At 32.3% G+C, this 67,420-nt stretch overlaps 6 protein-coding genes across 6 annotated transcripts in view; 5 read left to right on the top strand and 1 right to left on the bottom strand.

Annotated features, from left to right (window-relative positions):
• Positions 1 to 12,816, top strand: part of LOC105177948 (HEAT repeat-containing protein 5B) — a 46,889-nt gene extending 34,073 nt beyond the window's left edge. The window contains exons 32-48 of the mRNA XM_011101260.1: positions 1,567 to 1,793; positions 2,959 to 3,103; positions 3,186 to 3,254; positions 4,330 to 4,386; positions 4,548 to 4,634; positions 4,715 to 4,843; positions 5,010 to 5,210; positions 5,333 to 5,776; positions 6,805 to 6,870; positions 7,412 to 7,509; positions 7,591 to 7,687; positions 7,828 to 7,957; positions 10,348 to 10,658; positions 10,730 to 10,864; positions 10,945 to 11,109; positions 11,186 to 11,311; positions 11,514 to 12,816. Of these exons, the coding sequence (XP_011099562.1) occupies positions 1,567 to 1,793; positions 2,959 to 3,103; positions 3,186 to 3,254; positions 4,330 to 4,386; positions 4,548 to 4,634; positions 4,715 to 4,843; positions 5,010 to 5,210; positions 5,333 to 5,776; positions 6,805 to 6,870; positions 7,412 to 7,509; positions 7,591 to 7,687; positions 7,828 to 7,957; positions 10,348 to 10,658; positions 10,730 to 10,864; positions 10,945 to 11,109; positions 11,186 to 11,311; positions 11,514 to 12,398 (3,372 nt within the window). The 3' untranslated portion in view covers positions 12,399 to 12,816. The remainder of the gene's footprint in view (positions 1 to 1,566; positions 1,794 to 2,958; positions 3,104 to 3,185; positions 3,255 to 4,329; positions 4,387 to 4,547; positions 4,635 to 4,714; positions 4,844 to 5,009; positions 5,211 to 5,332; positions 5,777 to 6,804; positions 6,871 to 7,411; positions 7,510 to 7,590; positions 7,688 to 7,827; positions 7,958 to 10,347; positions 10,659 to 10,729; positions 10,865 to 10,944; positions 11,110 to 11,185; positions 11,312 to 11,513) is intronic.
• On the bottom strand, positions 13,518 to 18,657 carry LOC105177947 (ubiquitin receptor RAD23c). Its single transcript, XM_011101259.2, has 12 exons — positions 18,441 to 18,657; positions 17,321 to 17,482; positions 16,967 to 17,020; positions 16,353 to 16,429; positions 16,202 to 16,252; positions 15,921 to 16,095; positions 15,337 to 15,477; positions 15,164 to 15,229; positions 15,044 to 15,091; positions 14,843 to 14,949; positions 14,672 to 14,750; positions 13,518 to 13,804 (listed from the first exon to the last, which is right to left on the bottom strand). The coding sequence occupies exons 1-12, from the start codon at positions 18,504 to 18,506 to the stop codon at positions 13,688 to 13,690; spliced, it is 1,143 nt and encodes a 380-aa protein (XP_011099561.1). The 5' UTR covers positions 18,507 to 18,657; the 3' UTR covers positions 13,518 to 13,687.
• LOC105178349 (probable dolichyl pyrophosphate Man9GlcNAc2 alpha-1,3-glucosyltransferase) lies at positions 20,668 to 25,986 on the top strand. Its single transcript, XM_011101814.2, has 7 exons — positions 20,668 to 20,693; positions 20,884 to 21,324; positions 21,865 to 22,048; positions 22,166 to 22,273; positions 24,298 to 24,459; positions 24,599 to 24,851; positions 24,946 to 25,986. The coding sequence occupies exons 1-7, from the start codon at positions 20,668 to 20,670 to the stop codon at positions 25,383 to 25,385; spliced, it is 1,614 nt and encodes a 537-aa protein (XP_011100116.1). The 3' UTR covers positions 25,386 to 25,986.
• LOC105177945 (3-ketoacyl-CoA synthase 6) lies at positions 36,803 to 38,742 on the top strand. The gene has a single exon (XM_011101257.2). It carries the CDS (start codon positions 36,943 to 36,945, stop codon positions 38,431 to 38,433), a length of 1,491 nt encoding a protein of 496 aa, XP_011099559.1. The 5' UTR covers positions 36,803 to 36,942; the 3' UTR covers positions 38,434 to 38,742.
• Positions 43,140 to 45,021, top strand: LOC105177946 (3-ketoacyl-CoA synthase 6). The gene has a single exon (XM_011101258.2). It carries the CDS (start codon positions 43,351 to 43,353, stop codon positions 44,842 to 44,844), a length of 1,494 nt encoding a protein of 497 aa, XP_011099560.1. The 5' UTR covers positions 43,140 to 43,350; the 3' UTR covers positions 44,845 to 45,021.
• LOC105177944 (cytokinin hydroxylase) lies at positions 57,052 to 61,297 on the top strand. Its single transcript, XM_011101256.2, has 5 exons — positions 57,052 to 57,486; positions 57,572 to 57,798; positions 57,922 to 58,163; positions 58,891 to 59,272; positions 60,777 to 61,297. Exons 1-5 carry the CDS (start codon positions 57,204 to 57,206, stop codon positions 61,200 to 61,202), a joined length of 1,560 nt encoding a protein of 519 aa, XP_011099558.1. The 5' UTR covers positions 57,052 to 57,203; the 3' UTR covers positions 61,203 to 61,297.

Raw genomic sequence — 67,420 nt, 5'->3', positions numbered from 1 at the left:
GGGGGGGGGGGGAGGTTGGTATGATCTCTAGATTTCCCTTGTTTAGCATGATAAATTTGGAATTAATTTTTTTTTTTGTCATTTTATCATGTCTTCTTCTCCAATGGAATAGGGCTTAGGAGGGTTTCTTCAATGTTGTACTTTATGCAACAAAAAAGTACATAGGCCGTCACAATAGTTGCTTATATTGTCAGATTGTAGGACAATGAGGTATTGAAATGAGAATGTAATATTATGTATGACTTCACCTGAAATTTTTTTGCTTCTGTCTATAGATTATTTTTCAGTCTAAGACGAGAATGGGAACTTAGACGATAAGCCACTTCAGTTGATATAACCTATAATAGTTGTGTACATAAATCAAAATACATTCTTTAAAGTATAATCATAAGCTCTGTGAACCTTCACACATCTCATATTTCATGCGGTTCTGATGCCCAACAAGGCTAAACTTGTGCAGACTTATCTTAAAATTCCATAAGAATGCTGCCAGTCAGCTAGTCCATGACATTCTTAAGAGAAGCGTTCCATTTATGCTAGTGCAACCACTCAACTAGTCAGTGAGAGAAGCATTTCATTCATGCTAATTTCACTTTGAGCTTCTGTTCCACGAAACACCAATATTTTAACATGTGCCTACCATTTTATTGTTCTGCTATTATTAATTGAGTTAAACGTTTATGCATTGAGGAATTGTTTCCAGTATCAAAACTACTATGTTGATGGCGTTGGAGCAGCATCTCATAGTTGGATGCTTGAGGAGAAAAGAAAGGATCCGTTTTAAGGTTTAATAGGAGAGTTTCTTTTGAGAATTGTTCAGTATTTTGCATTTGTGATCCACTTCGTTACCTTTGTTCTTTAGTTGACATTTTTTACATCTTGTTAGTTTAGTACTTTTAGTGCCCTAACACCTGGTGGGTCCAGTGGGGAATCTGTGGGTGTGCCTTGACTTTAGTTACCCACCCTATTTTAATCCCAAGCAGCTAAGACGATTTTCTCCTTTTCTTCCCTTCCTTACCAACCACGGTCTCAGTTTGTTTGTTAATTATCTGGTGCATCAATGACACTTTTTATAGTTGCTTGTACGAATGAAATATCGGAGAAGTGCTAATCGTAATTGACTTAAAGAAATATTATTGTGTTGTTAATATCTCACACATCTTGGTCGGTTAGGGCTTTTATGAATTTGTAAACTGGTTTTCTAGAAAGTGGATATTGTGATAATTAGGAGGAACCTAAGTGCTGAAATATTAACAGAAAAAGTATACTTGCAATCCAGTATAAGTTTGGATTCTTGTACATCATATCTGCAAAACTCTTCTGACTGAAAATTTAAGATCCTCCTAAGATACTTCCCCAAATTGAGATTCACGGGGCAATTGCATCTTATCTTGGGATTGATATATCAGATAGGCCATACAGGCTATACCGATTTGAAGTCAACTTTACGTTGCTGATAGGAGTGCTTATTTGTCAAAAGGATATGATTTGTTTGTGAATGTCTTGGTTGCTGATTATATTTAAAATTGATTCCAGTTGTGAAATTTTTTTTTGGTGAACTGTTAGATTCTTTCAACATCATCAAGACATAATGCAAAAAAGGCTAACAAAATGGAGAATGATTCTTCAACTGGTCTGGATGGTGAGAAAGGATTGAGTCTTGGGGAAGACGATGAGAACATGGTATCCAGCGCGGAGAATCCACCAATTCGCAGTTATACACTTGACTACACCAGTCCTAACTTTTCAAGGGATAAGCACCTCAGATATCGAACAAGAGTTTTTGCTGCTGAGTATGCCACCTTACTTTCTTTACCTTTTATGTGATTCAGCTAAGTCAAGTCATCTTATTTAGTTTTGAAATCTATAACCAACTTTCATCACGCTGTGTTGCTGCAAGCAGGCTGAGTTATTATATTTTATGTACTTTATTTCAACTGCACTCTTGCTTATCTGTAGTTGTTTGTTAAACTTGTAGAGATAAAATCGTGAGTTCATTTGCTGCATGTCCATCTTTTGGTATTGCTGCAAGTTTATTTGTTAAACTTGTAGAGATAAAATCGACTTCTTTATTTTCAGTACCAGATGTCATTTGGTATTGCTATTTGTTTACCAAAACTGTGTACCAGGTCATATATCGGCCCCACCTAGAAAAAGAGAACTAGTTTTGAAAAGGAAAACAAAAGTTTCTGAAGTCTCTTATCAATGTATTTGGGTATGGGGCCGATGAAAATTAGGGAATAAGCCAGTTTAACCACTAGATAGTGAAACCCATTAATGATCGATATCATATGGGGCTTAAACTATCTGAATATTTTTCAGTTATTATCTCATAATATATATAGCCTACTTGCATCCTGCTTGGGTAGATCTGAAAATTGGAGGAGGTTGATTTGTTTTAGGTAAATTAAATTGACGACCCCGAAGTTAGCCCAAAATACGTAAACACCCTCTATCTTTACACCCCATGAGGGGAAATTGTGTAATGTTTTTCAAGGGGTGTTTGTGTAAGCTTTGCGTGTGAAGAGGGTTTTAGGAGGTGTAGTTGTAATTACAACTATAACTTCGTAGGTATAGAAGGCAGGGCAGATGCTGTTTGTGTATTTTAGGCCTAACACTGTCAATGTAATTTACCCTTTGTTTTACTTTAGGAAAAAAGATTCATAACTAATGAACTCATGAGGTCATGTATTACATTAGATTTCAAACTGTATGTTCTGATAAAATATAGTACACAAACACGTGAGAATTTATTTTGCACCGTGAGTATGCGAAGTTTGGGGTTGGTGTGATAGTGTCCATTCAAGCAATGTGATATAATTTCGTTACATTCTTTGACTGATATTACACAATATATGATGTGATATTCTCATGCTTATGCAAGCCATAGGTTACAGATCAAGACAAATCTTTTTTTCTGCTACAATGGTTTTGACTAAAAAACATGATTGCGATTAGGTGCTTGAATCATCTTCCTGAAGCTGTTGGAGAGAATCCTTCTCACTTTGACCTCTCATTGGCAAAGGGACAACCTGCAAAGGGGCCTGTATCCTGTGACTGGTTGGTTCTTCAACTGCAAGATCTCATTTCTCTTGCTTATCAGGTGGTGAATGTAAAACAGCTATCTTAGTTACATAAGCTGAAATGATTTGGATTATTGATATCTACCATATTGTGTATTGTAGATAAGCACCATTCAGTTTGAAAAAATGCGGCCAATTGGTGTGTCACTACTATGCACAATTATGGACAAGGTATTTCTCCGGCATCTAATCATTTCATTTTCACTGTCTCTGTCTCTGTCTCTGACAGAGAAGCAGCAAGAATTATCTTTATGTCACTTGGACCTTCAGTGTGTCACTCCTTGATTTATATATTAGATAAGTTTTATATATGTGATTTGTGTTCTTAGTTTGAGATTGAGGGGCTATGACCTGCTAAGAGAGAGATTCTTCAAGAGTCTACCAAGTATTGTCCCTAGTATTGTGCACAGCTTAAGTGTAGATTTATTTCAATCATTTCTTCTGTAATATAGAGTTCTCAGCTGTAGATTTGAGTAGAGTTTTAGATTCAATACTGAGAAGAGTGAAAGGTTGATGCAAAATTTTTGGCTTAATGGTGATTCTACTTTGTGAATTAGCCATGAGTTACACATGTTCTTTCATCACAATTAGAGTCAAACTGAAGAAGGCATTACTCAAACTTGGTTTAAATTTCTTATAGGTCTGAAATTCTTTCTAAACTTAGTTCAATTATTAAATGAGTCAATCTAGAACAGCCGTGAATAAAAACTAGTGCAAGTGATACTTCCCATATTTCATTATTCTTTAATTAGATGAGCGACGTTCGAATTTTAGCAAATGTTTGTTCGTGCTTGATCCTATGCTCAAGGAAGTGAGCTCAAATGATATTTTAGCAGTTGATTTCAAGCCAAATATCAAATAATTTGTTTAATTTTGTAGCTCTATTCACACTTTCCATACTGATTGGCTCAATTACATGCCTCAAGGAAGATTTTGCAACCCCATAGGGCCCATACGCACCTTTAGTTTGCTATTTTGCTAAAAGAAGTTTAACGATCTCACATTCTTTGTATATATGAGTGCTTTTCAAGCAATTCAAACACATCCAGTTTGATCCCGCACTGTCTCTTTCTCGTTTAAATTTCTCTTGCCTTGCTGAAGACATTCTTTCCTTTCCAACTTTATTAGTTATACTCTGATGAATGGATTTGAAACTAGAATCAATTCCAAGTAACTTTAACTAAGCTTAAACTGTGTTTCTCCAAATATCTTATTTCATATTCATTTTTGTTCTTTACATTGTTAGTTTGCAGCAATCCCGGACCCTGAGCTTCCTGATCACCTCCTTCTGGAACAGTATCAGGTTTGCCACTCTACCTGCTTTAACTTCTGTCTGTACTCAATTTGTCTCATAAATCTCCTGGTCATAATGTGGTCTCTTCGAACAAGCTGTTAATGCCTCGTTGCAAAGACACATTTTCATTAGGAGTCAACTTACAGTGGATTTTAAAATTTTCACTCTAGGCCCAGCTGGTGTCTGCTGTTCGAAGTGCCTTGGACTCATCGTCAGGCCCAATTTTACTGGAAGCAGGGCTGCAGCTAGCCACTAAGGTATAGGTGTATATCTTTGGTTTGTTTCCAAGTAAATTAACATTTATTCATTCAGATAGTCTGACATGATGGAATTCCAGATGCTGACGAGTGGGATCATCAGTCGAGACCAAGTTGCTGTCAAGAGAATATTTTCATTGATTTCACGGCCACTCAGTGACTTCAATGAGCTTTACTACCCATCATATGCTGAATGGGTCTCATGCAAGGTTCATTTGCATTTGAGCATATTCCTGTGTCATAGAAATAGATTAATATAAAATTGTTCTTTGCTTAATGTTACTCGATTTTGTACCAGCATTCAAATAAAACTTGGTAATGATACCTTGAAGGAGGCCTTTTCTGATATTTATTTTTTTGTCATCTTGAATTCAGATAAAAGTAAGGCTTCTCACTGTTCATGCTTCTCTCAAGTGTTATGTATTTGAATCCTTAAGGAGACAAGGGGATGAAATTTCTGATGAGTATCTAGCTCTACTGCCACTTTTTGCAAAAAGTTCCAGCATTCTGGGGACATATTGGCTTTCCTTTCTGAAGGACTACATCTGTATTCGTTTCCACCTACACTTGGAAAATGTGAGTTTCAAGCTTTTTTGCTTCAGCCAATGCCACTTGCCTCAAATAAAGAAAAGTGTCATTCTGAAGGAAAAAGACTAGCTTTTAGTACTGACCTTTGCTCCCTTGTTTGTACAATACAGTGGAAACCATTTCTTGATGGAATCCAATCATCAGTTGTATCAGTTGAGCTGCAACCATGTCTAGAAGAAGCTTGGCTTGTGATTCTGCAAGCCCTGGTGTTGGATGCAGTTCCTGCAGGTTCTTGTGTGAATGAATCATCTCCAACAGACAGATCAAGAAACATACCCACTTCAGGATACAGCATGGTTGAGTTGCAATTAGACGACTTTCAGTTTCTGTGGGGCTTTTTACTTATGCTTCTATTTCAGGAGCAAGATGTTACCCTTGGCGAACACATCATACCGATGTGTTGCATCAAATCCAAGTTCAGTAGCGACATCTCAGTTGATGATTCCAATTCTGTGTCTTCAAACATTCTCTTCCCTGTGTTTCAATTTATGTCCACTGAAAGATTCTTCTCCTCTGGGTTCCTAACTGTGGATGCTTGCAGAGAATTGTTGCAGGTTGGTGTGCATTTATGATTCTAGCTTATGTCAATGAAGGGAATAGAACTGATTTTTGGTGTAACCACATGTAACAGTGTTAATTGATGAGACATGCATATGGTGCTGGTTACAGTGTGCCTTTATAGTTATGATCTGCCTCTTATAGACTTCTTATTTTGCAATTCAATGTTCTGGTCTGTTTCAAAGGGAGGAGATTTTAGTTCAAAAAAAATTCAGAGTTTCAATCTGTCTTGGGGAGGAGGGTTTTCATTTTGTCTTAGGCAACTGTAATTTAGTGTTTGCTCCAGTTAGCTTAACTTTTTTATTTTTTATATTGGGAAAAGTCAATAAATGCAACGTCATATCATACAGTCAACATACACATGATACACCCATACTTGGAAAAATGGAGTATTCTGAAAATAGGACTTAACATGGAAAGAAGCATACGCTGGGATGGCATCCTGCTCTGGCCTAAAATTGTGCATAGATAGGTCCCTTCACTTAGTTGGAAATAAGATAAGGTTGGGACCCTAAGCAGAGGACAGAAGCCTAGACTTGTCTGTACTTTAAATTGCAGATGTACACAAGTTAACTTGCATAATCATGTTCTTCTGTTGCCAAACACCTTAAACAACAGCGATTACAAGGTGTTCAAATTCCTTTCAGCTTTTACAACCATTTACCCCATCTGCATGAGATGCTTCATTCCCTTAGGAAAAAGACCAAATTCTAGGATTAAATGGTCATGAAAAGAAGAGTTTTTATAAGTCTCATGGTTACATTGGGCAAACATAGAGGATGTCATGGGCGTAAGTCGAAAATCAAGCAGTCTATCTTGTGTCGGAAGTCTTTCAGGACAGATTAGCTTCATAGCCTTAATCATCATCCTCTATTACCATCTATTCACTGTCAGCATGCTTGTTTCCTTTAGAAAAAGTTTGCATGTAGACCGAAATCATGGGGCTAATCATTATTTTTTCGTCAGATTATCATTAGTTTGAATGTGCCTCTTTAATCATTACTTTGTATGAATACAAATGCAGGTGTTTTCATATTTAATTTTCAAGGAAGCTACATGGGATTGTCTTGCCGTCTTTTTTCTATCACAGGTAATGAGAGTGACATTTCTCATTCTTTTTCAAACTAATCCAGCTTTGTGGACCCAACAAACAATATAGAAGCAAAGACAATGACCTGTGTCCAAAAAACTAGCTTGCTCATGATTATGCATGTAAACTTTGTTATCTCGTATTCAGTTGTGACAAAATATCAATTGATTATCTGATCAAAAAGCACAATCTCTAAGTAATCATTCTTCTCATAAACTTAATGCTTGGCTTTGATAGCTCAATCTTGACAGAATTTGAAGTACTTGATAACAAATACTTCAACACGAGTCATATTTGAATTTGAAATTGAACTTGTTGCTGGGCTTCAATAGCTTAATCTTGAGAGAAGTTTATGTATTTGGTAACAAGTACCTGAACACGAGTCAATCTGTAAAAATTGAACTTCATAGCTGGGTTTTAACCACTTATTGAGCTCAAACAAAACACACTTGTAAATGCTCGAAAAGTGTTTATGCTTCAGTGTTGGGGGATTTTAGTGGGTATGTGGTTCTGATCACTCATTTCTGCCTGGCGTTAGCAGGTTATTCAGAACTGTCCTAAAGATTTCCTTAATGTGGAGAATTTTGCATATTTGGCAGCAGAATTGTGTGTCACTTATCTTTTCAAACTTCTATTAAGGTACATGTATCTCATGTTATACTTTTGAAAGTATTTTGAGAATTAATGGCTGAAAAATAATCTGTCTGGCTTTTGGTTCAGTGACAATATGAATTCTCAGCACCCTTCAGGCTGGGAAAATAGTATATCTGCTGCACTTACCGCCGCTTCAACACTATTGGAACGTTCTGAAGCTCAGGTAGCTATGCTAATTCATGATGGTGAATGAGTGATGCCAAAACTTAGAGCTTTTTAGTCACTTGCACCTCAAACAAAATAAGTGCCAATGGACTGAAGGACTTCGTTATTTTCTTATTAGCAACGCGGTTGTTGATGCAGATGCAGCTAAAACTATTGTTGCCTTTTCTCTTGGTTGGTTACAAGTGCATTGGAGAAGCATCAACGGAGATATCCCTATCGAGAATATATGACTTTGTCCAGTCCATTGCTTCATTGTTAAAGAGACTTAGTAAGTACCTTCACTGCTTTGTTTGCTTTCATTTTGATTCAAAATTTTCAATCTCCATTTATTTTGAAGTAAGAGAAAATGTTTGTATTTTTGTGTTTCTGCTGAAAAATATTTTACCATTCTTACCGTGATAAATACATATATAATCACATGCATGCATAAACTCATATCTTTCATTATTAACTTGATAAAATAACAATATGTACTTTTAATAATACATTGATGTGACACCACTAAAAACTCTAAAACAATAGAAAATAGAACTATTAATCTTCATTCAAATTATTAGTACATTGATTTGGCACCATTAATAGTAAGATAATACAATCTTATCAACTAATAATATATAGGGTTAATTACATTTAGCCATCCGAACTATACCCGTTTTTACACTTTGACATATAAATTTTTTGTTTTGGTATCAATTTACTATCTCAACTTTATGAAATTTTGCACTTTGCCATTTATAACTATTTTTCAATCAAGTTTTCTATCGGAAAACCATTACATGCAGCACACATGTGATATTTAAAGGTTATGTGATATGATATTCAAATACGCACAGTATGTGATGTTTTTCTAGCAGAAAAATCAACAAAAAGACGGACATACATGGCAAAGTGCAAATTTCGCAAAGTTGAGATGGCAAGTTGAGACCAAAAAAAAAGTTTGATGGCAAAGTGTTAAAATGGGCATAGTTCGGACGGCAAAATGCAATTTACCCTAATATATATATATATATATATATATATATAATATGCATCTTTTCCTCTTGTGATGTCTTTTAAACTTTATTTGGATCTTAAGACCTAAGTGAGGAAAGAAAAGAGGAAACAATTTAAAGATCAAAAAGTTGTCTTATTTAAAGTAATAGAATTTTCTCTAACAATCATTAAAGTGCATGCCTACATTATATTAGAGACATTATAAGTGAAAATTGGGTGTATATTTTTCTTATTTAATTTTTACTTCTTCAAGTACTTTCATATGAAAAATCATTTGTTTCTCAAGTCGATCTTAGCAATGATAAATTACACGGAAACTCAATTTCGAATACTCTCTCGGATGTTATTTCAGAAAGCACGTAAATGTCTTGTGAGAAGAAAAATTGAACAAAAACAATATTATTTTACATGTGGTTAGCAAAAGATAAAATGTTAATCATTTCTACTCCAAAATATATTGATATTATCCATTTAAAGGATATAGTAGAAAGAAATTCCATTAATCTCACTTCAAATATCTTAATCGCATAACCTAAAAAAGTGTGGTTCATACATAACAAAAAGTAAATAGCATGAAATAATTACAAAAAAGTGTAAGATTTTTATGTTTTTCTTTATTCCTTTGAACAAATATAAAGATGGATTTTTCTCTTTAAATTGCATATAAAGATTTAAATATCTTGTCAACATAGTTTTGGGGACCGCAAGAACATCATCAGTCTATACAAATACATAAAATATTTAATAAAAAGATAACTACTATAGAAAATTAACAGTTTTCCATCAATAAGATTTATTATAAAGCAAGTGTAAATGTCAAGCAAACATATATATTTATGTGCATAGTATTGTGAATGGATCAATATACATTACATAGTCTAAGAATGGACAAGAACAAAAGGATGTAATGATGAAAAATGGAAAAAGCATACATATTTTTCAGCACGTAGATATTATGAAAAATAAAGCGTTTCTTTTTTTTTAAATAAAGCATTTGAAAATTAGTTAATGGATTTATTTACTTTTAGTTGTTATGTTTATTATCTTTTATTGTAAAGATAAATATTAAATAATTCGTGAATTTTCTATGAGATTTTTTATAAGTTTAATATATATTTTAAAAAAAGATCTATGATTCACGTTCACTTGGAAGAAATAGTCTATTATTCACAAAATGATGTTCTGGCTACTTTCATGTTAAGTAACATCAGCAAAACTGGTTATATTTTCTGCATGCTCCTTTTCTTTCTCATCTGTTTATGGTTATGACTGCTTTTGGCAGTTAGGTAAGGAAAAGTTGCTTTATGTCCTTTTACTCTGGAGGTACATATGTGTGCGTGTGTTTCGATCTCAGATAAGTCTAGCAAATATTGCTGATGTAATATAGTTTAAATGAGGCTCTCAGTTAAACCTGATAATTCATCATACTGTATGCTGTTGGATAGTGTGAGTTTCCTTGAGCAACATCCTATGAACCAGATGATGGATTCCTTCAATACAGGCAAATCTGTACTTGGGGCACATAGTCTAGCAAATATTGCTGATGTAGAATAGTTTAAACAAGCCTCTCAATTGAATCTGATAATCCATCAAACTACTGTATGGTGTATGTAATGTTTCCTTAAATGACATCCTGTGAATAAGATGATGGATATTTTGTTACAGGCAAATCTGAACTTGGGGCTGATAGCATTACCCATTTGGTATCAATAACCAGAGCTTGTCTAAATGCAACAGTTAGTCTGACTAACGATTGCGTCCAGGCAATTCATCAACTGGAAAATAAGAGGTCCAGCTTGCACAAGATGCTGCTTCTGAAGCTTGCATATTCTGTTGAACAATTCTTTTCATATGCCACTCTAGCTTTTGTATTTGAAGGTCCTGGAGAAAATCAAGAGAGCAATCCTCTCTTATCCAGAGGGTTGCATCTTAGCATTCAGTGTATCGAGTCTGTGCTTACTGATTCGGACATACAGGTGACGATATTCTAGGATCTTCCTTGCTTGTGTATTCACTATAAATAAAGTAACTAGAAGTTTATGTGCAGATCCAAGCAATCGGCTTGCAGGTTGTGAAAGTCATGCTACAGAAGGGACTTGGTGCAGAATTTAATGCTTTCTTGATATTTTTTGTTGTGGAGCTCGTTGAGGGTTTGTTCAGCGTAGTTCGTAACATTTTAGAGGTAATAGTTTTGCCCTGTAAATCTAAAAAATGTCCTATTGGCATCACATCCTAAATGGCCTGCATGTGATTTGATAACAGAGGCCAATTAACAGAGAAGCAGTTGCTATTGCTGGAGAAGGTCTAAAAATTCTAATGCTTCTGCAAACATTGTCAAAAGGAAGTGATTATCAGAAGGGTCTAATACATCTGCTTTTGGAAGCTATTCTCATGATTTTTTCAGCATCCAATGATTCACTTTCCCAAGTAATGGCAAAGCTATAGTCCTTGAGCTGTATTCTTTTTACTTGACATTATATTTATGATCAATTTTTAATTGCAGGAAGCTAATGATTTGCGAAACGTAGCTGTAATACTTGTTTCGCAACTTGCTCAAATTCCTAGTTCAGCAGCTTCCATCAAGGATATTCTATTAGCAATGCCTGCTGGACAAAGACAGCAACTTCAGGTTCTTGTCTTTTTTTCTCACTTTCTAGAATTTGATAATCCTTGAGTAAATTGTGAGTTTATGTCCTGTTCATCTCTGCGTGATCCAATTACCCCTTCTAAATCAATTCCTGTAACTTATTTCTCCAAGTACATATGATTTACTGAGTAGCTTGGTGTAAAACCACCGAAGATATGACTTCTAACTTCAGTTCCATCTTCAGGACATAATCCGTGCTTCCGTCAATCAAGATAAGGACCCTAAACCATTATCATCCCCTGGACCACCCTTAGTGATAAAGTTACCTACACAGACAGAGCAAAGTGGAGAGAAGAATTCCCTTCTATTAGACCCTTCAGAAGAGTCTAACAACAGTAGTTCAGAAGAGGAAGATGATTGGGATACTTTCCAGTCCTTTCCAGCCTCAGGAAGTGAAACTATTCCAGCTCCAGAAAGTAGAGACAGTGACCACGAAGAATCTTCAGCTTCCCTGTCTCTTAGCAATAAGGAAAATCTTAATGTTGAAGATCATGAGCCTGCTGATGCTGCAAGTGCATTCAACAAAGCAGATAGTGGCAATCAGATGGAAGAAAGCGATAATCCTGAAGATGGTTCGAACAGTGGTAAGCAATCTGATGAGATGGTTCCAGGCCTCGCAGCCGAAGAGTTGCCCAATATTCAATCAGATGAAGTTGGGGAAGAACACACTGAACCTTTTGCAAACTATTTCAAGAAAACTGAGATGGTACCAAACCATGAAAATGATCAGCCTTTACCAGATGTTCAACATTTGAGTAGCACTGCAGAGCATGACAGAGAAACTTCCCATGACAATGAGCAAGGATTGCCCGATTTTCAACCTATGGAATTCTCTATGGAGCATGCTCAACCATCCACAGAGCCCTATGATGAGGGGACGGATATTCCTGACAATGGCAATATAATAGAAAAGAATGAACAAGAAACGCCTGTGGTGTCAACAAATGATTCTGAAGGGAACTCCATCCAGGATTCTGATTCGGGGGTTCATGAGAGAAACAGTGAGACACCTATTTTGTCCAATACTGATGATCAAGAAGATGATGACAAAAAGTTGCCTGGCAGTTAACTCATGTAACCAGGGGAATACCAATTGTTCCAAATCACTTGATGACTAAGTACGGTTGTACGTCTAATATGTTGGTGTACTTAGGCAAGGAAAAATGAGCACACAGTTATGTCCAGTATTTGTCATGTTTTGGTATAGATTAGAGGTATTTTTGTTAGCAAGCAAGTAAAAGCTCGACTGTGATTTCATTTTGCATTGGCTGATGACACTCTTCCTATTTTCAGATGACCGTAAAGGTTGACTCTTCTATATGCAATTGATACCTGGGCAGAGATGCGTACTTTCTGTAACATTCAGCTTTTCATGATACTGGGTTCGAGAAATTTTAGGCTACCAAAACATTGGTAGTGCTAGTACTTCGTGAGTTTGCACCACTTATGAAGTGGACAATTGATTTGTAATCACAAGCAATTATCTTTAGTCAGTATCCAAAAGCAGTAGTACGTTCATAGATGTCTACCTGAATCGCTCCTTGCGCATGCATGCTTGCAATATAATGTTCGGTATTTACTTTCGTGGACAATTATGTATAAGCCTCAATGCTTGGCGAGGATCTTTCTTAATGAGTTATACTTTTGCCTTGATCAATCAAACTGCATTAAACGGCACCATTGAGATATTCTCTACTGAGGTTCGCCTGGAAGCTTCAGAATCTTATTTTGCGAATATGAATGCTCAAGTACAAGACCATCGAGCAAAATTAAAGAATTGATACCCCATATGTTATTATTACTGAGTTATCATCAATGGAACAATAAATCAACTTATTTTGAATATTGACACGTTCTCTAGAGGGCTTTCACAAATAACATACAACATAATGTGAATTCGACATGAAAACCCATTGGTCTTGAATGATCAACCATATTTTCAAATTACCTTTCTTTTTCCATTTCTTCAGGAAAATATATCCAATAATTTGCTGCTGTTGGCAAATATTGCACTTCCTTACCATAAGATACAAAAGCAAATTTCCCGGATGAGATCAAATTTGTCTTCTGAAATGAAGAAAATCAACCAAACCAAGAGACTTTTGAGGGTGCGACCAACTACCAAAATTGTCTTCTGAAATGAAGAAAACCAACTAAAACAAGAGAGTTTAAGGAGGAGATGACCAACTCTTTTAAAAATTCTATCTTGTGTATTAATAAGAGGATGTTTGACAAAGCAATTGTATAATATATATAATAATCGATCCGCATGGCAAGAAAAAATAATTGCACATAAGGGGAGAACCGAGCAAAAGCAGAGTTGCAAGTGCTAAATTAGAGGCGAGAAATAAAGTAACTTCAGTCGTCAAACTCGTGCATATGATCCAATAAGTAGTTGGCAGCAAGCTCCTCATTCTTGTTGCATGCAAAGAATACTTCCAACACTAGAGCTCGATCGAAACCCATTGCTTCAAGCTGCAACCCAAAATTCCAGCAAGATATTGATTAGACTTAATTCACCATTTCCTAGCTGAATAAAGGTGTTAGCGGAGATGGGCAATATCAGGTAGGAGAAACAGGAAGTACTATCTTGCTCTTTGTTGGGCATCAGAAGTACATATGATGGCATAGCTAGATCTTTGGCTAACTAGGTTAGCAAGATGCAAAATAAATTGTCCTGGTGCAAATTTTTCACGGCATTCATGAGACGGGTTTCAGTAAAAAACACATATTTAAAACTGGAATGAATGCACCCAATTGGTGAATTATGTCATGACCTTCGCAAGTGTACATTTGCTACATCTTGTGAACATTTTGGAGCTGTAGTTAGAAACAAGGTTTTCATTTCCCTTTCCTCTTATCAGCTACTTATTTCGCACACAACAGGGCATTCATGACTGACACAGGAGACCTACCAAAGGACGGCTGCTAAAGAGAAGCACAGACAATCAACACTTCCTATACAAATTCCCTGGACCAATCCCCAAAAAAGTAAACCAAAACATAGAATTGCAACCACTTTGCTCTTAAAAGGAGCTGGCACCTAGAAATTATAACTTCACATTTCATAATGACAGTTCAAACTATTCCAGCCTGTAAGAGTTGGTGATTAGTGTTTGACATGATAAGTGAACAAGCATAAACGGGTTGTAACTTTTTCCTTGGAGTGGAACCTCTTAATGGCAAAATCAAGATCAAATGAGATGTAAGATGCTGCCAAGGATAACAAGATCCTTCCAGCAGAGACTAATTATCTAAGACGAACAGCTAATTGATGAGATTGATCATACACCCTGAGCATTTGTAAACAAAGTGAACCGTAGTAGAGATGAAAAAACTTACACGCTCAATTGCTTCTCGCTCTTCTGGTGTAACCGTCACAGCCTGTGGCATTGCTTCGGCGAGTTGCCCTAATATGTTCCTAGATGCATTATTGTCATACTAGATAATCAGAAGATATTCAGAAAGATTGTATTAAAAGAACTAGACGATATGGTAATCATAATTTCTCACCCCTCCCCCTCAACAGGTTCATTTATTAGGCGTAGGAAATCAGCCTGATGCTCTTGAATCAGCCGTACTAGTTGTGGATTTTGCTTTCCCAGTTCTTGAAGCATAGGCTACAGATACAGGACATGACACAATTACCACAAAGACAAAATAGCATTAGAAACCTAAAAGGCAGACAAATAAATTGCTTAGAGAAAAAGTTACCTGCAAGATTTGAGGATTTGCTTGCACCATGGCTCGCAGAGCTTGAAACTGAGGAGACATTATATACAAGACATAAGAAGCATATCAAACGACTTTCTAACAGGAAACCATGTATACTACCTGCTGACTATTGCGAAGAAAATCTAAGGTGCCGGCACTTGCATTGGAACCCATGTTTGGGAGACCCTAGCTCCAGAAAGATAAAGACCAATTAACATTGTGGTTTGTTTTACCCCAGGAAATACTTCTTTGATCTTTAAGAAAGTGACCAAAATCTCACACAGAATTCCTACCTGTGGAAAAAGATCTAAAGGATTAGCATTGGGTCCACCGGAAGGTACTGCCGGCTGTGTACCCTGAGATGGATTCGTCACAGGCTGTCCACCAGCGGGAGGTTGAGCGGCATGGGCCACTTCTGCTTGCTCTGGAATACCCTGAAATTAAATTCTTCAATTATAAACAGATGAAACTGATATGGAAGGCTAAAACGGAAATTACTTCAAATGTATCTAGCAACTATAAGAAAATCCTTCTACCTCTCACAGTCATTGGTTTTAGGGATAATTACACTACCTTGCCCTGAGGTTTGATGTAATTACACGTAGACCCTTTGGGAAAAATTACATCTAATACCCCTAAGGGTTTGTTTCTATCTAATTCACCAAACTTGTTGATATTAGCAAAAAATTTAAATAAAGATCTAATTGACTTATTACAAGTTAGAGGTCAAGCATAATTTCCCAAACCAAGGGGTCTACGTATCAGGGGAGAGCGGTGTATGTAATCCCTTCACTTTAACCCCTTGGCTAATGGAAAGTGCAACAAAATACCAAGACCAAATCGGCAAAAGACATCAAAGATTTTGGAGGAGACTCACAGTATAGAGGTATTCAACCGCTCTCTCAGGATTATTATATGCAGCCCGCAGAGCGCGAATAACTGTTTCTCGATCCCAACTTCCTCCTCCCATATCCAGAATCTGCTGAACAGTGGTCTCCAAGTTACTTCCAGCAACAAGATTCGATGCTGCTTGACCGTACACATCTGTCGAGCTGTTTAAAAATAAAGAACGAAAGAATGAGCACTATCTGCTGTAAAGAGCTAAAAGTAAACAATCCTGTCGACATCACAGGTAATAAGCAGATCAAATGTACTGACGAAGCAGGGGTAGGAGCAGGAACTGGAGCAGATTCAGGGGCTGATTGTGGACTGCAAATGCAGGAATGAAAATTCTAGATGAGAACATAAAACTCGGGAGAAACTCTTATTAGCACAGAAGCTAAAAGCTAGAGTAATAAGATGAACTCACGGTGCAGCAACTGGTGCAGGTGTTGGAGCTGCTGATACTGGCTGTGTTGGTGAAGGTGTATCACTCACAGATTGGGTCTACAGAGATAAACAAAAGTTTTAGCTCCTAAAGATGGTAATCATGCATGAATTAATGCAACCCTCAAGCAAAATTAAGTCTTCTAAGGAAACTCTATCATTAGAGCAGGTATAACCAGCATTTTCGTCAAGGAACAGCAAGCTTCACTGTGTAATCCTGGCATGCTTAGTGCAAGTACAAAGCCAAACATACAGACCTTGCACCTTTCTCCAAGATTCTTTGCAAAAATCAAAGGTTACAAAACCATATAGAAACTAGAAAGAATACCTCTCAAACCAAGGATTGGCCCCATCATCCATCCTCTCAACCCTCAACCCCCAAACAACACTGGGAGGGTCATAGAAAAATAAATAAAGTGGAAGAAAAACTTTTCTAAGAAAAAACAAATGCACCTCTAGATACTTCCATGATGCATAATTGAACAAAAGAAACCAAAGGATGTCATTTCTTGTGCAAAACATTTTGTTAGCCATGAATCACAAATAATAGCCAAGAATGCATTTCCGATGCAAATACAGAGTGGGGATTTGGCTCACCTTACTCGATGGGGCAGCTGATGCAGTTGCAGCTCCACTTGATGAGGCCTTGTTCTACAAAATTGGCACAATGGAAACATACTTAGATGAACATTAAAATGTAGTGGGGTTAGAGGAACCCTTCTTTTTCTTTTTTCCTTCTTTTTTTTTTTAATTTTGGGCAAAGTGTAAGCAATATTATGTCTACTTGGAGGACAAGACAAAAGAAAAAGAAATGTGGACAATACTTTCCTATAGTGATATTGATATTCCCTGCAGACATCCTTTTTAGTCAACGAATCATTCTTGATACAATTTTCACCCAAAAAAGAAATGACATAGAAGTAATCTCCAGATGACATGACAGCATATTACCTTTGTCAACATAACCACAACAAAACTTTTTTCTGCAACTTTGTTCTCCTCCAATGTGGTAGCATCCTTAAGAACTTTTCCTTGATGGATAAGCATCTGTTGGCTAGCAGGGTAGACATCAGCACCCTGAACCGTTTCAATATTCTTCTTCACATCTGCCACCTAAAATATATTTAAAAATAGATAATGAGAGTACTTAAAGACAGTATTTAAAATTGGTAAAGTCAAAAATTGACTAAAACGATGGATGCAAGAACTTATTGACTAATTGTCTTCCCAAAACTTGTCTGTAGTTTTCCATAAACCCACAACCAAGAAGCAAAAGTCTGCTGGTTGAACATAGACTATTTATTCTATAGAAGGACCCAAAATATAACAATACACAGCCAAGAAGCAAAAGACTGGCCGACCATACATGGACAATTTATCTATAGAAGAACCCAAAATATAGCTTCCTTCTATCCCAATTGAATTCTCCATTTGATATAGACAAGGCATTTTAAATAAGAGTTGAAACAAAAGTTTCATCCACTTACCTTACCTTTTTGTCTAGTTGTCGGAAGTTAGAAGTGTCAAACCGTTACTTTAATTCAGATATTACTTTGGCAAAATCATTGACCTTCTAGGCCTCATTCACTTTGGGGTATAAGACCATGAGAAACAGATAAAATGAATGACCAAAATAAGGATGTGACTAATTCAATTCACCTGAAACAGCAAACCCTTTTAATTTCACACACAAAGATGCATTTAACTAATACCACCGGTGTTGGACAACGTGATGGAAATTTTGGACAATAGTAGACGTAACAAGTTTTCCCAAACTTGAGACATTCAATAGTCAAAATAACTAAAACAGATTAAGGCCAAGTCGTAATGACAACAGAAGAAAAGAACTCAACTTTGTGCAAAAAAGAAAAAGGTACTTTGATAAGCATGAGAATTAAGAAAAACAAATACCAACCAACAAAATTAAAAAAACATGACAATCCAGAAACCCTAACCACACTCCATTCCAACAATACACAAGATATCCAAATTAAACACATTCGAAAACATATATAAACATCGTATCTCCCATATATCCATAACGACTTAAAGGGAGAAGGGGAATTCATACGGTATCTTCGGGTTTCACTTCGATCTCGAAGTGGGTGCCTTTCAGAGTCTTCACAAAAATCCTCATCTTCTGCACGACTTTGGCGTACGCTTCCCGGAAAAGGCGTCTCCGACGTCCGGTCGCCGCCGGCGATGTGGGTATAAACTTAGAAAGAGAGAGAAACGGAGAAGGCAAAATATCAACAGCACAACTCAGAGTGACAACAGAACCTGCTAGCGCTGTGGCACCCTTTTTATAAGTACAACTGGTATTGATCAGATAACAGCCCGGTTACTGACGGCTCCCGTAGACCCAATTACTAATGACCACGTACGAATAGTGGGGCCCGTTCTCTTTTCTGATATTACCAGTTTGCGTTTTAGTAAAAATAAAACACTGGAATTTGTGATTGACCTTAAGTCAACTAATTGCATGCTCCAATTAATAACGTAATATATCATTAATTACGTAATTAACCAATTAATATTTTTTACCCCATCTTTATCATCGAATATTTCGAATAAATAAATTTTTGTGTTTGTATATTTCGAATAAATAATTATTATTCAAATAATATGTGTGAACGAGTAAATTATTCGAATCACTTAGGTTTTAATTTGTAATTATGCCATGGTGCTTTTTTATTTGATTCTCAATTATTTTTATTAAAACAGAATATCTATACTATTATTAAAAAAAAATCTTTTATTGCACTAATTTTTGAATATTTAAATTCACCCTTTATTTTATTTTTTCTTTTAATTTTTTTGGTTAGATTAGTAATTTTAATATTTTTAATAATCTCAACAATTATATTTTTTTTCTCTTAACTACCTACTACTCCACATTTCTCTCACACCTTACTCCTCTATATTTAGTACAATTTATAATTATAATTTATTTTATTTCATATTTTCATTATCTCACATCATGATTCTTTTTATATATTTGTAGGTACCGCGTGCAATAACAAATATTATATATATATTAGAGGTGGCAAATCGATGGTTTGAGTTGGGTTGATAATGGGTTGGATCTAAACTAGGTCCAAATTTATGGGTTATAAATGAGTTGGGTTGTAAACAAATTAGTTCAGGTATTATTGTATTCGTATGATAATTTTTCTTTTTAATGAAATTTTGAGTTGTCGTTAAATATTTTTTACTAATTTTTTAAGTTATATATGTCTTTCTGATATCAAACATAATTATGAATTATTTGCCTTTACTAATTGCTTTTCTCAATATTGCACCAATTTTTTTATTTATTAAAATTTTGGTTCAATCATGGTAAAAGTGGGGGATAAATATGACAATATATTGACAGTTAAAGATGATATGGCAAAATAAATAATCATATTAACAATTAAGGTACATTTGATAATTTAAAATTTAGTGTTGCAGTGTCACGAATTGTTAATTATAAGTAAAAAGTAATTCTTTTTTTATATTAGTATAAATAATATAGATTATTAGCATAGATAGATATACCAACTCTAACAATTAAATATTGTTTATTGCATAACATATTACATGTCTTATGACACATCAATTATTCACTGAGATGAAGGAAGAAGCCAAAGGGCAAGGGAAATTAAAAAAGTGAGCCAGAGAGCAAAGAATAATATATATATTTTTAAATTATTTGGTATGATTAAGGGAACGTGAATTTCAAATATTTTTCTTATTTGGTACTAAAAAAATAGATTGAGAAGGAAATATTTATCTTTGAAAATTTATTAATTTTTTTTCTTTATTTTGTATTAGAAAATAACAAGTCGATACCATGCTAAAACAAATTTTAGTAAGTAAATAATTATAAGTTAAATTTAAAAACTTATTAACAAAATTATTCATCAAACAATAACAATAATGTTTATTATATGGTTATTACTATTTTTTTATGTATTAGTTTTTACGTATGAACATATATAAGAATAGTTTTAAAAAAAAAATATTTAGTTTACATGTATGAATTTTTGTTTAATATTTTCTCTAATACCAACAAATTCGATGAAGTTATAATGTTTATTATATGGTTATTACTATTTTTTTATGTATTAGTTTTTACGTATGAACATATATAAGAATAATTTTAAAAGAAAAATATTTAGTTTACATGTATGAATTTTTGTTTAATATTTTCTCTAATACCAACAAATTCGATGAAGTTTGACTAAAAGAGGAATCTAGTTATTAGACGAGATATAATTTTTCAAATATAATATGAATTACACCAAACCTCAGAAATGAATGATTGTCCATCGGAGAAAAAGTATACCACAAAAAATACGTGTTTATAATTATTTTATATATATTTTTTTCTTATCCAATACCATGCAATTGGTTTTTAAATTAAAATTAGATGAAATATTATTCAATTTGTTCATATTATTTATAAAAAATCCGTACAAAGAAAAAAATATTTCATACTGTTAACTTTTATCTTTTTCACTCCTAATAAGTCACACTTTGCTCAACCCCAAAACCTTGCTGCGAGTAACAAATGCGGTCCACCAAACAAATACTGCAGCAGGACCCGAATCCGATCCAAACACCAACATTTGGTCATTCATCACAACAAGAAGCACATCATCATGGTTCCTCTGCATCAGCCTCTTCGCCGTTTTGATTCGCCTAGCCGTCGCGCTCCACCCCTATTCCGGCGCCCACACACCGCCTATGTTCGGAGATTACGAGGCGCAGCGCCATTGGATGGAGATCACTGTCAATCTTCCGGTGAAGGATTGGTATCGTAACAGTACCGTTAATGATCTCGGCTATTGGGGACTCGATTACCCTCCTCTAACTGCATACCAGAGTTATTTCCATGGAATTTTGTTGGAATTCTTCGATCCTGCGTCGGTTGCGCTATTCACTTCTCGTGGATATGAGTCCTACATTGGGTATGCTTTTTATTATTTACTTAACTTCGTGGTCGTCGATATAGATGTGGCGTTTAATTTCCACCTGCGGTCTTTTAGTGTTTCACTGGCCTTAATACTCGCGTTTTTTTCTATTTGGGATTTATGTTATATATTGATGACTAAAGTTTTTTATTATCATACCCTCCGAATGTTTAGATTGTTTTTCAAGTGTCCAAACAGCCACAGAGGCGTTCACTTGAAGTTAGTTATCCACGTTCTTTTTTCTCTCTGCCTGAAATGGTGTTTGTTATGAGCTAAAATGTAAAAACTATATGACTTAGTTGTAAGAATGTATAGTTTCTGGCCTCTAAACACTTAATACATTTATACTTTCTGAAAAAAATTCTTCGATTGTTGTGGGATAATAGCTAATGCACGTGAAAAAAAATATGGGCGGTGACATTATGAAATGCTATATTATTAAATTTGAAATTTGGGCACACAATGTTCAGTCCCATTGGGATCACAGAAAGCAATGTGTACCTAATCACTTTTCATTTTCTTGATGTTTTCGTGTAGGAAGCTGTTGATGAGGTGGACGGTTTTGATGTCTGATTTGATGATATTCTTTCCTGCAGTGCTTTATTTCATAACTGTGTATTACTCTGGGAAAACCACTGGGGATAGGAGCAATATGGCCTGGCATACTCTGATGATTTTGTTGAACCCTTGTATCATTTTGATTGATCATGGCCATTTTCAGGTATACACTGAAATTTACAATAAGTTTTGTTATTTTATGTCACTTATGATGTTTTGATGAATTTTCTTTTTTGTTTGGCTTCTAATTATTTTGTTTTATCTATTATTTTGTTGTCAGTACAATTGTATTAGCTTGGGGCTAACCCTTGCGGCTATTGCTGCGATTTTATCGGATAGAAACCTTGTTGGGTCCATGCTGTTCTGCCTTGCTCTCAACCACAAACAGGTGCTTTTCTACTTATACTTTAAGTGAAACACCACTTGTTTATGTTTCTTTTTGGAATTCTGTCCATGATGTAAAATTTTGGTTATATAGTTTCTGCTATACAGTTTATGTTACAATTAATACCTTATTTGTCTCAATTCCTGGAGCTTAAAGAATAAAACATATAAAAGGTTATTTTACTTGCTTCATATTCAGGTGTCTCAGAATGGCCTGAGTAACTGAGCTTCTGTGCCTCTGAAATTTATCTCATGAAGGTTGATTTTAACATTTTTTGTCTTATATTTAGATTGTTATGTCAACTATGCGAGTCGACAATCAGATGGAGCAAAGTATTAATTGCTTTAATATACAAAGATAGAAGTCGTCTTGCAATTACCTCTAATATTTTGGTACTTGGAATATGATGAGATGGATGCTGTTATTGGTCTCACTACCAATCAAGTTGAGTGATATGACTTTTGATTGTGCACATAAATTGATCTATTAAGTTTCTATTTTCCCAATTCATCTTCTGCTCTTTATCTATCATGCCAAGCTAACCGTGATATGTATTTGACTCTGAACAAAGGCTCTGCTGTTTTTGATTTCGAAATTTTGATAGAGAAGCCATAGGAAATATCTTTCATATTTATTTTGCAGTAAAAGGTATTTTCTTTTTGATCATGTGACTGTGAGACAAGGAGCTTCAGTGACTCTACTTCTCAATGTCTGCAGCTGAACAATGTCTTCCTTATTTGTCTAGGAACTAAAATACGCACACAATTCTATAGCCGAGAAATTCTCTTTTGGACCATGCAAACCAGATGTCTCTTTGACAATCTGGTTTATTGTCTACTCTCTGCCGTAGGTTCCCATCTTTTGACACAATGTAACTATGATTCTCACAGGGGGACTGACACTCATTTCTTGAAGATGACATCTACAATAACAGATGTGATGCAAATCCTAGGTTTTGAGCTTTCTAGTTATCATAAGCTGTGCAAAACATGCATCTTAGAGTATAGTTCAAGAAGAAATAATAATAATAATAATGAGCATGTTTGGTTGTTTCTTATGCTTGTGTGCTTGCACAATATTTGATCTTTTGGAGAGCATGCTTGCTTAAGAGTATCTTGTATGGACTGTTCACTTAAGTTTTTCCGGATGTTGAATTGCAAAGAATTCAAGTTTTGGTGAAGGTATAAGGAATATGAATTATATACATGGCTTGATAGGTTTCCCTTCTTCAGGTTGGTTACTCTTGAGATAGAGTGGTGTTTTCATTCTTGATCATGATGATACTCTGAATATGAAACAAAGGAGCTTTCTGTTAAAAAGTATGAAATGGTCTATGATAACACCAAAGTTATATGGGAACAAACATATGAAAAGTGGAATAGCTACCAAATGATTTTAGAACCAAAGTAGTACTTAATTGAGGAGTTGTGTTTGCCTATATTCTCCGAGCAGTATATAGTAATGTGTATGTATCTTAAGCTACTCAAGTTTCCAGGTGGTCTTTCTTTCTTTCTTTTTTTTCTTATGGGGGGTTGGGGGTAGAGCCATGTTACGGCTACTTTGTTGTCTTAGACTCTTAGCTGGTCTGGGATGATATGTATTTAGTGTGATCATGGAGTTTCTATATTGTGTTGAGTAACAATTCAACAACTTTTGAAATTGTTTATATTAGTTTCGTTTGTTTCTAACTGCCTTCTTAGGATACTAGGAATCTTATCAATAACTGATGTACATTGGATGTCACATGGTAATGAGATAATTGACAAAGAGTTGGTAATCAGCAAAAGTATCTCTTGCATTACCCATGTACTTCCTTCCTTTTACTGATTTCTTAAATTTAATTGTATCTGGATTCAATTACCGGTGATGTTTAGATGAAATGGGTGATTGGATGCCCTTGAAGGTGAACTTCTCTTAGACATTGGAGTTTCAATTACATGGATTATGATGCCTCTGCTAAAGTGAAGCTTGTTATGTTATAATGGTACTGTGTGCATCATTTTGTTTTCCGTTTTTATGGCTTTCAGATGAGTGCATATTATGCACCTGCCTTTTTTGGCTATCTCTTGGGGAAGTCTGTCCGGCGTAAGAATCCAATCCTTGAGATCTTAAAACTTGGTTTCGTGGTGTTGTGTACATTTGCCCTGGTTTGGTGGCCATATCTTCATTCCATGGATGCATCTCTGGAGGTAAAAGCTGTGTTATTGTGTTACCTGGTTCCTTTTCCAAATCCTAACTGTTTTTGTTTAGGTTCTTTGTACTTTTCACTGATCATAGAAGACTTTCCTGTGGCTCCACTTTTTCACTTACCTAATGGGTTATTAACAGGTTCTTTCTCGCTTAGCCCCCTTTGAGAGAGGTATATATGAGGATTACGTGGCAAATTTTTGGTGCGCCACTTCAGTTGTCGTGAAATGGAAGAGATTGTTCAGCACACAATTACTGAAACTTCTTAGTCTTACCGCAACCGTTTCAGCTTGTATCCCATCTATGATTCAGCTTATATGGTCACCAACCAAACGTGGTTTTCTGCAAGGATTGCTCAACTGCTCTTTATCATTCTACCTATTCTCATTCCAAGGTATGTAACAAGCATTTTGTGCTTAATCTCTCATTTTCGCCTGTATATTTGTTCGCTAGCTTGATTCTCTGCAATTGATGATTAAATTTTACAGTACATGAGAAATCAATCCTCCTTCCCCTTCTGCCAGCAAGCTTCTTGGCTTTGGAAGAACCATTTATCTTCAGGTGGTTGATGTATAATGCTTTGCTCTCGATGTTCCCTCTCTTAAGGCGCGATGGATTGGTACTTCCATATGCTGCTCTATATGGGCTTTTCATCCTTCTCTACCATGCGCCTGGTGTAAGAAAGGATGCAAGAAAGCCTGATTTCTATTCGTCCGTTTTAGAATCTTCTGCCTTTGCCTGTTCTCTTTTCCTTCATATCATCTACCTAACTATTACCCCTCCAGATAAATATCCTTTCCTCTTTGAAGCAGTAATTATGATTTTCTGTTTCTCTCAGTTTGTTTTGAGTTCAATATATCTAAATACAAAACAGTGGGCACTATCTAAATCTTCCACTCAAGTGGATGCCAGAAAGAAGAGCCTCTGATTTTCTTTCGCTCCCCTTATTAGTAGGCAAAAGACATTCTGAGTTCTTGAGGAAGTTGAAGGGATATTAACTTTTTTACGAGGCTCTTTGAGAGACTAACACTATCGGTATGTCATTAATGACTATCCACATTTGCCATACTTCATATTCCAAGTATAACTTACAGCGAATCACCTTGTATCAATTTTTTATCATGCTCTCTATCCCAGATTTGGCTTCTCCTTCTCTCAAACTACCATGCCCTTGGAGTCTGTTAACATTGTCCTGGTAATTATTATGTCTTTGCTGTTATGAGCTAGTGGGTAATAGAAAAGTTGTGGTCATACATTCGACTGTCTTATAATCTGTTTCCGAATCTTTAGTGTTTTCATTGCATTATATGCACGAATTTAGTAAGTCCTATGACGTCATGCTTATTTAGTAATGTGTGGGCATGTTACATATTTGTGAATTCACCATGATGGAAATTGTGAGTTTTCTGTATTGGAAGTCACTATGATTCGAAACTGCAGTACCAAAATTTACCAGTGTGAACGCTATAACAAAGTTGTGACAGAAAGCTACCGGTTCTCAAAGGCAGATATATGCTAGATTCTGTTCATGTTTTCATGTAAAAACCTGTGCTTAGAAATCAGGGAACATGTTATTATCCAATGTTGATTGGGCGTAGTAGGGGCATTTTCTTCATTAAACTGCTGATGGCCCGAAACTGGTTTATGAAGCACTTCCAACTTGTTGATTCCAAGTACCATGTGCACTTACTAATTGGCACTCTGCTGGAGTCACCAGCTTATTTGCTGTCAAATACAGTTTAAGGTCATTTTCCTAATTACTTTGATCGCTTAGAAGTCATTATCTCTTTATAAATGTACTGGTGATAGTGTGTCAAATTGGCTAGATACGCAAAGTTGACTATTATACTGAAGATATATAGGAGCAGCCGCAGAAAAAAATGGTTATGATTGACTGAAAATTCCACTCTCATTTTATGTCCGTTGAACGCACCAATTACAGGTGTCTGGTAATTGACTTGGCTTCGACTGGATCACCATAGTAACATGATTCTGAAGCTTAAATTCTGAAGTTGGGCGACTTGGAGAAAGATCTCAAACCACATATTATCACATATACACACACAAGTAGTATCTTGGTATAGGCATGTATAGTAGGCGTATGCTCATGCAATTTAAGAGATAAAACCAATTTGGATCCTATGACTTGAGCTGCCTCATACCGATGAGTTGCGTAATAGGACAGATAGACTGCCTGGAGCCGGAAGACAACATCTCACGCATATATAGTACCAGACAAGAAAAAGAAGTAAAACCCTTATTACATAAAAGAATAAGGAATACAGTCTCATATTGTCCGTGTGTTAAGTCTTAATTGAACTTTACCAGAAAGCACAAATGGCCCTTTTCTATTTTGACATTTGATGGATATTTTTAGAAGACTTGAATTGTGGTGTTTAGCAATTAGCACGACGACTTTCCTTGTTGAAATTTGAGTTGTCATCCATACAAGAAAGTAAAGATAGCGACTTCTTATCTCTGGACGCCTCCTCGTTCGAAATTAGACTAATTTTCTTAAATGAGAGAGAGAGAGAGTGAGTGCATCAGCATCAGTAAATTGATCAAGTTAAGTGGTTGGAGGTTGAAGGGGTTGACTCAGACTTCATCTATTAAATAAAGGGATAACTACACTCACACCTCTTAATTTATTTTTTGTTTATATAAATTATTTTTTATTTTATTTTTGGCATGATAATAGAATTCACCTCTTACAATTTAAAAGTAGGAGTAATTTGTGCATGATGTTGACTTTTAGGAGGGTGTATGTGTAGTTTTACAAACAATAAAATAATTTGTGTAAATAATATTGACGTTTTTTTATGTATATAAATGTAATTATCCAAAAAGACGATAATAATTTATATAATCAGATCATAAATTAAGATTGTAAATGCAGTTATCCCTAAAATAAATCAACTTCACATTAAATAGCAAGAGTTGAGGTGTGCCGTTTTTGACCAATCCATTTCTCCCAACTCTTCTTTGATAGAAGTCGTCCTTGACTCGGATTCTTCCAAGTATAGCTTCTTCACGAATCTATAGATACAGATATTAATATAAGGGTTAATTACATTTGAATCCCTCTACAAACATAAAATTATATTTTTCCAATTTCTTTTTTAAAACTACACTTATATTCCCTCAACAAATACATCATTTATATTTAACATCCTTTCGTTATGGTTTAAACGAAGAATAATGACGTTAGCAAAAGAATTACATAAAATTTTAATTTTGCCTCTAATTTAACATTCTTATTTACTTTAAAGAGAAAAATATAACAATGATAACCTCACTCTATATATATATTATATTTATTTTTTTATAAATACAACAATATATATGAGAATGTTAAATCATGGGCATAATTAACTTATATAATTTTTTTTGTTAATGTCAATTTTTCCGTTCAAACCATAACGGAATGGGACCAAGTATACATAAATTTTTCAAAGAGGGTGTAAGTATAATTCTAAAATTTTTTCAAAAGAAAGTGTAATTTTGCATATTTGGAAAAAGTGTAAATGTAATTTATAATATACAAGTTTACTTGATAGAAAAGAATCATTAGTTCTTCAGTTTAAACTTTATAAATATTAATAATATGATGATCCAAGATTTAAACTGTCACTTTAATCCAAATAAATTGGAATAATTATTATGCAAGTTTTCATCATTTGAGAGAAATATATTATCAGTATAGACCCATCTCCAGATATTGCTTGACTTTTATTTTAGTTAATAATATTTTATATAATATATATATATATATATATATATGTTAAAAATTCATGTCAGTGATATATTTAAATGACATATATTCTATCTTTAAATTTGAGCAATCTCGACAGTCACATTGAAATATAGATAAATTAGAATTATTTAATTTTCTTTGTGATGGAATCGATTGATTACATAAACTATCACATTATTAATTATTAATAATTATAACACTGCAGAATCAGTTTTAATTTTATTAGTTATAATAATGAAATCAATTATCAGTATTTGTAACAAATTGTATTTAATCTGCAACTACTAATTACATAGATAAATAACCATTACTAAAATAGATAAAAAAAAAAAAAAAAAAACTTCCATCTTACTATTAATTTTTCGGGAAGAGGGTTGAAATAACTATTTATATATATATCTAATGTATTCACTAAATTCATCATATAATTTTTATTCTCTCGTTTCCAACTTTACCTTTTCAATTTATTTCTTAAAATCATACTTTTTAAATAATTAATTTAGAAAGTAAATAATAATTTTTAATTTAATTTAGGATTTCAACATAACCCCCCAAAGAGTCCATTTCGAAGTCGAAGCGCGAACCCCGGTTGGGTGTTTCCAGTGATGGCGATCCAAAACGCACAGCAGGTCTGCTCCTTGGAATTAAGCATGCGGGCAAGGAGGGTGTTGTTGCTTACCTGGCGCTTGGACTTGGAAGGCGGTATACTTTCTCTGCACTTGGAATCCAGACCTGAATGATAGTACACTATTGCTGGTATTTATGAAATTAAATCCCATAAATTTCATAGTTACGGAGTTTCAATTTCGCTGTATATTAAAATAATTTTTATGGTGGATAATTTATATTTTTATAATAATTTTTATTTAACCATAATTCATAACAATTACTTATCATGATTTTATATAGCCAACAAAATTATAGCTAATAATAATTTTTTTTTTCTAGTGACGATATTATAAAATATTTTGAATAATTGGCTTAACTTATATAATTGCTTAATATAATTAAGTAGAGAATTAAGAGCAAGAAATGAGATATGAGAGTGGGGGCCCCTAACTGGGATTAATTAGACATGGAATTAATAATATTAATAGGTTTTCAGAATTTAAAATGGGTGACTTAGACAACATGTGAATGAGATAAGACATGTGTACCTACTTCCCTAATTAACTTGTATCCATACATGTCTTCTTGGAATTAATTATACATCCATAATGTTTAATTATTTCTCTGATTCATCAACTTTCAAATACTTATTCTTTATTACTCAACTCCATTTAAGACCAATGTTAATGTTAGGGTTAATTACATTAAAACCTCTTTTGAAAATGAGAAATTATATATATCTTAATAAAAGTTTTTAAATTATACTTAACACCTCAACTCATTCCGTTAGTGTTTGAATGAAAAATATTTACGTCAATAAAAATATATATATAAACTTTTTGTCCATCATTTAACATTCTCATGTATATAAATATAATATATATATATATATATATTTATAGTGAGGTTAATATTATTATAATTTTTTTTTATAAGTACACAAATTATTATATGAAAAATATTGATAAAATTAAAAATTTATGTAATTTTTTGCTAATATCAATATTTTTTGTCCAAACCCTAAAGGGGATTGGGTGTAAACAACAACTTATTGGAGGCGTGTGTAAGTGTAGAGAAAGAGTAATTTCACATTTTTAGAAGAGTTTAAGTGAAATTAACCCTTCAAATTGAGTTGGATTCTAGTCATTCACATAATTACTCATCGTAATTTTTAGAGTAATTTACATCAGCACCCTTTGAAATTGTGTCTAATTACACAAGAACTCCTTGTCCTTTGTAAAATATATTGGTGTACCAAATTTTGAATACTCAAATTTGTCCTTTAATTCAATCTATCACTTCAATAATATTTGGTTATAATTGTAATTTCAATTTTTGAATACATTCACGACTTTTTTTTTCTATCTCTTACCTCGCTCCATATTTTTTCTCCTCCCCTCGCACTATCACAACGTGTTTCATTTCGCGAACTTCTCTTTTTTCCTTTTCTTTTTCATTTTAAATATGTTATTTTGAAATATGTTCATGGGATCACTAATTGAATTTGATCTGAATTTTTACTGCAAGAAAATAGTTCAATTGTTATGAAAAATTTGATACTAATGAGCTAATTAGTAAATAAAATTCTTACTAAATCTGTTGCTAATCTATATTTATAACTACAATTTCTATTATTTTGTAAAAAAATATATGTCGTTGCTATTAGCGGTATTTGTTGCGGTGTCTGAGCCAAGATTTCAGTTTAGTCTCTTGAAAACACTTGGACAAACCTTTGTTGGTTCATTATTTGAGTGTTTGGTCCGCATATGTCTGAGATTGGTCCAACGTAGTAATTACTTAAGTCGCAATCTTAATTAGATTACTTAAGACCTCGATTTAGTTTATGTAATAAAGTGACAGTTCATGTTTTTTTTCTAAGTACTTAGTGTCAATGACATGTTTAAAGACATATGGCGTGCAGCCATTTTATGGAACATCCCATATGATTTTAGCCCACAAGCAGGCAAGATTAAGACAGTTTTCGCCTTTAATTAGTTTGATAATTATGGATTTATAGTTTTCGTGTATAATAATATAAATCGATATATATATATATATAGTGGAAGAAATACTCGATTTATTTATTTCAATCTACAAAAAAAATAAAATATAAATATAACTAAAAATAGAACAAGTAACAAAAATGTGGCCAGACTCGCCGTTTTTTTCCCTATGAAGTCGTGGACACTTCAATTTTTTAAAAAAATTAAGTTTATTATTATTTTTTATAATTATTAATTTAAATAGTTTACCAATTATGATCAACAATAAATTTTAAAATATATTAGGAAAAAAAATGCAATCAACTATTACAAATATTACAATAATTACATACGAATGTTAAAAATGACCGTCCGTTCCACAATTGCATCGGTATTGTTTGGCTTCGATCAGGATGAGTAGATACACGAAAAATATTGTCTAAACCATCTCAAATTTCAGGACATCCCAACAATACTACAAAATGTGCGTGTGCATATATATATATATATATATATATATATATTATTTTTAATTATTTTTATTTCCCCCCAAAAGATACAAAAAGTCTGTAGTTTGGTGTTCCAATATTGGGCAAGTCCAATTAACAAAAAAAAAAAAAAAACTTTTACCATATTTAGTATTTATGAAATAATTAATGACGTAGCTCATAGTCTCCATGCCGAATTTTAGCATAGAAATTTAATTATCAGACTTAGGTAAAGATGAAGGAATGTAATCGAGACTGCTGCTGAATTCATCAACTACTCATAAGGCTACTTAACCTAATCTGCCCAATTCAACGTACTGGTTGGTAATGACTAAATTGTGGGATTTAGTTTGTTTAATTGGTATAATTATGAATTCTTTCTATATTATTTAAAAATAATAATAATACTTCTATTAAATGATAAATAATTATATAACCCCTAAATGTAGAGGCGGAAATTAGTACTTTATTTGTGCATTTTTTTTTAAATATGCTTAAGACAATGTCAAAATAAAAATTAAGGGGTTTAAAGTAAAATCTCAGAAGATGTGGTTGTAATCTACCCTAATTTAATATTTTTTGAATAAATTAATTATAATTATATCATAATTTTTTAAATATCATTAATTAATGTATGTCAATTATCAATATCAAATACGTATATTGAAAAAAATTAAGGGTGTGTAAAGTAAATAATCAGGCCATATTAGAGCGTAAAAGTATTTTAAAAGATTCTTAAATTTATATAAAAAAAATTATGAATATATAATTCAAAAGGCATTTTGGTTAATTCACCACAAAAGAAAATGAAAACAGAAGGAAGGCTAATTATTTGAATGAATTCGTTATTAGACAAACATTAAAATCAGGGGGTACTTGTCATTTTCCGAACAGATAGGAGGTTTTATAATTATGACAAATCTCAGGAAATGTGCCTGTAATTTATCCTAACTTAATGCAATTACATTTATAATTTTCAATCATCAACTATCAATATACGCCAATTATCAATATTAAATACATAGTCTGAAAATTACTCTTAGAATAGACTAATATCAATGTATTAGTGAAATTTGAATCCATGATCTTTTATTATGGACCTCAACTTTATCAACTAAACTAGTCGCTCATCGGCAGTAAATTTAATGGGTTTAGACTTTAGACATAATTGCTTGCGCTGATTATTTTTAGGTCCCACTAATTATCTTGTAAGAAAAATTACGTTATGCAGTCTGGACCACGACGAAAGAAATTGGACTGATTAATTAACGCACCATAGAAATTAAATAGAGCAAGGAAATTAAGGGAAATGGGGTCCAAGATTGGTTGTTCACTCTTTATAAATAAATGTCATCTCTCATTAATTATGGATTTTAGTTTGGTATTTGCAGGGAATAGTGTTTTTCAGCATCTAATGAAGAAGGATTTTTTTTTCTTTTAAAAAAAAAATGAAAGTGATAATTACACTGCTCTCCCATGAGATTTGATATAATTATATATATTTAGATTCTCTATGGTTTGAAAAATTATATTTGGTATCCCTTACGTTTATTTCGTCTAGCGAATAGATCAAATTGTTAGTGGAAATTTACTGAATTTGTTGACATTAACAAAAGCAACCGAATGAAAAATTCATATTTACCCTTAATTGACTTATTACTGACTTATTATAGGTTAAATATTTTTTTTATTCTAACTATTCTTATACATTTTTTTTATACATTAATATATATAAGGAGGTATATTTTTACCCTCGTAAGAGCAGAGCAGTACCAATAATCCCTCATCTATCAAGTTAATCCCAAATCAATAAAATCAAATAGCAAGGATGATTAGAGTTTATAGCACTAATATGGAGAGTTGTTTATACATTTTGAATTTTCCAATCATGTTTATACCTAATTTAGGGATATCAATGTGATTTATCCATACATATAAGCATATAAATACGTGTTCCTGCGATACATATGAGTTACAATCTTTAATAAAGGGCTCAATATCTATATATCCAAATGAATATCAGTGGTGCTATGATGAAATTTTTAAAAAAACACCCGGGTATATTTATTTAATTTTTTAAAATACTTTAAATATAGAATTTTTTCGAATATATTTAAATTAATTATATGATAAATATAATATATTTATCACATAATTGATACATAATTTAAAAAATAATGATCAATCAATTTGATTTAGCCAAACCAATTTGAGTAAAAAAAAATTGTAAGGGTAAATTATAGTAATCATTTGATTGTAATTTTCTATCAAAAAAAAAAAACCACTACAACTAAAAGTAGAATTAGTCACATCACTCATGCATGATATTAAATGAAATCTAAAAACTTTAATGATTATATACATATTTATATATTTTAATAAGTAGAAATTCTTCGTTCAATCAAAAACTCCATTAATATCACGCCACCTTAATACTAATAATCAAAATTAAAACTCTTAATTCAGGGATATTGAAATTTAAGTTTTCACGAATACCAATAATTCAATAATACAAATTCTTATTATTTTTAATCAATATTAGTAAATTTAATTATTTTAATTAAAATTATAACATGGACAACATAAAAGAAGTTACAATTAATTTCTTACAGAGCTGTACGTTGGCACTTGGCACATAATATTTGTAGGCACGGCTGTCCGATCGACGATGGGTCCCCCAGACTTTATAGAAACTATTTATTAGTCACCACATAACCAACAACCACCCCAACTGCCGATGAAACCCCAACTCTCAAGTGTATTTATGTTATTCTTAGGCTATCAATTTGACATAATCCAACTTCTCATACGTGCCCCTTTCCAATTGGACCATAAATATAAATATTGATTACATCAAATTTTCGGACAATCTTGAAATTAGAGTTTTGCATGTAAGAACAAGCAAGCTTGATGCGGACATGAGACCTGACATATTAAGTAGGGTAAAGATTTACACAACTGACGAGAACTCGAATTTTCCCTAATAATGATCATGCAAGACAAAGTCCGAATCCCGTCATTTGAAGTAGACCTCTGGTAAACGCCATGTTTGATTAATGATCATTATACTTATGATATTTTTCTTTTGCGAGAAAAAAAAAATTGTGGCAGCGATGATACTGAAATTGTTGCTAATTATACATATTAAATGCAGTAATTCTTAATTTTCCAAAATAATGATGTCTTACAAATTTGATATATTTGTATATCGACAACTTAATAATATGTCTAAGTTGTTACTTATACATAGAATTAATGTTATGTTATATATATGTGTGTGTACATTGACAACTTAATTTAGTGATTGGAAAAAATAATATGACAATCATTGTTATATTTTTTAGGATAATTACAGCTATTTTTTATGAAGTTTAACATAACAAATATCTCATCGTTATTTAAAAATTTACAAAGATCTCCCTCATTTTAAACTCCACCTAACCATTCCATTGCTTCTATTAGGTTTTTATCCAATTTTTATGGTGAACTGACAAAATATATATCCTTATGGATTATGAATTATAAATTTTATATATTCTTTAAATTTTTTAAAATATTTAAATGGACTAATATGCTTTATGGATTATATACTTTACTCACCCTCAGATTTTTATTTTACAGTTTCTCAACCTCTTTTCTTTAAAAAATAAAATAAAATCAATAAGAGTAAAGTAGTAATTTTCACCTTACTGTTTAAGGACTCCATAATTATTTGTTACATGAGGACCTTATTAATAATTTTTTAAATAATGAGTGTATTTCCATTTATGTCAAATTTTAATAGTGATAATTTACATGCGCAATTCTTGTCATGATTATACACCAAATTTTAGAAAATCTTTAAGATAGCAAATAAAAGTTTTTATTAAATATTATGTAATAGTTACTAATCGTGACAACTTTTAGAGTACTCATGCAACTGATATTCATTCCTCTTTTATACATAGGTGATAATTAATGGGTCGAATTGCAATATTAAATAAGTTGGGGGTGCTGGTTTTTCACTTTTGAGTTTGTGAGAGTTAACTCTACTTTGGGAGTTGGGACAACTTCATGATTGTAGGTTTTAATGCTCTTTTATGCCCATTTTCTTATTGTTTTTTATGTAATATATAAAAAAATGACGTTTTAAAGGAGAAAAAAGACTAGCAAAGGTTGATAAAATTATAAATAAACATTAATGTAAAATACGCATTTTAAATTAATTATAGACAATGAGTTTAAGTGATTTATAAGCTTCAAATTAATATCTCGTTTTAAAAAAAAACCCGTAAAGTTTATATAAAAAGATATAAGACGACAATGTCTCGTACAATAAAACATGTCGAATCGTAAATCGCATCATATATATATATGTATATGCACATATGCTTTATAATTAAAGAATGTGTTTCTAATAGTTCGTGTTCGTTTGTTGTTTATTTTTCATATTTTCTTGTCGATTTTTATTTTTGCGCTCTCTTTTTATCCAAATTTTATATCTATTTCTCTTCATCCCCTTGCAATATACTCTTTTAAACTATATTCTCAATAATAAAATAAAAAATTAATCAAAGTTAAAAAAACCAAACAACTAACTTTTTTTACGATTCAATTAATGAAACAGACACGTTGGAGTATGACACACATATACACTTATTATATAGGACGAAACGGTGTTGTAGTTGTGCATTTCAGACAAAATTTGCACGTAGGAAAACGAAGAGGTAAGAATTTATGAAGAAAGAGACTCCATATCTTAGTATTTTTGAAGAAAATGATTCTTGGACCATAGCTTAAAATTTTTGTTTCTATTATCTTTTCAGATTAATACACAAAAAAAGTTTTTTTTTTTTTTAAATAATACATCGATATCTCTAAATCGACCAAGATACTATAAAAGCAAACAAAGAAACAATATATATACTACTGTAAAAGTATACTAAACACCTCAACTAGTAGGATTCAAATTCACGACCTCTCAATTGTGAGACATCAACCTCAATATCATTGGTCCAAAAAGGATAATTAGAGACATGAAAACATAAAATTTCATATGCGTGAGCACACAATACACTTGTTACGTGATTGATCACTCTTTTAAAATTATATACCAATCACATGACAATTGTATTATTACATTAATCCTGTAGGTGGTTGAGTTTTAATTTTGTACCAACCTAGTTTGGTTCTAGAATTCCTTTCTTAAAGAATAAAATACTACAATTATCTCAGGTTTTACCAAATAAAGCTAGTCCATAATTAGCAATCGTGGATTAACCAGACCAGATTGTAAGGTTATAGCATTTTATATTAGACCAAATTTTTGTACGGATTCTTACCAGTTTCAACTGACAACATTAGCATACACATATAACTATGAGTACATTAGTTGATTACTAAATTAAAATGATTGCATACAGAATGAATTACTCAAAGGAACAAGAATTAATTATTAATATTTTTACAAAATAAAAAGAAGTGATTATGCATAGAGGAGAAAAGGTTAGCCCAACAACAGAAAACTCCAGCTAAGGGGGCGTTGTGAGAGATGTTCATTAAATCTTCTTACCTGCCTTCATTCATTGCTCACTCCTTCACTTCTCTACCATTTCAGCCCTTTAAATTCACTTCCTTCTCCACCTCCTCCAACACCTGCTAATCAGGCAACAAATGGCTCAAATTCTACCAAATTTCTCCAGCTCTGTGAAGCTCAAGTATGTCAAACTCGGCTACCAATACCTCGTCAACCACATTCTTACCTTCTTGCTCATTCCAATCATGCTTGGAGTGTTCCTGGAAATCCTCCGTTTGGGCCCTGAAGAGATCCTTCTCCTCTGGAATTTTCTCCACTTCGACCTCGTCCAGGTTCTTTGCTCCTCGTTTCTCGTCATTTTCATCGCCACCGTCTACGTCATGTCCAAGCCCCGATCCATTTATCTCGTTGATTACTCCTGTTATAAGCCTCCTGTCACCTGTCGGGTCCCTTTCTCCACGTTCATGGAGCATTCCAGGCTGATTCTCAAGGACAATCCCAAGAGCGTAGACTTCCAAATGCGGATTCTTGAAAGATCTGGCTTGGGGGAAGAAACCTGTCTCCCACCAGCTATACACTATATTCCTCCCACGCCGACGATGGAGGCCGCCAGGGGTGAGGCTGAGGTCGTGATTTTCTCCACCATTGATTCTTTGATGGAGAAGACGGGAATCAGGCCCAAAGACATTGATATTCTTATAGTTAATTGCAGCCTGTTTTCTCCTACTCCGTCGCTTTCAGCTATGGTGGTGAACAAGTACAAGTTGAGGAGTAATATAAAGAGTTTCAATCTGTCCGGCATGGGCTGCAGTGCTGGGTTGATTTCCATCGATTTAGCCAGGGATTTGCTCCAGGTTCACCCCAATTCTAACGCGCTGGTTATCAGCACTGAAATTATTACTCCCAACTACTACAAGGGCTCGGAGCGGGCTATGCTCCTCCCCAACTGCCTCTTCCGCATGGGCGCCGCCGCCATTCTCCTCTCCAACAAGCGGCGGGACAGCGCCCGAGCCAAGTACAAACTAGTTCACGTCGTTCGGACCCACAAAGGGGCCGATGACAAGGCTTACAGATGCGTGTACGAGCAAGAAGACCCGGAAGGAAAAGTGGGCATAAACCTGTCGAAAGACCTGATGGTGATCGCCGGAGAAGCCCTGAAATCGAACATCACAACCATCGGCCCGTTGGTCCTCCCAGCTTCCGAGCAACTCCTCTTTCTCTTCACACTGATCGGCCGGAAAATGTTCAACCCCAAATGGAAACCTTATATCCCTGACTTCAAACAAGCCTTCGAGCACTTCTGCATCCACGCCGGCGGCCGGGCAGTCATCGACGAGCTCCAGAAGAACCTCCAGCTTTCTGCTGAGCACGTGGAGGCATCCAGAATGACGCTCCACCGCTTCGGCAACACGTCATCATCTTCGCTTTGGTATGAAATGAGTTACATCGAGGCGAAAGGGAGGATGAAGAAGGGCGATAGGGTGTGGCAGATTGCTTTCGGGAGTGGATTCAAATGTAACAGTGCGGTCTGGAAGTGTAACAGGACCATCAAGACGCCGACAGACGGGCCCTGGCAAGACTGCATTGATAGGTACCCGGTGCACATCCCAGAAATTGTGAAGCTCTGATGATTCCATGTATACATAAACAGAGCTACACATACACATACATATATATATGTATTCATAAGCTGAAACCTGGTGTTTTTCAAATTGTTCATGTTTCCTGGTAATTCAGCAGTAGATTTTCCAGGTTTTTTTTTTTTTCTTTTTCTTTGATGAAATTAATGTGTTTGCAGAAAGTATACCTAAATCTATATCTATATATGCATGCATTTACTCCAGGACTGCATGAGCAGGTCTGAGACATACATCTCTAATTTACTTGTAATTTTTCTGGTAAACGTCGAGATTGGTTAATTATAACTTATACCTTCAGCCGAGTCCGGACATGTATCACTTAAGGATATATATTTGCTTATAATTAATGAAAGGTACAAAAATTAGTGTTGTTGAAGTTAATTAAGAGGGCAGCAGTCGTTAAATTCTTGTCCCTATTCTTTGTGGTAAAATATTTAAGGATTGGTGTCCGTAGAGACGACAGGAGTAGAGATTCTTCAGCATTTACTTGTCAAGCAATCTCAGCCCACCTCTGTAAGTCGATTGCAGAATTTATTAGAGGTTTGACAGTGGGGTTCACGAATTTTTGTTCATACACAAAAGAAAATGTAATAGGAAATGAAATTGATATAAGGTGGTTTTAGAGGGAAACCTTTTGCTTTGATCAAGTTTGGAGGGTATATATATTTTTTTAAAAAAAGTGAAGAATTCTCAACTTATTTTTAAAAATTTAACAAATTTCTTCAAGTCATAGGTCAAATGAATTTTAGTGTTATCGCTAGTAACATTCTATAATCTTCATAATAATATAATTGACGTTTGCCCCCAAATCAAAAATATCTACTTATATTATGTTAAATTCTAATTATTTAATGGCGTTTTTTGGTATGTCATTATTATGATATGAAGAGTTTATTATGCCAAACACTCCAACATCTTATATGTTTTGACATGTTTTTAGTCCAAACATTTCAAGAGCTTGTTTTGAAAAATAAGATTCAAAATCTTTAAATCTTAAAATATATTATAAGGCTTAGGAGATTATAAGATATTTTAAATAAATTTAGTTAAATAGAACCCTCTTATTCAAGTTTAATGAATTATTAAATAATAGTGCATTTATCATATAATTCATCACCTTCTTTATAATCAATGACATGCAAATATAATATTTTATTATATAATTAATTTTAATTTAATCGAATCCAGTCCGAACTAAAAACTTTTTTTTCATTCAATCAAATCGAAACAAGTGATAAGTCACATGAATTATGTGTGTAATGTGTTCGCTGTCACATTGCATGTAAAGAAAGGTCTTCGCTTCTCATTGACCTATTCTGTGCATAATGTACTTAATACTATCACCAACTTGGGTTGGAATATTCTAATTCATATTGAATTTAAATTAATTATATGATAATTATAATATATTTGTTGGATGATTTACGTGCAGTTAAAAGAAAATGATCAATCATATGATAAGTGCTCAATTTAAATTGGACAATAATAGCGAAAAATTCATTTTAGTTTGGTTTAATTTTTTTCCATTAGTAATAGGTATTGGCTAATCATAAATCAGTACCAAAATTAAAATTAATTGACCAAACTTTAATGAAATAATAAAGTTTATTGTGAATTAATATAATGAATTTACACAAATAAATAACAAAACAAATACTTTGTTTTTTCCATAAGGCCAATGGGGCAATGGGTCGCCTGTTTGGACTACTTGATCCTTAAGTATTTTTGTTGGGCCTTTACCAACTCATCGGAAGAGTTAAATAAATTTGGGCCTTTGGTTTTACCTAATGATATGGGTTTGGGCCCAGGATATCCATGGCCCAGCTCCTCCTCTCTAGTAACTGCCCTACTAGGGTTAAAGATGAGCCCAAAAAGACCCAAACGAGAGAAGATCCGCGTGTCTCCTAAGCCGGCTAACCCGTATGTTTTTTAATTAAAAAATAATTATTATTAACAAATAGTAACTGCGAAAGCAGAAATAATATCTTTTCAATAAATGCGAACAGAATGATCTTTGATTAATTAAATTTATTTTAGAAGTTATTTTTTTCAAAACACTTCAATTTAGTTTTTGTTTGCTTTTCACATTTTTTTTTATTCAACACTATCCACTTTTAATTTTATTATAATTTTTAATTTTTTTTTCTATAAAAATCATATTTCTAAAAGCAAAAGTTTCTACAATCACCCTTTAAAACAAATAGACCTCAAGTAGGGCTAAAATTACAGTCGGTATGCATGCAAAATTAAAGTGCCAATTCATTGGATTATTTGAGGACAAATTTGTAAAATTTCTATGTAATATATAATAAAATCTCGATAAATCAATAATATTAGAATCATGTAGTTTTATTACTTTAAATAGATATTAATTAATAAATAAATTAATAATTTATTAATTTAAAAAGGTTTTTTTGAGTCAACGATCTACATTATGCTTTACAATGCGATAGATGAGAATACAACACGGAAATTTTTGAATGCAGTAAGAAAAGCTAGAGAGGAGATACAACTAAAATTAAATTTTAAGAAACAAACAATAATAGAATTATATTTTGCTAACTTGTCCTAGTTATATTTGTAATTTTATATAATTATTAATTTTATTTTGAAGGGACCACAAATTTATATAATGGTCTTTCCTGAAATTATTATCTTATTAATTTATGAAAATTATTAATACCCTTGTGCCCAAGTGGGGATCAAGAATAATTATTATTTTAGGGAAGTTATTAATTTTTAAAGATTCTATGGCACTAGTAATAAGTAGGGGTACCAATCTCTTTCAAATAATTCAAATATTTAAATAATTAAACTTTACCATTTTTAACTTTTTTTGAAATTGTAGAGTTAAAGATATAGAAACTTTTAAATAATTTGAATAATTTCACAATAATCGAATTTACACTATTTGCATATTAAACACTTTAGAATTTTTATATTTTATTTACTATATTATTTAAATGTATTATTTCTATATCATTAAAAAATATAAATTAAATGGTTATGACTAATTAATAAATAATATCTTTTTGACATTTATCCAAATTTAATTTTTGTGTAAGAATCAACAATTATATTACTTAGTGGGAGCATTACTAAATTAAACATTCACTTTTTATATTAATATGAAATATACTAACCGAAATAAAATTTATATTTTTGAAAAATAATTATTATTGACAACAAATAAGTACAAATATAAGCATAAATAATATTTTTTTTAACAAATGGGGACAAAATAATCTTTAATCAATTAAATTTGTTTTAGAGGTGATTTTCCCCCCAAACACATCATAAAAATTCAGCTTTTGTTTTGCTTTTAGTTTTTTTTTTACAAATACTACCTACTTTTAATTTTATTACATCTTCTATCTTTTTCTATAAAAATCGCTTGTCTAAAAACAAAAATATCCACAAACACTCCCTAAAACAAATATGAAGTCAAGTAGGGCTAAAATTACCGTTGGTATGGGTGCAAAATTAATGTGCCTATTAATTGGCTTATTTGAGGACAAATTTGTAAAATCTTTATACAATATATACTAAAATCTTTATAAATTAATAATATCGATCATGACCATGTAATTTTTATTAATTTAAAAAGATATTAATTAGTCGATAAAAAGTAATAATTTATTAAGTTAATAATTTTTTTTTCGATCCAACGAACTTACATTATTCTTCATAAATAAAATATACACTTGTGATAGATGAGACCACAACACGGAAATGTTTGAATGCAGTAAGGAAAACTAGAGATGAGATACAATTAAATTTAAATTTTAAGAAGAAGCAAATAATAATAGAATTATATTTTACTTAGTTGTCTTAGTTATATTTATAATTTTATATAATTATTAATTTATAATATCAAAAGAATCATAAATTTAGGGTCTTTCAAAAAATTATTATCTTATTAATTTCTCAAAATTACTGATTTAGACTTTGAGTCTAAATCGAAATTCAAAAAATTATTTTAAAAAAATTATTAGTTTATAAAAATTCTATTGTCTGATTTAGACTTTGAGTCTAAATCGAAATTCAAAAAATTATTTTAAAAAAATTATTAATTTATAGAAATTCTACTGTCCTACTAAGTAACGGGCAAACCAAAAAATCAGTAATCCCACCCGACTATACCCCACAAGGTTTGCAAAGTAAACAAATAGTTCGTCGTAACTATACGAATTAGTGCAAAACGTAATAGGAAAACTACTGTACACCATATAATCCAATGGGGGAGAGATAAACATGGCCTAAGTTGTGTTTCTCTTTTTTTTTAAAAAATATATATATATATATATATATAATTTTTTGGTTTATATATTTTTATTTTTATTTATAATATATTTTAAAATATAAAAAATTATTTATTACGTGCACGTAGAGACAATATATTATAATGGTTAAATTTTTAAAACTCAATCTTCAATATGGTATGGTATGTCGATATCAAATATTGAATACCAAAATTTGCCAAAATTGATTATAGAATAATGAACCAAATTTTCGGTGCATTACCGAACTTGAACGAATCACAAAGCAAGTACAATACATTTGTCGTGTGATTGGCGTACAATTCAGGAAAAATGATTAATCACATAGCAACTATGATACATTTCCTCTGTGATTGATATGATTCGGCCAAATTTGCCAATTTTTTGATTCAATTTTGTATGGTTATTTGTGAAGCCCACATCCCCGGGCCCTGGGACACCCTCGGAGAAGCAGCAACTACTCTTCTGTAAATTAAAGTTGTTCATTGAATCGCATACCTGCCTCCATTTATTGCTCGCTCCTTCACTTCTCTACCATTTCCACTGCTTAAGTTCACTTCCTTCGCCGCCTCCCTTCTCATATTCACTTTCTCTGATCCCAGAAAGAGCAACAAATCAACCCAAAATGGCAGAAATTGTACCAAAATTCTCCAGCTCTGTGAAGCTCAAGTATGTCAAACTCGGGTACCAATACCTAGTCAACCACATTTTCACCTTCTTTCTCATCCCAATTATGCTTGGAGTCCTCCTGGAAGTTCTCCGTTTAGGCCCTGAAGAGATCCTCCTCTTCTGGAATTCTCTCTACTTTGACCTCGTCCAGGTTCTTTGCTCCTCCTTTCTCCTCATTATCATCGCCACCGTCTACTTCATGTCGAAGGCCCGCTCCATTTATCTCGTCGATTTCTCATGTTGTAAGCCCCCTGTGACCTGTCGGGTTCCTTTCTCCAAGTTCATGGAGCATTCCCGTCTGATTCACAAAGGCAATACGAAGAGCATAGACTTCCAAATGCGGATTCTTGAAAGATCGGGTCTGGGGGAAGAAACCTGTGTCCCACCAGCTATGCACTATATCCCTCCGACGCCGACTACGGGGGCCGCCAGGGATGAGGCTGAGGCCGTGATTTTCTCCGCCATTGATTCTTTGATGGAGAAGACGGGAATCAGGCCCAAAAATATTGATATTCTTATCGTTAATTGCAGCGTGTTTTCTCCTACTCCGTCGCTTTCGGCTATGGTAGTGAACAAGTACAAGCTGAGAAGTAATATAAAGAGTTTCAATCTCTCCGGCATGGGTTGCAGCGCCGGGTTGATTTCCATCGATTTAGCTAGGGATTTGCTCCAGGTTCACCACAATTCATACGCGCTGGTTATCAGCACTGAAATTCTTACTTCCCCCAACTACTACAAAGGTTCCGAGCGCGCCATGCTCCTCCCCAACTGCCTCTTCCGCATGGGCGCCGCCGCCATCCTCCTCTCCAACAAGTGGCGGGACAGCGCCCGAGCCAAGTACAAACTACTCCATGTCGTTCGAACTCACAAAGGGGCCGATGACAAGGCTTACAGATGCGTCTACGAGCAAGAAGACAACGAAGGAAAAGTGGGCATAAACCTGTCGAAAGACCTGATGGTGATCGCTGGTGAAGCCCTTAAATCGAACATCACAACCATCGGCCCGTTAGTCCTCCCAGCTTCCGAGCAACTCCTCTTTCTCTTCACACTGATCGGCCGGAAAATGTTCAACCCCAAATGGAAACCTTATATCCCCGACTTCAAACAAGCCTTCGAGCACTTCTGCATCCACGCCGGCGGCCGGGCGGTCATCGACGAGCTCCAGAAGAACCTCCAGCTTTCTGCTGAGCACGTGGAGGCATCCAGAATGACGCTCCACCGCTTCGGCAACACGTCATCATCTTCGCTTTGGTATGAAATGAGTTACATCGAGGCGAAAGGGAGGATGAAGAAGGGCGATAGAGTGTGGCAGATTGCTTTCGGGAGTGGATTCAAATGTAACAGTGCGGTCTGGAAGTGTAACAGGACCATCAAGACGCCGACAGACGGGCCCTGGCAAGACTGCATTGATAGGTACCCGGTGCACATCCCAGAAATTGTGAAGCTCTGAAGATTCTATACATGCAGAACCTACATGCATATTTACATGTTACATATATATGTATTCATAAGCTGAAACCTGGCGTTTTTCATTGTTCGTGTTTCCTGGTGATTCAATTTGATGAAAACACATGAATCATTAAGGATATTTGGTTATATCAATAATGAATGATGCAAAATTTATGTACTGTGGTTGAAATATTATTAAATTCTAGCCTTAACTGACATGTTACTCTTTGGGTAAATTAAATATTTGAATGACTGAGCATACTTATAGAAGGGAGTGTTTACAAAAACTTGTACTTTTAGAAAAATAATTTTGTAAATAAATTGAAAAGCAAATAAAAGTTAAATTGGGTAGTGTTTGAAGAAAAATTAATTTTAAAATACATTTAAATGGTGAAAGATTGTTTTATTCCTATGTATTAAAAAGATGCTATTTTTTTGCTTATTATTTCACTTGTTGTTTGTCACTAATAATTATTTATCCACCAAAACTTATAATTTTCATTTCGATTTGTATTTCATATTTATGTTTTAAAAATACGTTTAACTTAATAATGTTTCCACTAAGTAATATAATTGTTCATTTATACCCAATTATTAAACTTATGTGATTGCAAAAAATAATTATTTTATTAATTAATCAAATAATAATATGTGCACGAAATAGTATAATTAGATGATATAACACATAAAATATAAAAAATTTAAAATAGTAAATAAGTAAAAGTGTAAATTTAATTATTATTAAAATTTAAATTATTTGAAAACTTCGATATTAATTTTAAATATAATTTTAAAAATAATAAAGTTGAATTAATATTATTATAATAAGAGTAAAGTAGTAAAAAATAAAATTAGATTTATTTTTAAAAAAATCAATGTAGCTAAAAGCACTTCCCAAGGTGCTTCTAGGTTTTGATCTACAAACGTTCTTTTTAGCTATTTTAGAAGCAGAATCTGACATTCCAAACACTTCAAAAGTATTTTTAAAGGGCCAAAAGCTGAAAAATACTTTTTTAAAGTCCTTCCGAACACGCCCTGAGTAGATTACACAATCAATGAGCGCTTTGACCCTGGGTTTTCTACCGAAAAGAAATTTAAGAGGAAATGGAATTGGTAAAAAAATGTTGGCAAAATTATAAAATTGGCATGTAATTAGGGGTAGCAAAATCGGTGTAAAAGTATTCGACTAACAATTTTAATCCTATAAATTTCAAGTTAGTGATAGTTTTAGTCTTTTTCAATTAAAAATATTTAAAAAGTCAAACAAATTTGGGGATTATATTTTTGCCTACGCCCCATTCTTAATATGTTCTTCTGGGACAACTACTAATTAATAAGATAACTGCTATTTTTTATAACTAAACAAAAATATAAATATGAATAAAACAACAACTAATTATTCAAAAACAAAATCAAATGCAATAAATATATTTTATGTCTATGTTTAAAATGCAAAATATATAACAAAAAGAATTTGTAATCCCAATCAGGATCTTTTTTTTATTCAAACTTGATTAATTATACTACTTGTATTAGTTTTTATTTAATTTCTACCATCTTTATTTCTTAATGTGTATGAGAAACTCACTGTTTAGTAATTTATATCGAAAGCCAAATTGAAAATGCATTGAGAAATTTAAAAAATATATTCAACTTGCATCAATTATGAAATTCATTTCTTTTTTCTGAATAATTTAAGTTTTTTTATTAATTAGAATTTCTATTTTGTTTAGTTATAAAAATAATATTAATATTGGAGTACATGCACCTTTTTAATTATAGGTAAATTATTATTAATACATGAGTTTTTCAATTTACCTCCTTTTAATAGAATATTCCATCCAATTTTATTAACTCACAAATTACCATCCTGACATGCAATACACCAAACAAGTTTTGCAATGACAGCCTTATTAAATTCAAACATTTAATTTCCTAGTTGTCGATCCCACCAAAATTCATATAAGTCGAGTTTAGAGCAGGGTGAAGAGGGAAGGCAGAATGTGGACATATCATAAAAAGGAAAAGCTTGGGCGACTGACTTGATGAGATCAACCTACCTGTCAGACAGAGATTTTTGGCTTTCCGACCACTTATTTAACGATATTTTTTTATCTATTTTCATTTAAATTTCAATATTTGGAGGAGGCGGGGAAGGGTGTTTGAAGGATTTACAAGTAGAATAATGGCGGCGACACTTTTGATGATGCTATATGTGAAAATCACATACGACGAGACATTTTCTTGCTTGTGCATTACGGACAAAATGAGGAGATATTCAAATTCGAAAACATATCAATAATTTAAACCAATAAATTAAAATGTTTAAACAAGACAAAAGAATTAACAAATTACTACAACCTTTTGATTCTAAAATTTTAATGTTATCAATCAAGGCCCACATACGTAATACCAAAATACCAGGTTTTGTCAAGTGAAGTTACTCTCTCGTTAAGCCATTGAGGGCAATTTTCAGTAATCAGACCCACGTTGCGGTTATCAAATTTATGGTTGGACCAAAATTGAATTGAATGGAAAATTCAATTAAATTGAAGTGAATGGAAAAGATAAACACTATTAAATGAATTTTAGCAGAAAACTCCTACTAAAATTAATTGCTGAGAGGTGAAGTTTGTTCACTAGATGTTCTTTTCTGCCTCTCTACATTCATTGCTCACTCAGCTACTTCTCTACCATTAAATCACTTCCTTCTCCATAATAGAGCTATGATCAACCAAAATTTGGCAAAAAGCAATTCTACCAAACTTCTCCAGCTATGTGAAGCTCATGTACGGGGTTGGCAATGGGCCGGGTTTCGGTCTCCTAGAAAGACTCAGGCCTCGCCCCAGTACAAAATTCGATTATTTTTTTATTTATTTTACAAGTGTCTATCTATAAAAATTTAACATATCAATTATAAATAAAATTGTCTATGGCGTAACTCAAATATTCAAGTCCCAAAGATAAACTTTCAAGTAAAAATAAAATTATTTATAACAAAACAATCCATACAATTTATAGCAATTATACATTACTAACAACTTTTTCTTCTTAAGCACTACAAAAAAATTATTTTATAGTAAATGCTTTTATAACGGCCAAGTTATTAATTTATAACTATTTTTTTAGTTTGTAACGGACACCCCTACCGCGTCTTTTTTGGGCGCTACAAGTAGCTGCTTGAAGAAGCTACTTGAGAACACAGAACCAGCAAGAACAAACGTATCTCAAGTTTCAGGCTTTGTCACTTATGCGCCTTTTGTATTGTACATAGATTGTGTTTTGTAATAACGTTTTATCATTTCCATTAGAAAGTTGTTAAGAAGTTTAATTCAAATCCCGCCTGATTTCTTGTATAATTCTGAAGATGAAGGAAATTCAATCTTTCTCCTGTATAAATATGATGTGTTCTTCATCCTTGAAGATTAGAATTTGTATTTTGTTACATTCACATTTGCCCTCTCCCATCCTTTTTGACTCAAATACATGCATTCAACTTACTAATGGAATAAAGTGAAAATAATTACTGCCCTTTACGCATCTGATGACATAATGACCTTTGCTTTTACCTATTTTGAATCATTTCAACTTCGTTCCTTTTGTGGTCAACATTCTACCTCACCGACCATTATATTGACTGCAAATGTGCGTATCTACATAATTCATTAATAACTACTTTGAAATTTCAAAGTAGCAATTTTCCAAACTTTTATGAAAAACAGACAACAAGTTTCAAGATTATGTGGATGCAAAATATTAATTTGAAGTATGGTTAGATCTATTTAAATTAAATCTGTATGCAAAGCTTCAATATTGTTTAGATGAATCTTGATTCCTTCGTGTATGTTTTATGCGTGGTAAGAAACAATAAGAATCACATTTAAAAAGCTAAAGTTATAGTTTTTTGATACCTAAGTCAGCAAGACCGAATGGGAAGAATGCAATCATAAGAAGAGTCTGAGTAGCAAACCTTGTATTTAGGACACGACGGGTTGGTATTATATATTTCTGTAGTTGTATAATTTTACATGTATCATAAATTTTGTATTGATTAAATAATCATTATGAGTGTATACATACTCGGGTGTGTATCGGGCCAGCACCAAATCAGAGCAGCCCGAATAAAATGGTGCTAATCTTGACCTGTCTTGTAGTTTATATTAGAAAAGTTGGAGGCATTTTGGTGGTTTACGACTTTCAGATGATATCAACACATCAGAATTTCTGACAGTTAGGCTTATATAATTATAGTAAGGATGTAACATCGTTTTCCGAAACTTTGCAGCGTTTGAACTAAGAGGAGTGTCTTTTGAAATAAAAGACAACATTCGAAATTAGCCTGCAAAAATCAAAAGTGGTGTGCAAGTCTTCAAAAATTATAAATAGACGACAGTAATTCAAGATCTTTTGATGGTGGGGTCTTCACCTACAATAATATCCTAATAACCCGGCCAAGAAATTCTTAGCTATGGCAAATATTTTTCATGGTTCTTAGCTATGATTTTAAATGTTTTAATTTATCATGGTTCTTAGCTATGGCAAATACTTTTTATGGTAAAAGAAAGTTAATTTTTTGTATCAAATTGTAGTTAATAATAGTTATTTATTACGATTTTTAGTCATAACCATTGATACTGTAACCAATAATATTTTCTTTTTCTAGTGAATAGAAGATGGATGCAGTGGAATTTAAAAAAGAAAAATGCAGTCGGTGAGCTATGATGTACAAACACGGACGCGATACAATATGGACATGGCGATACGAAAAAAATAAAAAGATTTAGGACATGACACGACTATATATAATATATTTTTTAATCGGAATCCAGAGTGATAAGAACGAGAGCTCTACCCACAACTACAACTACTGGCGCTTCAAAAGGCTTAGATTCTAAAGGCGCCCCTTAAAGCTCTTTATATTCTCAATTTCTCTTAAAATTAAAATATTAAATATGAAAAGTATCAAGATAAAATATAAAATAAGTATGTATCAAAATAAAAAATAATATTAATTCAAATTAGTAAATGATCACCATCCCCTCGAGTTTTCGGTAATTTCATCCCAATACTATATTAAATAATTTTTTGGAATGTGCGTACATTATAGCCAGATGAGTAAAGTGGTAAAGGCATGGTATGAAATGTTGAAGTTTTGGTCGTTGGCATGAAAGCGTTCGCCTGCACGCTAAAAGCTCTTCTTCATCAAAGACTTTGGGTACCCAAAATTGGAGGAGCTTCGTTCGTAAAACGCCATTGATGGCGCTCGACTCTTTTATATATTTACACTTTTTCCCCCATGATGCTTTGTTTACTTTGTAGGCGTAATATGCAAGTCAAGTGAGATTCTTATATCACTGAATGTGAATGATCATGTTGATGCATAGGCGGAATTGAGTTGAATACATATAACAAAGGGGAGTATTAAATTACAGTTTATATGTATTGAGATTTATCATAATTATAAATATATTTTTATTATTACATTGAAAATTATAATTACTTGTTATAATATATTCGGAGGTGTTACAACGAATTTAACATGTGATATTTGGACAAAATGACCTTTGAACAAAATTGTTTGGAAGACCAAGATCTCTTGATATTTCAAGAAGGGCATTTTGTCTCTTTAAAACACTAAAAACACAAATATATATATAAATAATTCCCTAAATTCTTATCGACTACGTCTTAAAAATTATAATAAATTAATATTATTTATTACAGTTATATATACAAAAAATAACGCAATAACTCATGTTATGACCACAGTTAATGAACATTATGGTTTTAGTTATGACCAAAGTATTTGTCATGATTTTTACCTGTGGATAATGTTTTAGCCTTACTAGCAAAAACTACGATTTGTAGCCATTTGCAAAATTGTAGTTAATTAATTTTTGCTACGATTTTTCACTTCTAACTATGACAATTAATCATAACATAATGATATAATTCTCCTAAAAATTGGGTATATTTGTAGTAATGCATTTCTCTGGCAAACATTTTAATATTTTAAAATCATCAAGTAGAATAATTGTAATCTTCATCAATCTAATAATAATATATTTATAATTAGGACAAACTTGAACAAATGTGAATATAATTTACTACAGCATTTAATTACAGAGTAAGTTTGTGTACCCAGCGGTCTAACAAAGAAATAAAAGAGACTAATTACATTAAATTCTTTTTCCCTTTTTTTTCTTGGATTATTACTTCTTTTTTTGACTGATGAGTGTGTTCCATGGCAAAGTCAAAGTCAAAAGTCAAAATTCAAAAGTCAAAAGTATATGTGTAGACAAGAGAAATTTGTACGACAAGCGTCTTGTAATCGAATCCCCTTCCTTTCTAAAAGCCTAATTGAATTTGAGCGTGGACTGTGGAGTTGATTTGACTCATCGCCTTTCCCACACAGATTATATGTGAGAAAAAGATTATATGTATTTATTATATTAAATTATTAATACATTGATTTCAATTTTTAAACTTAATTGTATCAAATAATGTGATAAATATATTCTATTAAAAAACATTATATGTTGGAATTCAGTTCATCATGTTAATTTTATGCTGATTGTCTTGAGTAATTCCTGATGAGGTAAATTATATTGGCATTCTTTAAAATTAATTTTAATTATACAAATACCTCTTATTATTTTTAAAATTACAGGTATATCGTACACCTTTTGGAGGAATATTAGTGTAATATACCTTAAAGGGTGTACTTATAATGTAGCGAAAGATAAGAGTATTTCTGTATTTTAATCGAACATTAAAGGTATCGATATGACCTATTCTTTATAATATTTTTTTTTTTAAAAAAGGAAGATATGAAAGAATAATTTTAGGGTTTTGGTTGACGCTTAGGATATTGACATTGAGACCCTCCTCATTAAAAGTTTTGATGTGAAAAGGAATGAGGAGATTCGAAGATGTTCAAAAGGACGTTACAAGCTTTTACATGGTCTTTGTCGGCATAAATTTTGTCGGGATTGCGTTGATGTGGTTATGCATGCATGGCATCAATGCCTTATGTTTTGTAGGAATAATTGTTGAACACATTTGTTTGATTGCCGGGTTTTGGTACTATTTGATACCCGGCATGACATTTAATTCATTTTATTCTAGTGTTTGGATAGTACGGAAAATATATATATGTTAGGCAAACTTTTTACAAAAATGCGCACATTAAATATATTATATGATTTGAATTATGAATGCTATTTCCCTTTGGATAATCTAACCTTGTATCTTATGTCTATGAACGGACCTCACCATCTATTCGGTTCTGGTGATTCTTGGTCTGTTAAGAGAAGACAATCAATGTCTTCTTCAACGTCCAAATTGGTGGTTCTTCACTGCTCATCTTATTGTATTTTGAGGTGTGAGATTTCTTATATTTTTTGTTTTACAGAGGAAAAACAATCGAGAAAGTATATCAAATGATGTATCACTTGAGTCGTTTGTTCCTATTCATAGTGGAGTTAGGGACTTGTACTATAGTTGTTTGTTCCTTTTCAACGTAACAATTGGTCATATATAATAAAATGTCATATTTCTTATACTATAGTAAACATAAAAGATGAAAAAATATAAAGAACTTTGCCCATGTGTTGAAAATTATTAATTTTAATTAATTAATGCATGGGTATAATTAATTTTGAAATCGGCTTCGGAATATATAGCATGGGTTGAATACAATTTATTTCTGTGATATTGTAAATCAATAAAGTACTCGTTTATAAAAAAGAAATAGTAATTTATGCTTTTATATTTTTTAAAATGAAGCAATCAGGAGAGTAAATTGCTATTTTTGTTTTCATATAGTGATAAATTGCTATTATTTTTATAGAAAATAATTTACTTATTTGCAATATCAAACGAGGATTGATTGCATTTTTTCGTATATAACTTTGTATTATACGATGAATTAATTTAAAAATGAATAGATTTGGCTTGAGTTTGCATATATTTTATTTTATGATGATAAGGAAAAGTTATGTAGTCATTGTGATAGAAACCGGTGGCGATACGCTAAGTAATGAGGTCTGACTCAGTAGCTACATGGATACTAAGTAGGATCTCCTATCATTTTCTCCCTTTTTTGTGTGGTAAATGATTTAATGCGTTTTACGATTCTATTCCTAGTTTATTATGTAAGTTATTATTTATTTTAATTTTATACCGTATTCATCAATTTATCTTAAAAAGGAGAACATAATGGAGGAAGTAGTAGGATTTTATTCTATTAAACCGCTTCACAAGGATTAGAAGGTTTTGGAATTTATAAGCTGTTTAAACTCGTCGTCTACAATCTATATGTGATGATTGTCTATATCATCATGGTTAATATGGTCCTGTTGGATAAATTAGTTAGATATGATGTAATAACACATTTTCGGATTATGTTTACTACAATAGTTAAGTTGTGGGACAAAATGTTTTTTTAGTCCCATAAATAAAGGTGGAATTTGTTTTGGTACCACAATTATGGCATGTGTCGCTTTTAGTCTCATAAAACTCACAATCGCGTATTTTTAGTTCAAAAAAGTCATGTATATTGTGGTTTTGGACTAAAAGGCATTGTAATTTTGGGACTAAAAGCGTAATCTGTCATAATTGTGGTACCCAAAGCAATTCAACCCTTATTTTATGGGACTGAAAAAGTATTTTGCCCTAAGTGCTATGGATTGGTGTTTACATAGTATGATAAATATTACAGGTGGCAACAAGGCAGGTTTGGGTGGACCCGGAACCTACCCCGCCAACTCCAGGAAGGACCCAGACCCCACCCCGCTCCATCTTGGTACAATATCCATCAGGAAGGGTCTAATTCGGTAGACCCGATTATTTAAATTTATTTATTATATATATATATAAAAAATTAGGATATCAATTACAAATGAAATTGTTCACGGTCTAACTCAAATATTCAAGTCCAAAAAATAAATTCCCAAATATTAATAAATTATTTTTAAAGACAATCCAAACAATTTATAGAATTATACATTACTAACTTCTTCATTTTCGTCCTAATTAAGTATTGTGGGATAATTTTTAATTTATTAATTGTTAAATAAATACCTAACAATAAATAAATAATATAATATAATATTTTGTTAATATTTATTTCATAAATAAAATAAAATAATATAATTAAATAATTAAATCGGGCGGGTCCTTAAGGACCCAGGACCCGCCTCGGCCCCTGTTGGGTCCTAAGCCCCGCTTGTAATTCGTTGGACCCGAACAGCCCCATTAGGGGCAGGTTCGGTGTGGGATTCGGGTCCAATTGCCACCCTTAATAAATATTGCGAGCATAATGAGAAATATGATTTTTGGTTATAGTAATTATCATGGTTAAAATGAAAATTCATGGTGAATACTAATTGATTAAAATTGCACAATAACTATTAGCTTTTGTTTCTACAGGCAAAACCAAAACTTTAGTCATAGTTAAAAGTCACGATAAATATTTTGGCTATAGCGAAAACTATGACAAATATTAAAATCGTGGTCAATACTTAAATTTTTGTATTGATTTTGTTTGAATATAGAAAAAAATATTAATTTATTATTATTTTTAAGCCGTGATCAATTATATTGTGGAGAATAATCAGTTTATTATTATTATTATATATATATATATATAACAAGCATCCGACACTTAAACCAGTGCCAAAATTCAAATATTTAAGAACTCAAAAATTAAAAAGTTTCAAAATATCGTATCTCTAGTGGGCGTATAAATAGATTTTTCTCAATAAAATGAATGCAGTAAATTACCATTTTAGCCTTCATATTCCCAGTACGAGGACACGATACCAACGCTTGCAAGGCCAACTGCGTATTTTCCTTTGCTCCACTAGTAAATCAGTTAAATTAAATTAAATCAAATCACACACTACAAAAAAAAAATTAATAATTTTTCGCCAGTATAAATGTTTAGGACATAAAAACCAAGAAATTTAATTATTAATTACGGCCAAATAAAATCAATATAAAAATTTAAATTTTGATCACAATTAATTAATATTTAACATAATTTTTAGTTGTGTGATAAGCTATAGTTAGTATTTTGGCCTCACTAACAGAAACAACAATTAATGTTCGGAGCAATATTCTCCACAATTTTTGCTTTTATCACAATGATTAATTGTAGCGAAAAATCATATTTCTTTTAGTGACACGGCACATAGTAACTATATATTTGCTACAAAGTTGGTTAATTTTTTAAAATTATACATAATAAATATAATAGACTACCATATATGAAAATTTTCAATCAAATACATGGAAATGGGATGATAATCAGTAAATAAAAAATAAACAACTGAATTAATATTTTTCCTTTGTTTAATATGCAAGATAAGATTGGTTTGGCTCACTTATGAGGCCAACTAGCTAGACCTTATGTGTTCAGCCAAATGTGGAACAAATTAATTAATATCATTAAATTGATTTTGACTCATTTGGTGTCAATTAGAGATGATCAGATTCTTTATTTATGGGCCCTAATTAATTAATTAGCCTTAATTTTATTTATATAGACCTACAACATTAATTCGTAAATCTAAATCACTTTATCAAATTTGGTTACAGTCAATCAATATTTGCCATTTAATTTATCTATGATCAAAATATTCGTCATGATTTTTAACTACAATTAATATTTTTTCTCTCTTGCAAAATGAAACAGTTGGTGCGCAATCATATTATAAATGGGAACCAATCCCCTTATGATATCACAAATGAGCAAATTATCCCCTTATGAAAAATCAAATAGCGATTTACCCCATGTATAAGGAGATAAATTGCTTCATTTTAAAAAGTATAAGGGGGTATATCGCTATATTTTTTTTCATAGAGAGGTAATATGCTCATTTTCAATATCACATAGGGGTAAATTGCTATTCACCATATTATAAATATAATTATTAAAATTAAATGATGAATTAAGTTGCCAAATTGACCAAATATATACAGCCCTTATTGTTACCTTATAAATATTCAAATCATAGAAGAATATATAATTAGGAAATGAAATAAATGCAATGAAAAGGGGGTACATGATAATATTGTATTTAGAAACATATATATGATAGTAAATTAATTATTATTAATTTGAAATGTAAATGCATAAATATTAGTGCTACAATGTTCCCAAGTAAAATTAGGTCAACCCATCTGGTGCTGCCATTAACCCCTTCCCCGACACTAAAGGCCACGTTCTCTTCTTGGAGTCGTTAAATGTAATCATCCTACCTGGCTGCTTCATTACAACATTCAATTTTATATTATACTGTTTTTTTTTTTTTTTTAATTTCAAAATACACACACACACACACCCTATATATATATAATTTACAGCTGCTCTTTCTTTAAATGCAATTGGTATGCTGTCTATTAATGTTAGTCACTGATTCAGGAACTCCAACCTTCTCATGGGTTGGCACACACACTTGTCCGCTTCACGAACTATAATTCTAACATATTTATTATTATACAGGGTATATTATATTGGCATTCTTTTAGAGTAAATCCAAATATATAAAATTGTTTTCGAAATTTGAAATATACTTTTTGAAATTGTAATTGTGATTACAAATACACCTCATATTCTTTCAATCACAAAAGTTTACATAAACATATTTTGAGATACATTATATTAATACGCTGCAGGGATGTATCTGTACTTTTATAAAAAATAATGGGTATTTATGTATTTAGACCTAATCTCAAGACGGTGTTAATATAGTTTATCCAATTATATATTGTTATTTATATATTATATGTATAAAATGATATTTTACAATATGTGAACTGTATAGTACATTTTTGTGAAGTATATTAAAACAAATAATTTAAAATTAAAAAAATGGACTTGTAGTCTATAAAGTGAAAGAAACCATGCACATTTTAAATCGGGGTTTGGATTTTTTTTTTTTTTTGGTTTTAAATTATATTATATTTTTGTATTTCATTTAATATGTACATGCTATCATATGTAAAAATTACATCAGCGATTTTATTTTATAAAAAATTCATATACTTTAAATGAAATAGAATATGATACAGAATTTGAAATAAAAGTTTCTATATATTAATACAATAGAAAATATGATAGAATTTGAAATAGAAAATCAAATTGTGATGATTAAATGCAATTTTCATTGTGTTTCCGGGAGTGTCAATGTCTATAAATATGGCTCCCCCCCCTCCCCCACCAAGCCACACTATATATCTCAGTCCTCCCAATTTTCACCCTTTCTGCAGCCACAAAAACACAGGTTCTATTGTGTGTATTTCTGTGTCTTGTGTGAAAAAACCGAGAACAAACAATCAAATCACACACCCGCCATGGAACTGGTGGTGATGTTTACGTCCATACTAATCATATCCCTGTATTTCATCCTGAAAGTCGCATACGAAACGCTATCCTGTTACTGGCTGACTCCGAGACGCATCAAGAAAATAATGGAAAAACAAGGAGTGCGTGGCCCGAAACCCCGGTTTCTAGTCGGCAACATCCTGGACATGGCGTCCCTCGTTGCCAAATCCACCTCCCAGGACATGGATTCAATCAGCCACGACATCGTCGGTCGCCTCCTCCCCCACTACGTCGCCTGGTCCAAGTCCTATGGTAACTCATCGATCAAAAATGAATTGACTTTTTTACCTTAATTTGCCGGTACTAAAATCACAGGACTACTTAATTAATCTGACAGGAAAAAGGTTCATATACTGGAATGGGGTTGAGCCCCGAATGTGCCTAACGGAAACCGAGCTGATCAAAGAACTCCTGTCCAAATACAGCACGATTTCGGGGAAATCGTGGCTCCAGCAACAGGGCTCGAAGCATTTCATTGGCCGCGGCCTGCTGATGGCCAATGGCGACGATTGGTACCACCAGCGACATATCGTGGCGCCGGCATTCATGGGCGACAAACTTAAGGTATATATTAATGTAAATTTTCCACATTATTTTAAGCCTTCCTTTTCATGCAATTTTGGTAAAGAATATACATTTCTTTTTGGAAAAGGGAAGATTTTGATTTGGTTAACAATTTGTGGACAGAGCTATGCGGGGTACATGGTGGATTGCACTAAGCAGATGCTCCAATCGCTGGAGAATGCAGTGGAAAAGGGGCAGACGGAGTTTGAGATAGGCGAACACATGACCCGTCTGACGGCTGATATCATTTCCAGGACTGAGTTCGATAGCAACTACGAAAAGGGAAAGCAGATATTCCATCTGCTTACCCTTCTGCAACATCTTTGTGCTCGAGCAACCCGGCATTTGTGCTTTCCTGGTAGCAGGTCTATTTCTTTTTCCTTTTCAACCATTATTTTCTCGATCTTTTTCCATGGAAAAAGAAGGGGAAAAGGGAAATCTCTCTTTTTTGTGAAAGGGAGATTTCTTTGTTTTCTCTTTACCCGGAGTCTTAATTTTCCCTTTGACCCTCTTTTTTTATTTCTTTCTCCATATCTACTTTTAAATGCATTTGTTATCTCTTCATGAAAAAAATTTTAGTAATTTATTCCCTTTGTTTTCTAAAATTCATCAATTTATCTCCTGTATTTTTTAAAATTAAGTAATTTACCTCTGTAGACAAGAGGATAAATTGCTATTATTTTTTGATAGGGATTATTTTGTTTATTTACAATATCACAAGAAATAAAAAAATTGCATTACACCCTTAAATATATATATATACATCGATTGTGAAAAAATTATCAGAAAGTCCAAATCACGCTAATTCAACAAAGGTCCATATATAATTTAATTCTCATTATTGAATCTTGGAATACATGATTTAACTCTTGTTATTTGATATTTTCATCATAAATATCAATTCTATACTTCATAATTCCAATCCCCAACCGTACAAAAAAAAGGAATTTCAAGTGTGTGTATATATATAGGTGTTCTTGGAATTGACATGTGACTCAATTTCCAAGCCAAGTTCATTAATGCAAACATCATGACATAATGGTCACCAACTCTTTGATTTTTACTATGAATCTGAAAATCAAATGTATACAGGTTCTTGCCCAGCAAGTACAACAGAGAAATAAAATCACTGAAAATGGAGGTGGAGCGGCTGCTGATGGAGATCATCCAGAGCCGGAAAGACTGCGTGGAGATAGGCCGGAGCAGTTCCTACGGCAACGATTTGCTCGGAATGCTGCTCAACGAAATGCAGAAGAAGAGATCAGGCAACGGCTTCAGCTTAAACTTTCAACTCATAATGGACGAATGCAAAACGTTCTTCTTCGCCGGCCACGAGACGACGGCGCTGCTGCTCACCTGGACGGTGATGCTGTTGGCGAGCAACCCATCTTGGCAGGAAAGGGTTAGAGCCCAGGTGAAAGAGGTCTGCGGTGGCGGCGCGCCTTCTGTTGAGCACCTCTCCAAGCTGACTCTGGTAAGATTCTTAATTTCTTTTTCTTTTTTTATTTTTAAGGACCTGTTTGTTTATATTTTCGAAGGGTATCTTTTTATTTTTTATTGTTTAGAATTATTAAATGAGTTTTTTTATTTAGAATGCGATTTATTATAATTCTTTAAGTGGAAGATGAAAAATTAAAATGCGGGTCTTAGGTCTGTAGATGTCGTTTTCCGACCCCTAAGACCATATTGTTGGTATAGAGGTTTCGTAATTTAAAATAATTAATTTTTTTTAACTAATAAATTAAATATTACCTATTTGTCTTTCTATATGCGTAATAATAATAGTTTCTTGTAATATAATTCGACGGATAAGACATAAAAGATATTAATATTTGTCGTCCAACAAATTCAAATACATTTTTATTTTATACGAAAATTTATATAATAAAAATAAACACTAAATCAGAGATATTTAATTTATGTAACCAAACCAACTCTTGACACAGCTCATTTCATTTTTGTCCTTTTTTCTTAATTATCATTTTTGGTGTCTTGATTCAAAACAATTAATACAAACAAGCAAGCATTTTGCAAAGCATGAGCTGGATTTCTATATCATCTCCTCCTATTCGTTTTGATTTTCCAACACTTTATAGTAAAATTACTTTTTATAGTTACAAGTATTAATTGTCCGAAAAGAATTATGAACAAAATTAGATCTATAAAATAGGATGGCATCAACAAGTTCGATCGAATTAAATTAATTACGATATAAATGTGATATATTTATTGTGTGATTATGTCATGAATGAATAACTGTAATTAAAATATTATTATGATGGATATTATTTGAATGGTGGGAAGCCCAATAGGCATTTAATTAATTAGTCCAAGGGAAAGGAGGGATATTGGTGGGAGAGGGGGAAAAGATTTTGACATAGTGAGATGGGAGTTTTATTGCCATTATTGTTCATAGAACCTTTGTGGTTATCAACACTTTATGGATTTGACATTGATATTACTATGACAAAACTCCAATATTATCTTTGTGCTACAATTCTCTATCTATCTATATACTTTAGGAACATGGAAATTGTCCGTGCACAACTTTTTGGATTTTCCTAAAGAATTTTAATGTATGTTGACTCCTTCCTGACCAAAACGTCTACGTCTGAAAATGTGTATCGAATATTAAAGGACGAAATTGAATTTTCTAGAAAGTTGGGACCACATTGAAAATAAAAAAAAATAGTTACACTCCAATAAGTTTTGGCGGAGGCTCGTACTTGTAAGGTATGAATAAATTATAGAGAAAATTATAATTATTTAAAAAATAATTTTATATTTATAATTTTATCATTATGTTATGATTGTTTATAGTTTATAACTTAAATTAATTTAATTTAAATAATTCGAAAACAAAAATTATAAAAAATATATTTTTTATATTTTATCTCAATGATAAATTGATAAGCGCTTATTTTAAATTTATTTTCAATTAAAAATTTAAATCTCCCTGGTTTTTCTTGTATTTGCAGTTAAACATGGTGATAAACGAATCACTGCGACTGTATCCACCGGCGTCGCTGCTTCCTCGAATGGCGTTCGAAGACATAAAGCTGGGCGACCTCCACATCCCAAAGGGTCTGTCGATATGGATCCCAGTTCTCGCAATTCACCACAGTGAGGACATATGGGGCAAGGATGTAAACGAGTTCAACCCGGATCGATTCGCTTCGAGATCATCCGGGTCGGGCCGACATTTCATCCCATTTGCAGCCGGCCCGAGGAACTGCATAGGCCAAGCCTTTGCCCTAATGGAAGCCAAGATTATACTAGCCATGTTGGTGTCAAGATTCAGCTTCACCATCTCTGAAAATTACCGTCATGCCCCTGTAGTTGTCCTCACGATGAAGCCTAAGTATGGAGTTCAAATCCGTTTGAAACCCTTGAGCACTCCATGAAAAATCCATTAAAGAAAATATTAATTTTGGCTCGAGATCAAATTTTATTTTCTTTTATCTTTTTTTATATAAAAATACAAGCAATCCTTCTGTAATATGAGGTATGTGCAAAATACCCTTATGCGGAGAAAAAATACCAAATTATATCCTTGTCTTTTTAATAGGAAGCAATTTGCCTTTTGTTTTGAAAAAAAGATGAGGTATTTGCTAATTTTTTTTAATAAAGAAATAATTTGTTCATTTATAATATCATAGGGAAAAAATTGAATTATACTTTTTTGGTTTTAAATAGAGATAGCAATTATACGAATTTTCTTTTTCTTTTTTTTTTTAAAAATTTTGATAGAGATGGGGTGATTTGACAAAGCACAATAACACTGAGAGAGAGCACTTTGATTTGTTTATATGGTGTTTGCTTTTTGGGCTTATTATCAATGAGTTAAAGAGGGGAAATGATTGAGTTGTCATGATTCTAGATAAGCCCAAAATGCCCACAGAAACCATTTTTTTTTTATAGAAACACACACATTACACACAGTGATGGGGGTGAAAAAAGAATATTAAAAAAAAGGTTTCTTCTTTAGGTTTGATGTGATTTTATATCATGTGTAATGATTGTTTGATTCTTCTTTCCTTTTTTCCCCCAACTCCCCCCACTTCATTAAACAATTGTCTGGGACTTGGCTTTGAGTTTGAGCAATACATAAATAGGGCAAGTAGGCAGGCCAGTATACATTTATTATTATTTTTTTAAATTTGTGAGAAAATATTTAGAAAAAAAATAAATTTATGCCCTTTTCAATTCTTGGCCACCCCATCATCTCCTTTTCACCAATCTGGATCCTACCCTGCCCTCTACCTGAATTTCTTTACCTTTTCTTTTACCCAAATTAATTTTCGCTTGCTTATATGGACTATATATAGCTAGAGTGGTTAGGTTTTGATTTTTTCAATAGTAAATTAGTTATAGGGACTCTGGCTAATACCATATAATGTAGGTATACAATTTTTTCTGGTGAGCAAAAACATTTTTCCTAAGGCCTAAACCGTTCTTAGAAAATTAATTATTACGGAGGATGAATATTACATCATAAATATGAGGGAAAAAGAAAAGAGAGTTCTTCGCTTATCAAAGTGGGATGAGTGTCCTATTCTTTACCACCCAACTCACACACGTGCCCTGTGAGGTGTGGCCCCCTGGGTTGGTCCGACCTCAGGGTAGGGTCTTGCTTTGATACTAATTTGTGATAAAATTGATCTATTTTTTAAAAAGAATCGATTATTAAGAAGAATGAGTATCATAGTATACAAAGAAAAGTTCAAGAATGGTTGGTAAGGAATGTGGGATGGGAGCATCACAACGCGTTATGTGTTCCCTTATGCAAATTATCTTGATTTTTGTTTGGCCCTTCGATTGATTAATGGTTCAAACCTGTGGTTTGAGTGCGATAAAGGTTACATTATGTAAATTTTGATCCCATGACAATATCTTTTTACCTAATTACTTACGATAATCATTAAATTATTTTTTAATTTCGTGGTGAACCTTGAAATGAGGTTACTTTCAAAATGTAGCTTTACAATTTGTGTTTGTACAATTAATTATAAAATTATAAATTCAGACGTCATAAACACTTTTTTAAAAATTAATTATCTCATAATCAATTATATAGTCGGCTAGAAACTTGACCATGGATTTCATTAGCACGGAGGGGCCGGTCTAAATATTTGAATTACTCCAACTAATAATATGGATGTTGAAATGGGATGTATGGTTCTACAATCTCTAAGCAGTTGCATGAAGACAAATGAATGATTGTTTGGCGATGAAAACTAGGTAAGGACAAACAGTCCAATGTTTGTATATATCAAACCAAAAAGGAGACATTAATTAAGAAAATGCAAATGCAAATGCATGCAGCACTCAGACATTGAAAAACTTATCACTACTGCAAGTGATGAATCAATGCAGAATATATATATATGACAAATTAGTGGAAGACAGAAACAGGCAGAACCACTAATACCTCAACTGCAATATACACATTGCTTTCTCATCATCTTCCCTAGCTAATTCTCATTTATATCAATATAATTGTTTAATTAGTATTATTATTATTATTATTTTTATGGCTTTGTGTTTGTATCTATTGACCTGCCATTTTGTCCATTCATTGAATATCATAAGTCAAAACAAAGTGTCACAACACGGCCTAATCAATAAATAATCGCGCGACTAATTGCAACGAAGTTGAGATATAATTATTATTAATATAAAAATAGCGAGAATATCGACAACGTTGCTGCAATTATATATATATATATAATTTTTATGGGGTTATTTACATTGAGACATGGAGGGAGGTTGTTAATGAATGATCAGATTGAGACAAAGAGCATCTACGATATGTGAAAATGTCTTTATGTCCGTATTAGGGTTTGAAGCACCCCATGTTTACTCCTAAGCAACTTGTATTTTCATAAGTAATAATCGAAACCGGTACAGCCTGCAGCACCACTCTCATTGTATCTTATATAGCTATGCAGCTAATTATGTTATAGATCTATTAATTAATTATAAGACTTTAAATTTTGATTCTTGATTATTGTCTGGTGTGTAATAATTTTATAGTCGTGTCCTTGTTTTACATCAGATGCGACGAAGAGCAACATATATAAGAGCTTAAATATTTAAAATACTATTTTAAAATTTTCATAATAACTACGTATTAATGATTTAATATATAGCTTATAATATAGTTTAAAAGCTATCAATAGAGTTTGGCTTTTAGCGAGAAAAATAGTTGTTGTACAAGTAGGATATATATGCATCTATTAACTTGTTATTTCAACTAAAACTATATTTTTTTATATATTTTAATTAAAAAAATAATTTCATAAGTGAATCTAATAAATAAAAAAATCTTCACTAATTTCGATATTTAATTAATATAAACATATTACCATTGGAGTAATTACTTTGTCTGGTCTGACGGGTAAGTTTAGGTGCACAATTAAAAGTTAAAACCATGATGCCCAAAAAATTAAATAAACACTTATAAGATATGTTGATTAAAAATATACGTACACTACTAAGTGCTTGACAACTTTTGAAAAACCACAATATTTAAGTAGTTTGACTGACCTACATATTATTCAATAATTATAGTAATAATATATCACAGCTAAGGATCGAGGTCCAAATCAAGTGTTGAAATAACAATTGTTTTTAATAAAATTTTCTAATATACCAAATAAAATTGAACATACTTACAAATTAACAGAAATATGATCATTATATTATTATTAAAAAAAAATCTTTTATCGTACATTCATACCAACCTTTGAATATTCAGATTTATTCTATAACTTTTTTCTTTTCTTAATATTTTTTTGTCAAAATAGTAATTTTAATATTTTTTAATAATCTCACAATTATACTCTTTTCTTCTTATCAACCCACTACGTACTCCACGTCTCTGTATCACCTTATTTTTCTTCATATTTCTTTTTTTTTCACAAACTTTCACATTTAATTAATAAAATCATAATTATAATTTATTTTTTCTTCACCTCCCTCCACGCCTCATTATTCTCACATACTTTTCACTACAAGAAAATAGCTCAATAGTTACGAAAAAGTTTGATTTTAAAGTTAGTGTCGAGTTAATTAGCAAGTAAAATTTTCATTGCTAAATTCGTGTAGTGAGTAAATTTTTGTTGCTAAATATTAGCAAGTAAAAATTCTTGTATTCAATAATATGACTTAACAACGAGAATTTTACTTGCTAATTACCTCAATACTAATTTTTTTCGTTACTATCGAGCTATTTTCTTGTAAATTTTTTTCTAGTCCCCTCACAACTCGATTGTTTCTTTTTATAAAATTTTGTTTCTCTTCATCTCACACCTAATATTTTTTTTTATATCTTTGTGGGGACAGCATGCGCCGATGATTAATTAAATCTAGATATTCAAAAATTGATACTAAAAAAGAATTATAATAATACTGAATTATGTAAAAAAAAAAAAAGAAAAGAAATTATGTGCACGTGATTTGGTCAAAATTGAAATAAAGTAATGAGAGTTAAGGGAGCTTAGGGTTTGGGGAAAGTAAATAAAAAAGAGGAGATAGGTAGCCGTCATGAGTATAGGAGTTTTTGAGTTAATGAATTAAGGCGCCCACATTCACATAAAATAGATTATCCTGAGAGAATGATTAGACGTCTACCTTTCCAATTTTTTCTTTATCTATATCTTTTGCACGAGCGGGACTTAGTGCCCTTAACTTTTTACATTTATTATTATTATTATACTAAACCCCCAAACCAAATCTCATTTATATATATATATATATATATTCCTTTTTTCCTTTCTTAGAATTGAAAATTTTGCACTAATGAAGTCTAGCTCGATCGATAAAGTTATAAGTTTTCGAGTTTAGTAAATACAAATATATATGTCTATTTTTATAATAGTCTATTATTCTTATATTTCATTTCGACGTAATTATTGATTTAATTGTTTTTAATGGATCAGTATTTGAATTCAAATGAATTAAACAAAGCATATCATTAACGAAATAGAAAAGAAAGAAAGTAGGAATTTTTTGTGATATCAATTAGATATTTGAATGAATTGGTACATAGGTTGAATAAAATTATCAAAAAACTTATAAATTTGCGTAATCAATTATAACTAATGAATCCAAGTATCATAATCATCTTTGTAAAAGCAATTATTTCAAGATTAATTATTTTATAACCTAATATGCAATTCCAGGTCTTAGATCGTCTTATTTCCATAAGGTCTAATTTAATTGATGAAATTGAGGCCCCATGATTGAACGTTGTGAATATTGCCAATGTTTGGTTGTTATTTTTTTTTTTTAAGTGAAAGCGATTGGAATATTACTTATTGAATAAATCAATCGCAATCTTCAATATGAAATATTTATATTTAATAATAACCGGCAAACCATAATGTTGGTAGAATTCAGACCCATAATTTTAAAGTTATAGAGCCTCAATTTCATTAATTAAACTAAGGACTCATTAGTATTCTACTTTAATAAGACTTTTCCGGCTACTTCCCTAATATTAATTAATTATAAATATTTAATAGTAATTATATTTTAATTATTAATGATTCAATTCATAATGTAATTATGATGGATCATTGAAAAAAAAGTAAGATTTTCTTATAAGATCCACGAGCCAGACCACTAAACTACTGTCTTAGTAAAAATCATAATTATGTAAATCTACTCATATTCAACGCAATTTTTTAAGGATAAAAAATTATTAAAAAAAAAAGTACAAGAATAGAATGACGTCTGACTCAATGGAACATATAATTATTATCATCACACTCGAACATCCTAATTAATTAAGAAATTGAACTTTAATTGTATCTTAATTTAGAATTAATTGGATTAGTAATCCAGGGTTTGATTAAACCAGCACGCTGTAATGATGATTAGTCATCATATCAATCTTAACCACCTCCCACACCACCTAAGAAAGATGAAAACCCTAATTAATTAGTTTAAGTGTTTGACAATATCAGCCATTAATTTATTAATCAAAAGAAGACAACTTTACTTGGAAAAAGAATTAATGAACCTAAACTTTCATACTCATCTGCAACATCTAGATATATAAAATAAATAAAATTAAATTAAGTGGCAAAATATTGCTTCTTAATTTAATTAGGAATAGCATGGTGCAACTGGCGGGCGAAAATTTTAATCCAGATCAGGTCTGGTCGTATCTAAACTAATTATATATTAAGTATAATATATTTGTGATGAGATTGGTGTATAGTTCAAAAAAAAATAATCAATCACATAATAAATATATTACACTTATTTTATGATTGATTTGATTCGATCAAACTTAATTTTGGTAAATTACATTTATGAAATTACCAACTCCAAGCAAAATGTGCTTTCTTGACATATGGTGTATTTAATTTTTAAAAATCGATATAATTAATCGATTGACTCGAAAGTTCACACCCGATTAGAATAAATTAGCAGGCCAAAGTGCATAAAATCCAAGAAACAAAATTCTACATCTACCCAACTGAAATTTGGTGATGAAATCGAATTAGTCCAGGCCCCTTTTCAGTCCACTAGTGGCTCAATCCCATCAGTTCAGAAATATGTCAGTCCGGGATAAATACACAAGTTAAATCTATAAATCTCTAGACTATGC

The sequence above is a fragment of the Sesamum indicum genome, linkage group LG15 (genome assembly GCF_000512975.1).
Source record: "Sesamum indicum cultivar Zhongzhi No. 13 linkage group LG15, S_indicum_v1.0, whole genome shotgun sequence".
NCBI lineage: Eukaryota > Viridiplantae > Streptophyta > Magnoliopsida > Lamiales > Pedaliaceae > Sesamum > Sesamum indicum.
Note: the sequence above shows the minus strand (reverse complement) of the source record. Positions and strands in the feature narration are given on the sequence as shown.

Bases quoted from the DNA above. Each gene is read 5' to 3' on its own strand.
- LOC105177946 (XM_011101258.2), top strand. From the start codon at position 43,351: ATGGCAGAAATTGTACCAAAATTCTCCAGCTCTGTGAAGCTCAAGTAT.
- LOC105177945 (XM_011101257.2), top strand. From the start codon at position 36,943: ATGGCTCAAATTCTACCAAATTTCTCCAGCTCTGTGAAGCTCAAGTAT.
- LOC105178349 (XM_011101814.2), top strand. From the start codon at position 20,668: ATGAATGATTGTCCATCGGAGAAAAA. The intron at 22,049-22,165 runs GTATACACTGAA...TTTTGTTGTCAG, and splicing joins TTGATCATGGCCATTTTCAG to TACAATTGTATTAGCTTGGG. The intron at 22,274-24,297 runs GTGCTTTTCTAC...TATGGCTTTCAG, and splicing joins TTGCTCTCAACCACAAACAG to ATGAGTGCATATTATGCACC.
- LOC105177944 (XM_011101256.2), top strand. From the start codon at position 57,204: ATGGAACTGGTGGTGATGTTTACGTCCATACTAATCATATCCCTGTAT. The intron at 57,487-57,571 runs GTAACTCATCGA...TTAATCTGACAG, and splicing joins CGCCTGGTCCAAGTCCTATG to GAAAAAGGTTCATATACTGG. The intron at 57,799-57,921 runs GTATATATTAAT...ATTTGTGGACAG, and splicing joins TCATGGGCGACAAACTTAAG to AGCTATGCGGGGTACATGGT.
- LOC105177947 (XM_011101259.2), bottom strand. From the start codon at position 18,506: ATGAGGATTTTTGTGAAGACTCTGAAAGGCACCCACTTCGAGATCGAA. The intron at 15,092-15,163 runs GTAGTATACATG...ATGTCTCCTCAG, and splicing joins TTCTTCGCAATAGTCAGCAG to TTTCAAGCTCTGCGAGCCAT. The intron at 13,805-14,671 runs GTAAGTTTTTTC...TTTGGGTTGCAG, and splicing joins AGCGAGAAGCAATTGAGCGT to CTTGAAGCAATGGGTTTCGA.